Source organism: Chelonia mydas, chromosome 13 (genome assembly GCF_015237465.2).
Source record: "Chelonia mydas isolate rCheMyd1 chromosome 13, rCheMyd1.pri.v2, whole genome shotgun sequence".
NCBI classification, from domain to species: domain Eukaryota; kingdom Metazoa; phylum Chordata; order Testudines; family Cheloniidae; genus Chelonia; species Chelonia mydas.
Window position 1 is genome coordinate 19,239,321 of NC_051253.2, and position 71,636 is coordinate 19,310,956.

Below are 71,636 nucleotides of genomic sequence, written 5' to 3' on the forward strand. Positions count from 1 at the left end.
TAATCAGAGTCCAAATAGTTGCACCTACAGAAGGCCCTTAGATGTCTAGCCAGCCATTTACCTGAGCACTGACTCTGGCTGCATGCACAGTTACAATAATTGCATATGAAAGGCATGTTCCCAATTCTGGAAATTTGAGCCATCAATTCTGTAAATAAAATAAGTGTAACCCACATTTGTGAGCTCTTTGGGGCAAGGACTGTCATTTTGTTCTGTGCTGGTACAACACCCTAGCACAATGGGATCCTGGTCCGTGACTAGGACCCCCTAGGTATTACCGCAATACAAATAAATCAAAATAATTAATTAATAGTTAATCGGAACATACAGAAACATGAGAACATTTGAAGAGTCCTTGCTTCTTTGTTCCATACAGGGCTGTAGGTAGGAAAGCACCTGCTGGACGTTTTACAGACAGCATTTATTTCTGAATCAGTTTATCCAATATCTATCAAATATAAAGTGATCCAAATGTTAGTATCAATTGCAAAAACATTCCTGATGAGATGTGGACTTTGGAGTTGCATGTGGACTCCTGTGTTGGTAGCACTGGTAGCAGAGACTGTTTCTGCTCTGTTCCAATGAAACAATGCATGCCCAGTGTAGTATGTTTCAGTGGGAGCCCTGACATGAGTGTAAACGGGTTCTGATTTAACACACACAATCCCCTTCTTTTGTAAAATCAGACCTGATTCTGATTCTGCTCCCCTGCGTTCCCCACCTAACACCGAGGGTGTAATGAAATTCAGTCCACTTGCTTGAGTAATGATGCTGTTTCCATGAGCCCATGTGATGCTTGGATAGTGCAGCTGCTGCTGCTCTCTCCTTCCCCCGTTCTTCCAATCTCAGGCTGTCATGGCGACTCCCAACAATGCTACTCCCACCAACTGCAGCTGGTGGCCCATTTCAGCTCTTGAGAACGATGCAGGGAAATCTGCGGAGGTTGAGGACAGCCAGGACCCAACAGACCCCGCTCTCAGATCCAAGGATAGGCTGGTTTTGTATCACTGGACCCAGTCTTTCAGCTCACAAAAGGTAAATGCTGTGCTGGATTCCCAGGGAAGAATCACCTCCAAAATCCAGGGCATATCCCTGCCTTGGGAGAACGGCTTGGATGGGTGCTTTGTAGGATGAGTAGATTGGCTATTCCTCAGAGGTGAATAGGGTGCAGCTGGCAACCAAAATATTTAAATAGCAGTATGTTTTGTGCCTGTATTTCTGCATTTTTGACAGAATCTGTCTGGGGTGGCGGTGGGGGGGTTTCTTTGTAATTCTGCCTTTGCTTTGGAGTCAGATTTTGTGCTGGGAGATGTTTCTGATTTATGATTCTGCTCCATCTAACACCTGCATCTTACCTGACAGGGAAAAGTGTAGACAAAGACAATTGCATTGAAATACTGGCTAGCTAGGACTGTCCTGGTGTTGGGGGAGGGGACAGTAGTCATACGTACAATGGTCACCATTAGTTCCTATACATCCTGGCTCAGCACTGTGCCAAACAATGTATTTGCTCCTGATGCTGCAGCAATGCTATTGAAATCCTGTTCCCTCAACTCTCTGAGTCAGTTCAGAGCTGCCATGCATGGATTTTGGTAACAAATAACAATCAGTCATATCCTCCAGTCAATAGTAAATGTTCTTTTCTGCAGCTCAGGATAGCAGCCAGTGTTCAACAAACCTGACCTTATTTTCATAGTCACCAACAGCCCCAGTTGTTCTCCTTACATTCATTAAATATGTGAGCTGAATTATTCATAGTGGAGAAGGTGAACATAAAGTTTTCAAGCTGCAAGGGCTCTGGGTTTCCATGAGAGCAGAATGTTCTCCCTTCACCCCAAGCACATTCCAGGAGGCTGTGGGGGTGGGGGGAGGCAGGGGGAGGACAGGCTTCTGTGTGCACAGAGAAATCCTAGGGCACACAGTGCAGCCGGATGTCTACAAATGTTGAGTCCTTTCTTCGCACTCTTCTAACTAAGGTGCTTATTCTGCATTAGCAGAGCTGAGTCTTTAGGGTAAACAATCTGACTCCCATCTTTCCTTCCTTCCCTGCATTGCAATGTCCCTTTTGAGAGGTTGCTATTTGCATCCTTATCTATTGCTTTTCTCATTTGTCTCCCAGCACTGGGAGGGAAACAGTTAACCAGCCACTCACACAGGATTTTCTACAACCAATCCAGGCCTAGCCCTACCTCTGCCAGAACCACTCCATGAACACTATAGGGCACATTTAAAGTCACAGTGCACAATTTCATATTATTTATTGAAGTCCCAATTTGATTTTTTTAAAGTCACTGGCAAAGAAATAACACCTTGAAACATGTTCACTGTAACTAGGGATTAACTAGCAAGACAACCTGTACATGTAAGTGTAATGGACACAGCCTGCTGGAGAAAGCAGATCTATGCCAGGTATTGAAATATCCTTCAAAGCCTCTTTCTGATAGGAAATATCCCTTATGTTAGAAGTGTTGTTAAAAGTCCTCTAGGAGTAAAGCTGTTTCCAAGCCCCTGTCTCACTGACTAATTGCACAGATCCATCATCTTGCTGCCAAAGTTGTTGAATATTGACTAATTGGATGGGATTCCAGGGACAAACCCTAAGACGTGGGGATCATCTGCTGAACCCCTGATTTGGCCCTCACTGCTGCGAAATAGGCTTTTAATTTGAAAAGGTTTCTTCTTTCAATCAAGGTGTCTGGCACAATAAAAGCTTCACATTTCTGGGCAGATGCCTGATGACAGAAGTACCTTGAAGTGCTACGCACAGCCAGGCCACCTGATCTAGCCACCCTGCAAAGAAATACCTGGGGTTCCTTGTTCTAGGTTTGGGCCCAGCCTCCCCATTCAGCACCATGGCCAGAGCATAAGATGGTCTCCTACAGCCTGCCAGAAACAAGCTGGGTGAGACGGGGAGGGAAGCAGGGTTACCTGCACAAGCCAAAGAACCAGATTCATTCCTGTATAACCCAGCTGGGTTAGTTACCCTAGGTATAAATTTGGCCCCGTGTTTCTAAACCAGGCCTTGGACCTTCTTCCATTAATTGATGGTCCCCCTCAGACCTCGGGGGTGAGTTTGTGGCCTACTGATGTCAATGGCAAAGCTCCCCTGGACTTCAGTGGAGCCAGGATTTCACCCTAGGTCTCTGGGATTCAGATGTATTGTCAGTGTCTCTCATACAGCTGTGCACATCTGGAACCCAGACCAGTGATTTTTTTGTAAAGAAATAGTCTAGCTAAGCAAGGTCACTGGATCTGGTGGCAGAATCCCTTGCAGTCTATTACCAGAGGTTTCTCAGAGGCTGACATGGAGATTCAGGGGATTGCTTTGATTAGTGAGCACTTCACAGCTTGGTTATCGGTTCGAATGCAGCCCAGGTCAGTTGTGACCCAAAGTAATTACCTTCCGGCAGCTCTTTGGTGTCTCTTGTATGAAATGAGTTGGTGGGTCTTAGTCCAGTTCCTAGCAGATCAGCTTTCTATGTGATAAAAATTGCCATAGCAATTGGTCTGAACACCCTCCGTCTTGGCAGCCTCAAATGAGAGTTCAAGAAGTGAATACGCCTGATAGAATGAATCCTTCTCTTAGCCTAGATGCAGTTCCTGACCTGTAGTCAGGGTGGAACTACACTGATGGAGGGTGCTGTGTGTGGGAAGGCTTCCCCGCTACTGTGCTTGCTGTACATGTTCTGTGACTAGAGGAGATCCATCTCCAGGGCTGTCGAGCTTGCTGCTTCCGTCAGAACCAAAATGCACCAAAGGTTATTTTGTAGAGAGAGGCTTGTCCCGGCATGCCAGTGCTTATTATCATCAGAATCCTCTTCTACTCCATGCTCTGAAATGGAGTCTGAGCTCAAGGTGGCTCTCTATTAGCTTGAGTGGAAGCCTCTTCCACATCCAGGGAGGAAGCATGGTCTAGTGGTTAAAGGACAACTCCGGGAGGAGAACCCTTAGAGTCCATTTGTGGTTTTGGCATTTATTCACTGTGTGACCTTGGGCAAGTCACTTCCCCATTCCATGCCTCAATTCCCCACCTGCAAAACGAGGATAATCGCACCCACCGACCTACCTCACAGTGGGGCTGTGAGATTTCATTCCTTAATGTTTAGAAGATGCTGTGAGAGGTTGGGATGGGAGGTGCTACAGAAACACAAAGCACCTGATGACTATTGTCAGGCAACGTGGGTAGCAAATTGCTGTGCCAGGGATGCAGTGGGCACAACTGACACCGTACCATGCTGTACCTGCTGGACACGTGTGGTGACCCCTGCTGCAAGCTCTGCTTCTCGTGTCAGTTCTAGAACAGGCCACTGGCTCCTTAATGGCTCACTGATTAGAAAAGGGGAATGGGGCAATTGTCCTCAGTGGCAGGATCAGTTATCCCAGCACTGTCCCTTCTGGGATTTAATTCCCTTTCAGCAACACAGGGGCAGAAAGAGAGGAGTCTGAAAACAAGGGGCACAGGCTTTTACTTGCTTTATGTTAAAAGGAAAAAATAAATTGTCAAGCCTATAAATAATGAATTGCTAGTTCTGCAAACTCTTTGTTTGGAGGCTCTAATAAAAAAATGCTTATTTTTTTAAGTTTTATTTTTAGCAAATTCTAGTTGTAAGAAAACAATTGCTTGTTTGTTTTTAATTCAGAAGTTGTGTGTTAGGCACCTGTTAGGTGTCACACCAGTGTTTTTGTTTTTAGTCGTGTGCCCTACTTAAGTGATAGTGGTGAACATTTTCAAAACCTATATGTCTAAAATTAGACTCCTAAGTTCACATTCTGGATTCTAAATTAAGAGGCCTAATTTTTAGAGGTGCTGAGCACCCACAACTCTTCTAGAAGTCAATGGGATTTGTGACTGTTCAGCACCTTTGAAAATCAGAACCTTAAATATGGGCTTGGTGGCCTAATATTGAACATGTGGGTTTGAAAATGTTGGCCAATGCATTTTATACACTTTATACTTTGCACTTCTCTAACGTTTTCCATGTGAGGATCTGGAAGCACTTGGTAAGTGTTACTAATTCTATCTCAAATCCTCCTGCCCCTGTGTGGTTGCTACCATTGTTCCAATTTTACAGACGGGGAAATTGAGGCACGGAGGTTTAGTTATTTACCCAAGTTCACATGGAAAGTCTGTCTCAGAGTCAGGGACAGAACTCACAACTCCCAGTCCCATGTCACAGCACACCTGTCACTCCTGGAGTTATTTTTATTTAGAACAAGTAGAAAACAAACATCCTGGTATTAATACCATCCATCAGGACAATTTGTTGAGTGTCTGGAAAAATATAACTGGTTCATGTTCCATGTGCCTAGGAAGATCTGACAAATAACAACAAAAATCAAAGCTCGGTGCAATTTTGTACGTGAGGGTGCAAATGAAACAGGACTGGGTGCCTCTAAAAGAGCTGGATGGGCAGTGTGATGGGCCACGCTTTTGTGGTTGGTACTCCAGGCTCCCTGACTGTTCCCTACCCTAAGGATGAGGCCCTCACTGCCTGCCTCCCATTCAGCTGTGCACAGTTCAACCTGCCTGATGCGTGTGCTGCTCACTGCATTGGGAGTCAATTTTGTAGCAGCCCAACCCCTCTGGCAGGTTAGAGCGCACACAGCTGAATGGGAGGCAAGGGGTATTATTGGTACTGCCAAGGGCCTAGACTGGAAAATTGGCACAGCTGCCCAAAGAAGCTGGGACACTCACTGATCTAAACCCCTGACCTCCCTGACTCAGAAGAAGAAGCCAAGCCTGGTGCCCAAAAGCCATGTAAAGGGTGGGATACAGCTATAAAGGAGGCATATACAGAACAGCTCAGGACAGGGAGTGCAAAGGTGCTTTAAGCCACCTATGTGTCTCCATAGTCCTCCTGGGTCAGGTGTGTTCTGGGATGGACCCTTTGGCTGATCCCTGTACCACTTGCCAATGGCCTCATGGGGGTGATGTAGCATTTGGGGGGTCACTCACACACAGGTGGCATTGGCTGTTTCCCTTTTTCCAGGCCACACCTCGTCCATTGGCAGAAAGGCAGCATTTGGCATAGGAGCTATTAAGCCAGCTCAGAGGTGTCAGAGGATGACTCTAAACTGCACTGATCCTCCTAAGGCTTTGTATTCATGCAGAAGGACTCCATAGTTAGGGCACTGGCTTAGGACTCAGAAGAGCTGGGTTCTGTTCCCTGGTCTGCTGGGCTTCTTTCTGCCTCAGTTTCCACATCTGTAAAATGGGGATAATGATTCTGCCTTTCCTTTCTAAGGTGACTTGAGATCTCTGGCTGAAAAGTGCTGTGTAAGACCTAGCTGATATTATTTTTTATGATGCTGGGTTTAGAGCTGCTCAGCCCATGAAACTGGGAACTGGGGTCATACAGCAAGAATTTGGGAGCCTCCCTAAATGAGATCCAGTGTGTGGCCAATAGCTCTGTATGTGCACCAGCTGGGCAGATGGAAGCAATATGATGCCTACCATCATCCTAAAACAGCCGTTTGAACTGTACTAGGTATGGCAGTTTTTTCTCTCTGGCAGCTTTAGGAAGATTTCTAGAGGTGACTATCTGTAGATACACATAAGGAGCAGCGAAAGATAGAGAAGCCAGACAAAGTGCCTGAGTCGTGCTCCCCACGAGTGAAACTGCTGAGTAGTGAAACTGTGGGTGGTGTAGAAATGCACAGTATGTCTTCCTGTCTCAGCAGATCCCCGTGTTGGAAGGGAGTGGGGACTAGATTGGCAGATCAAAACATCACTCTCACAATGCGGCTGATAATCGGGTGATAAAACCATAAATCCAATCACACAGAAGCTTAAGGGCTTTATAAGCATTCACTGGCCTTTACCAGCTGATAGTAATAAGTCAGGGGACAGCCTGAGCTAAAGCACAGAGATCTGATTAGTCCAAACCTTTTGGTCCAAGAAGGAGTGCAAGCAGTGCATGGCTGTACCTTCAGCAGGATGCTTTGCTTTAACACACACGGTATCTGCCATCCTCACAGAGAAGCACACAGAAATGTGCACACTCACAGAGACAAGCCCTGTTACACGGATACACACACAAGCACACTAATTGCCACACTCACAAACACCCACAAATGCACAGCATTTTGATTAAAAAACTAGAATATAAAATTAACATGGCACACAATAAATGGATTAAAAACTGGCTAACTGATAGGTCTCAAAATATAATTGTAAACAGGGAATTGTAATGAAGCAGGTGTGTTTCCAGTGAGGTTCCACAGGGGTCGGGTTTTGGCCCTACTCTATTTAACATTTTTATCAATGACCTGGAAGAAAACGTAAAATCATCGGAACTCAGTACTCTTGGCTCCCAGTTCCCTGCTCTAACCATGCAGCAGGAGCATTCAAGAAGCCAGACCCTTCTATAATATCAAATGTCTCCAGCAACAAGGGCCAGGAAAAAGGAAAGAGAGAAGCTACAGGCAACGAGGGACCTTTATGTACAGCATCTTCATCCAAAGTATATCACCCCAAATCTTTCACAGGGATAAACAACAGGAGCCAGGGAGCGAACAGAGGCAAAGGAGGAAAGAGATGCAAGGTGGAGGGATGGATGGAGACTGTCTCACAGAGCAGGAGCTGTGGGGTATAAGGCTGTCTGACCGCATGGAGGGACGGAGAGAAAAGCTAGTGCTAGGAAAACAAAGGGAAAGGGGAGGGGATTGCAATACGTGGCAGGATTCTCCCTGTTGGACATTTGCATTCTCCTCTCACCATGACACTCCCCTCTGCTTTTGGAACCAGAAATGTTCCCAAGGGAGCACTGACTGGCCGGAGCGAGGAAAACAGCGAGCTTTCCCCTGCTATGGCAACGATACTCCATGTATAAGTGCCGTCAGCCACTTCGGCATGTAAGGGAGGGGCCCAATAATCACCTGATGCTGTCCTGTCCTAGATTTGCAACGTGTGTATCATGGCTTGTCATTGTGTCTCAAGGATATCGCATTCGGAGGTGCCATTGTGATGAAACATAATGGCACAAGAGGAGGACAGCATGCTGAGATTATGCCTGTCTCTGATCAGCCCGTGACACCACCTGCCATCACTAACTTGTTAAATTTTCAAACGAGCACCTTCACACTTTCTCCCAAGCTGCCTCTCATGCCTGGGAGAAGCTCCCCATAAACATCCACAAACCCAACTTATTATCCACCTTCAAAACCCTCCTTACAGCTCTCCTTCACTGCCAGGCCTACAAAACACTTAACTGCTGGTGTGCAGAGACCACTGCCTATCATGCTGGTCAATATGGTCTCATTGTTTCCTTGTATTCCCCTATTGATCTGTATTCATCTGTTGTCTGGTCTTATATTTAGGTTGTAAGCTCTCTGGGGAAGGGGCTGTCTGTTCTGTGTTGTGCAGCACCTAGGACAACATGATGGCTGGTCCTAGAAATTATAATATAAATAAGAAGTTTCTGTGATTCTCTGAGACTGGGTAACAAAATATCACCTCTGCCTTCTACCTCCTTCTTGGCTTCTGGGAGAGATGCCAGAGACTCTGGTATGTTGGGGTCAGGGCTCCTCCTGATGTCCTACTCCATAGTACGTGTCAGGTGGCATGAGGAATAATCCTAGGATGGGCACTCTACTGAATGCCCACTGGGAAGAGGAGCTCCAATCAGCCCTGTGCAGCATTGGGCCCCAAGGAGCCACAAGTGGCTGAGCATCGCTGTCCTGTGAACTTTGTGGGTATGGGAGACCATAATCAGAGCCTGGTGGGCAGCAATCAGACTTCTCTGCCCTGCTTCCTGCTGTAGGTCCGCCTGGTCATAGCAGAGAAGGGGCTGCCGTGCGAGGAGCGGGATGTCAGCATGCCCCTGACTGAGCACAAAGAGCCCTGGTTCATGCGTCTCAACCTCGGGGAGGAGGTGCCCGTGATTATCCATGGAGACAACATCATCAGTGACTACAACCAGATCATCGACTACATGGAGAAGAACTTCACAGGAGGTAAGGAAGGGTGGGTCAAAATTCATCATCAAAATGGGGGTTTGGTGGAAAATTGGGTTTCAGCTCAAGGAAGCTGTTGGTGAAAAGTATCTGCTCTTCAAGGAAAATTTCAGCTTTTCTTTGACAACGAAACATTCCAAAACCAAAACATTTTCAGCCAAAACTGAAAACTTTCAGCTGAAAACCAAACATTTCAATTTGGAAATGTCACCACAGTGCCTCATGGGAGTTGTAGTTCATGCCCTTCGTGTCCCCATTCTCCTTTATGAGTCAGGCTCCCCAGCAGGACTACTGTTTTTGTCTTTGGTTTGAGTTCTGGGCTATGTTCCCGGCCACTTCACCAATCCCCAGCTGTGACAACTCTATTCTTTCTATGCATCATCATTATGAGAGTTCATGTGCAGAGATGGGGTGAAACTGGAACCACTTATTCAACTCTCCACCTCTACAACCTTTATGAGTTTGGATAAAATGAGGCCTAGCTCTGAACCAGCCAGGGCCAGTGAGATTTGGCAAAATCAGTGCCAGTTGTGGTTTTTGCTCAACCTCTGCTTAGACCTAATAGTTCTGCAGGGTTTTGCCCCCTAGCAGGATGTCACATTGTCTGACGTGAAGCTTTCATAGCCTGCCAAAAGCAGCTTGCTCTGGCATCCTGGCCAGTAGCACCGGGCTCTGACATTCCTCTCCCTTGACTGTGCCCAGAAAGGGTTTTGCTTGTGCTTTTTGTGCACTGGGGCTGAGCTGGTGAGTGACTGCAGTCGGAGGGCAGGTTGGTATATTGCCAGTTGGGAGGAAATGAAAGGGGATGGCAGCCGTTAAGGAGGGCTGGAGGGGAGATGTTTACATTTGGTGTTACGTGAATGTAGTGCTAATGAGCGGCACAGAATTGCCATCCCTGAGGAGTGAATCCCATTATTTATCCAGAGCAAATGCAGCCTGGTTAGTGGCAGGGCGAGCTCCCCCACACTGCTCTGCCCTGGTGCTTCACCCTACAGGTGCACAGAAAGAGGGCCCGGGTCTCTAGGCTGAGGCAATGACTCACCAGTGCTTTCCTGAATTCCCTTCATTTGTCAGAGCAGAGCTGGCCAGTTCAGGGCTGTCAGACTGGGATGAGCAAGCCAGGAGACTTCAAAGGCTTAGGAGGGAGGTTTTAACTCGGTCATCACGACGCTCATCACAAAGCCTGTCACCTTAGGAATGGAGAGACTTTAAAAACCATCTTAAAATAGATTCCGAACACAAGGGAGCCTTGGCAGATCAGCGGTTGCCCTCCTCTCCTCGACTCCAGCACTCCCTTCTCACACGGCTCAGAGAAGGCATTCAGTGAAAGCAGGAAGGTTCCCCACCCAATTTGAGGCTTTTTTTAGGTTTAGTTGAACTGGCTGGTCTCTGCTGAATGCCCAAAGTTTCAACAAATGCATCTTAAACAAAGCAAAGGACCATTTGTCACCAACCCTCCCAGCTTCCCAGAGGTTGCTGCTTATGGACCAGGCCAGGACCCAGATTTTGTTCAGTCTGAAAGTCTCTTCTCAGACACTTGGCTCAGCGGGCCATATTCTGCTTTATTAATGCAACCCCACTAATTTCTAATCCCCAGTGAGCTCCCCCTTACAGATGTGACTTTACATTGTCTCCGTTAAGGTTGCACACATCTAAATGAGGGCAGAAGATGCACATGTGGTAGCATCCTGTCACCAGCAGAAGGCATTGACCTAGCCAGTGACATGGAACAGCTCCTAGAGTGAAAGATAATTACAGATCTGCCATGGTGCTGGGGCAGGGGATGGGAAGGGGAAAAAAGTGCTCTGACCCTGGTTAGCAGTTCTATTAGCCATATTAACAAGCTCTGGAATCATGTCCAGCCCATTCTGGCTTTGCCTGCAATGCCAGTCTTTAGAGGCTGATGCTGGCGAGACAAATCACTCACCCCATAAAAATGTTTCAATCCTGGAAGTGCTCTTTATACTAAGGATAGATATCTGCAAGGCTTCATTTTGTCGCAGGCTTGAAGCAGAGCCTAGCTCTGTTAGTTACCAGCAATACCCTGTGGAGTCACATATAACAGGGCATCAGCAGCAATCGGCCCAATATGTGGCTTTTGTTCAGTAACCAACAGGGAGAACCGGTGCCATTCCGGTGAGCTAATGCCTCCGACACCAGCTGAAGGGAGTGGGTCTACAGCCGGAGCTGTTGCGTTTCAGTGTGGTTACTGAATAGCCTTGCTTGAAGGGCTGGCTATTCTGAATGCGCCGGGTTCCAACCCGGGAAACCTCGGCATGAACCGGTACGATGCTGGCTGGGAGCCAGCGGAAGGCACATGCGCGCTGGGGATTCTGTAGTAGTGTTATTTAATTCCACTGGTGGTTGGTCTCAAATGAAAAGTCCCATTTGTGGCTGGGATCTTGGCTCTTGTACTTGGTTCAGGGGCAGCATGAAGGTGAACGGCAAACTAGCAGCCCCGTGAAGGACTTTGGCTCAACCACATCATGTTTAGAAGCTGTGAAAATCTCTCAGTCTGAAAAATTCAGTGGGAAAGGGTTTAATTTGATAGAATCCCCAAAACTAACAATGGAGACGCCTCACTTGGTCCCATCCAGTTCATCCAGGCCAGGAATGTTCCCGATAGTGCATTTACTAGTACTTTATAGACTCTAGATTTATATTATCCTAGGGAATAGCCCGCTCACTTATCTCTCGGGACAAGCCCTTCCCATTGCTGCGGACAGCACTTACTTACCCACCTCAGAGGGAGGTGATGAGGTTTAATTAGGGTTTAAACAGGGCTTGAAGATGCAGAGCACTACATACCAGCTACCAGGGATTATTTCCCTCCCAAGTCTGATCTGCTTTTCAGTGTGAGGATGTACCACGGCTGTAACTATAACCCAAATCTTGGGGCTCATGCTCAAACACCCATAGAAGTCAGTGAGAGTTTGCCAGAGTACAGGCTGAGTAAAACTGGAATGAGGACCTCCTGGTTTGACTCTGTGCTTGGTGCAAGGAAATGGAAGTCCTGGGACCAGTGGAAGATTTCAACCAATCACAGCTGAGAAGAAATCAGATGTTCTCCAGGAACTGTTTAAATCCTCAGTGATTTTTTGGGGCCACATTTTCACTGGGTTTCCAGGAAGCGCCTGCAAAATCCCCTGGCATGTACAAAACCCTGTACTGGTGGTACAAAGCCATTCAGATGCCATAACCAGCTTTCGGCGAGAAAAGGCAGGCACAATCCCAGACCTTTATTTAGCTATTGAAGATCCCTGAAGCAGGACTATTAAGGTTTGCAACACAAAAACCAGCACTGTCGATTTGCATGTCTAAATGAAGCATTACTCTGTTTGTATTGGCAGCTGCTATGTGGCCTGTACCTGAACTGACTGGCAAACTGTACATCTGCAGTGAAAACACAGATCAGGTCTGATTCTGCAGCATGCCAGTGAGTAAGTCCTACTGACTTCAGAGGAGGCTGCACGCCATTGGAAGGGCTGTCAGCTCAGGTCCTTAATTAAGACGCAATGCGAGCCAATGTCTACAAAATGTCTCCCTAGAACTTTAATTTCTTTATCCCAGATCAAGAGCCAGGCCCCTTGAAACTCAGGAAGAGAACACTGCACTGCAGGGAGCAGACAGGCAGTATGGCTAACTGAGCCCCCGTGGTAAATTTATTTCACTGGCCATTAAAAGCGATCTATAAAATCCATAAAAATGGCCCAGAAAAATAATGTTTCCCTCATTCCAGTGTCATCCCCTCTGTATTTTCAGCAGTGAGTCTAATAAAAAGAATGCTACCAACTGGCCCCTATAGCTCATACTACCAGTGTGAAGCGAACCAGGCAAAATAAGCCTAGAAACAGCAAAGCCATAAAACATTGAAAGTTACAGAAGCTGAATGATTCAAAACAGACTGAGAAACTACATGTCCCGACTAGAGAAGAGAGGTGATCTTGTGGGTAATGCATTGAATTGGGCCTCAACAGAGCTGGACTCAATTCCTTGCACCCCCACAGTCCTTCTGTGGGACCTCGGACCAGTCACTTAGGCTTAGATTTTCAAAGACGTCCAAGGGAATTAGGTACCCAACCCCCACTGATTCAAGAGGTGCCTAACTCCACTAAGCTCTTTTTGGAAATCCCAGCCTTAATCGCTCTGTGTCTCAATTCAGGAATATTTCCTACCTCGTAGGGATGCGAAGATGAACGTTCACAGTTGTGAGGTGCTCTGGTGCTGTACTCAAACAGAAAGAAGCTTTCAGACATCATGAGCCTCCTTTCTTAGAAACCCCGCAGCCAAGGGCTGTTGCCAAAGATGTATGTGCCACAGTGTGCCTAATTTGTGTGCATAATTACTGAGACTGCTTGAAGATGATCAGAAGGGTCCGTTTGCATGTGATTTGCATGTGAACTCACAGTAATTACATGGATATATTAGACTTGCCATTGTAAACAACCCTGGTGGGCTGTGGCTTTGAAAATCAGGCCACTAACTCACACTTTTTGGCAAGAAGAGAAAGAACTGAATGTTGTTAGCCAGGAAGAGAAAGCTCGCACACAAATGTGATTGTGTCAGTGAGTGTGGGCTGATGACGCGCTGCATAACGCAGCCAGGGTTGACCTTACGGTAGTTAATATTAGAGCAGAACTATGAAGATGTAAAGTGCCATATAAGTACTAAGTATTGCTGTTATTATTGAGTGTTATGATTGTGGGTGCTTGGCAGTGCCCCAGTTGGCATCCAGGAATTAGCATACAGCTAAAGCAGACGCGGTAGATCTGGTTTATAGAGAGTTGCTGTGGCTGTGCACTGATTGGCCAAGAGACTGCACTTGGAATAAAGAGTATCATAAAATAGTTCTGTTGCCCTAGAACTCCATACACAGGGCATTTAGAAAATGTCATCAATCCCGGATACAGAGGATTGGTGCCAGTTTGCTTTCCTGGGAACGGAACTCAGCACCTGATGTTTAGAGATGCAGAGAATTTGCAACCACCACTAAATTCAATAGGAGCTGCAGATACTCACTGACTGTGAGACCCAGGTCCTGAACATTTACGCTCAATGGGTGCGGGGGGAGGGCATACTGTACATGATCAACCTAATCAACCAGTGCACAGGAGGGACCTGTCCAACCAAACCAGGAAGGCTTAGCTCCAGGGTTAACTTCACTTGAGCCCCCAACATTCTAGGAAGGTGTTTCAATTAATGGTTTGATTCCATCTCTAATCAGAATTAGCACAAGCTAAACACAAACAGGTGTCGCAAAACAGGAAGTAATGAGCCACCCTAAATCAATCTCTGATCATCCCAGTGGCCTGGGGATAGTCAAGTCACATGGGAACAAGTTGACGTATGGTAGTTGTAACCAATGCCAACTTTTTGTTCCACGTTTCAGAAAATGTTACCCAGCTGATCCCCGATGCCGGGAGCATTCTTCATACGAGAGTGGTGCAGTACAGAGAGCTCCTGGACTCACTGCCCATGGACGCCTACACTCACGGCTGCATCCTCCATCCCGAGCTCACCACTGACTCCATGATTCCAAAGTACGCTACAGCTGAAATCCGCAGTAAGTTGCCTCCTTAGCAGGGCTGCCTACCGCTAGTGAACAGTGAGATGGTGGGGGATGTTTATTTCTTTCTATCTTGGCCCTATGCAAACTCCACACCGACAGGTGCTGTTGACACACCTTTCAAAACACAAGGGCATAGGAGATGCAGCGTAAGCAGCATCACTTCTTTCCCCTGTGCTACTGCACATCATTTGGGCATGTGACTACATTTCACCTTCTGTGACTTTAGCCCTCCGTCGGGGCCTGCTCAAACAGATGGGCTCAGCAGGGTGCCCAGGAGACAGAGCAGAACTCTTCCGTGAAGAACAGGAGACAGTCCAGTGGCTTTCTGACCCAATACGCTGGCTTCTCTGGAAGCAAACGTCAGGTGTCACTCAGACTCCTGTATGCTCTTTACTTCAGTTGCCTTCTCCGGGAGCTTCACTCCAGATGTTTATTCTCTCTGGTTCAAAGCCATTCTGCACGAGTTCCCCATTTACTCCAAGTCACTCACCTTTTACACCGTGCCCCTCCCCAGGGTGGAAAATAGACCTGAAACAATGGAAATCCTGCCACTTTGAAAATCTCAGTCTCCTTTTCTCATTGCGGATCAACCCTTAACCATTCCCCAGAGCTTACAGCTACAGCTGGTAGAAACATTTTGGACAGAAAGTTTTTCCATTGGAAAATGCCATTTAGTTGAACCTGCTATTTTCCGGGGGGGATCATGTCAAAATTTTGTTTCGATAATGTTGGAACATTCCATTCTGGCATTTTTTAAATGGAACGTTGTGATTTTTCATTTCACAAAATGGAAATTCTGGTTCCCGCACAACTCTACTCACAGTCAACTGCTGAGTGGCAAGGAGCATCCCTGAGTCCCTGTGAGACAGGGAGGTAGAGCCTCCAGACATAGTATCATCCTTGCTTCCTTCTGGGTCCCCTTCTCTAGGACAATAATCTTCCTGCAGGGTGTTGCCCAGGGCACTGCTCACAGGATCCCAGATGGGGCTTATCATCCTCTCCAAGACGATTGTCTCTTTCCTGTTGAATATTTGTACCCTGTGACCAGAGAGGCAGATGGGGATTGTGAACCTGCTACAATAGGAGCTGCAGGACTGCTCTCATGACCAGGCACTGAGCATGCAATGGGGTGCAATGTCAGCATCAAGAAGAGCTGCTGTCAAAGCCTTGTCATCATAATAGATACAGACATAAAAACCCAGAGGGCCAGCTCCAGCCCTGGCACAAGCAGGTGCCAGTCCGTTGGGCTTCAGTGGAGTTGCATTATTTTAAGTCAGGACTGAACCTGACCCAGAGTGGCTAACATCCGGGCACTACGTTCTGCCAGTTAGTCATGACTAAGATGCTCAGCCAGTGAGTAGCCTCTTTATGGCTTTCTATGGCATTGTAATTCACTTGAGAGAATTATGGCTTGGTGGTTCTGATTCCTAACAACTAAGGTAGCAGACGGTCTGGAAAGGAGACAGAGAAATCGACTGCAGCCTTTGGGGCAGAGGGTAGGAGTCCATCTAGTCGTGGTTCAGAAGGATCAGCCTCCATGCAACCAGGACCAATATTATCGCTCTCAGTTACTGGGCCCTTTGCAGATGTTTTATTCATACATGCAGGTGGAGGACATGCTGCACCCTTCATTATTTTATAAAGCATATTGCCTTTGGATGCATTAGCTGTTATTGCTGAGGGGGCGCTGGTAGGAGAGATTGTTGTCCTGCACATTACAGCTCAGAGACTGCGTCAAACAGGGCACGTGCTGCATACGCTTAGGGCCCAGGTTTACGTGATTGCCGAGCGCATTCCATTCTAACATGTGCTGTCGGTTCAGGAGGACTGAGAAAGCCCTCTGAACCACTGACACCCCAGTGGGGCTGTGCATTTTGGCGAGTACAGACTTTGGAGTCCTGGCCACAAAGGGGTTATCTACCCCCTTCACACCATGGAGGGGGATCCACACCAGTACTAAACAAGCCAGCATGGGTGCAGGGCTGTGCGTGGAAGAGGCCTGTGTGGATCCAGTGGCCTGCAAGGCCCAGGTAGGTGGAGTAGCAGCCATGGGTATGTGAGTGAGGTGGTGGAGGATATATTAGCCCTGTGGCCTGCCTGTGGGTTGGGGGATGGACTCTACCCCCAAAGACTGCCAAGTGCCTCCCCTGAAACCCAAGTACTTTTGTTTTGAGCAGGAGGAGGAATATCACAATGGACCACATCAAGTGTCCAAATCACAGCCTCTCTTTCCTCCCTCTCCTTGTCTCTCTTTTTCTCCATCTCTTTCATGCATGCTTTCTCCTTGCTGCTCTGCTCTTTTTCATGTGTGCTCTCTCCTGCTCTCTTTCTTCCTCACCTTCCCCACACCTCCAGTGGGTTATTTCATTATTATTTTCAATAATTTAAAGGTCATACAGGGGAGATTGCACAGGGATTCAATTACAGACACTGGATGAAGTGACGTAAGACTGTGTACTTGACCTTCAAGCATTCATGAAACATTGACAATACTTAATATAACTCAGCTGCAAGGACTACTCTTAAAGCACTGTTCTCCTCCGGAAAGTGACATTGTCAAAATGACACTGGAGGGCCCCACCGTTATTGCCTCTCAAGGACTCTGGATCAGAATGGCTCATGGATCACAGTTTACAAGTACAAAGATTTTTTACCTTTGACAAGCCCATCCTAGGACCTGGAATTCAAGCTCGGCTCATGCATCACAGACAATCAAACTTCTACTGTTGATAAGGTCCTTCTCTGCCAGATTTTCTTCAGGGTCTTTTGCTGTTTCATTTTCTCTTTCCCCATTTTACTTATCCTCTCCCTATGTACCTCAGGCTAAGCACCACCTCCCTTTCTATCTCATTCCCTTCTCAAGTCTTCCTATTGGTCAGTGCATATGGTGGGCTCTTTCTTGACTTCAGTAGGTTTCTTATGTCGAGATGGTTGCACTCCATCACATGTATGGGTGTCTATGTGCACACGTACACTATTGCTTTCTAATGGGTGGAAGCAGATCTGCTCATGTGGATAGTAGTCCCTTCTACTGGTGAAGTTAGTGCCACTATTTCAATTTACTGAGTACCACCTAGAGGTTTTGGAGCACAGTGATGATTATCAGTATCTATTTATATTGCGGTAGCCCCTAGGAGCTAGGCACTGGACAAACACAGACTACAAAGACGGTCCTTGCTCCAAAGAGCGTACCGATTAAGCAAGCATAAGAGTGTGGGTTCTTTTCCCTATGCTGCATGTCTATGAAGACTTGATGACAACGCGGTTGTGAAGTAAAAGGCTTCAAGCTGTATGCCTAAAAGAAGTTCTCTAGGGTCAGAATTATGCCAGTCCATTGGATCAGTGGAACCAAGAAGCCAGGGTGCATTTTGGACTGGAGCTGCTGGGCAGCCACCTTGTCAGAGGATCTAGTGCCAGTGGGTGAGAAATGCAGAACAGAGAGAAAGGGACGTAGGATGAAAGAACATACCATTAAAGCCATTTATTATTTACTGTTGTAATTCTGAACTCCTCAGCTCCTGGGACAGCACATTCATTAGAGGGAGAAAGTGCCCTGGCAGGACTGACTGAGTACTCCTTGCTTGGGAGGTAAACGTTGGGATGCTTTCTTGGGGTGACCAGAACTCCAGCTGACCTTGTTACCCCTTTGCCTTAGCAAAAGAGAGATTTGTGGGTGTCACCCCAGGTTGCTAGCCAGCCAACCAAGTTCCCTAGGACTCTGCCAGCCCTCTTTGCCTGGCAGGTAACGCTTGATACACCCTAGTCCCCAACCCCCCCGCCTTCCCCCCAGAAGTGCATTCCTCTGCAGTGTCCAGCCCCTGCCACTGGACACTCCCAGAGATTACCAAGTCTGCTGTCTCCAAGACAGTATACACACCAGCCTGTTGGCTCGGCAGAAGTTTCGCACTTTACGTAACCACACTGCACTGGGATGAACTTATAGTAAAATGAATAACAGGTTTATTAATAGTGAACAGAGATCTAAGTGATAATGGGCAAGGATAATAGGAACAAACTGGTTACAAATAAAACAAAAGTATAATGAGCTTTTGAGTGACTAAATTTGGCAGGCTACAAACCTTGTCTTAAGGCAGTTTTCTCACCTACCACTACTTCTTAGCATCACCAACCCACATGGTGGGGAATCCAGAGTTCATGGATGCAAAGAGCACTGACCTCTTTGTTCCCTCAGTGGTGGATTACCAAAATTTCTTTTTGCTTCTCCTTATATTCCCGCCAAGTTTATTGTCTGTGTCACCACTGTCATGATGAACCCCTGGCATTCAGACTCCAGCATCTTCCCATGCTGAGTTCACATCCTCATGTTAATTTGTTCCTCCTGTTTACCTCTGATGCAAATGAACTGCCTGTTGTCTCTGGCATCACCCTGCTAAATTTACATTAGAGACAGGTAGATAACTATCAAGAAAAGGAGGACTTGTGGCACCTTAGAGACTAACCAGTTTATTTGAGCATGAGCTTTCGTGAGCTACAGCTCACTTCATCGGATGCATAGCATATCGTGGAAACTGCAGAAGACATTATATACACACAGAGACCATGAAACAAAACTTCCTCCCACCTCACTCCCCCGCTGGCAACAGCTTATCTAAAGTGATCCTCAAGTAGAGCCATTTCCAGCACAGATCCAGGTTTTCTCACCCTTCCCCCCCCCCCCCCCCCACACACACACATACAAACTCACTCTCCTGCTGGCAACAGCCCATCCCCCTTTTTTTGAAACCCCTCTTTATAATGCGCATGATAATCAAGGTGGGTCACCTCCAGCACTAATCCAGGTTTTCTCACCCCCCCACCACACACCCCCTTTTCCAAAAACCACACACACAAACTCATTCTCCTGCTGGCAACAGCTCATCTTACAATGTGCACAGCAATAATCCAAGTTTAACCAGAACGTCTTGGGGTGGGGTTTGCAGGAAAAAAACAAAGGGAGACAGGCTACCTTGCATAATGACTTAGCCACTCCCAGTCTCTATTCAAGCCCAAATTAATAGTATCCAATTTGCAAATGAATTCCAATTCAGCAGTTTCTCGCTGGAGTCTGGATTTGAAGTTTTTTTGCTTTAAGATAGCGACCCTCATGTCTGTGATTGCGTGACCAGAGAGATTGAAGTGTTCCCCGACTGGTTTATGAATGTTATAATTCTTGACATCTGATTTGTGTCCATTTATTCTTTTACGTAGAGACTGTCCAGTTTGACCAATGTACATGGCAGAGGGGCATTGCTGGCACATGATGGCATATATCACATTGGTGGATGTGCAGGTGAACGAGCCTCTGATAGTGTGGCTGATGTTGTTAGGCCCTGTGATGGTGTCCCCTGAATAGATATGTGGGCACAGTTGGCAACGGGCTTTGTTGCAAGGATAGGTTCCTGGGCTAGTGGTTCTGTTGTGTGGTATGTGGTTGTTGGTGAGTATTCGCTTCAGGTTGGGGGGCTGTCTGTAGGCAAGGACTGGCCTTTCTCCCAAGATTTGTGAGAGTGTTGGGTCATCCTTCAGGATAGGTTGTAGATCCTTAATAATGCGTTGGAGGGGTTTTAGTTGGGGGCTGAAGGTGACGGCTAGTGGCGTTCTGTTATTTTCTTTGTTAGGCCTGTCCTGTAGTAGGTGACTTCTGGGAACTCTTCTGGCTCTATCAATCTGTTTCTTCACTTCCGCAGGTGGGTATTGTAGTTGTAAGAATGCTTGATAGAGATCTTGTAGGTGTTTGTCTCTGTCTGAGGGATTGGAGCAAATGCGGTTGTATCGCAGAGCTTGGCTGTAGACGATGGATCGTGTGGTGTGGTCAGGGTGAAAGCTGGAGGCATGTAGGTAGGAATAGCGGTCAGTAGGTTTCCGGTATAGGGTGGTGTTGATGTGACCATCGTTTATTAGCACTGTAGTGTCCAGGAAGTGGATCTCTTGTGTGGACTGGACCAGGCTGAGGTTGATGGTGGGATGGAAATTGTTGAAATCATGGTGGAATTCCTCAAGGGCTTCTTTTCCATGGGTCCAGATGATGAAGATGTCATCAATATAGCGCAAGTAAAGTAGGGGCGTTAGGGGACGAGAGCTGAGGAAGCGTTGTTCTAAATCAGCCATAAAAATGTTGGCATACTGTGGGGCCATGCGGGTACCCATAGCAGTGCCGCTGATCTGAAGGTATACATTGTCCCCAAATGTAAAATAGTTATGGGTAAGGACAAAGTCACAAAGTTCAGCCACCAGGTTAGCCGTGACATTATCGGGGATAGTGTTCTTGATGGCTTGTAGTCCATCTTTGTGTGGAATGTTGGTGTAGAGGGCTTCTACATCCATAGTGGCCAGGATGGTGTTATCAGGAAGATCACCAATGGACTGTAGTTTCCTCAGGAAGTCAGTGGTGTCTCGAAGGTAGCTGGGAGTGCTGGTAGCGTAGGGCCTGAGGAGTGAGTCTACATAGCCGGACAATCCTGCTGTCAGGGTGCCAATGCCTGAGATGATGGGGCGCCCAGGATTTCCAGGTTTATGGATCTTGGGTAGTAGATAGAATATCCCAGGTCGGGGTTCCAGGGGTGTGTCTGTGCGGATTTGATCTTGTGCTTTTTCAGGAAGTTTCTTGAGCAAATGCTGTAGATGCTTTTGGTAACTCTCAGTGGGATCAGAGGGTAATGGCTTGTAGAAAGTGGTGTTGGAGAGCTGCCGAGCAGCCTCTTGTTCATATTCCGACCTATTCATGATGACAACAGCACCTCCTTTGTCAGCCTTTTTGATTATGATGTCAGAGTTGTTTCTGAGGCTGTGGATGGCATTGTGTTCTGACAGCTGAGGTTATGGGGCAAGTGATGCTGCTTTTCCACAATTTCAGCCCGTGCACGTCGGCGGAAGCACTCTATGTAGAAGTCCAGTCTGCTGTTTCGACCTTCAGGAGGAGTCCACCTAGAATCCTTCTTTTTGTAATGTTGGTAGGCAGGCCTCTGTGGATCATTATGTTGCTCATGCTCAAATAAACTGGTTAGTCTCTAAGGTGCCACAAGTACTCCTTTTCTTTTTACGAATACAGACTAACACGGCTGTTACTCTGAAACCTGTAGATAACTATCCTGCCTCTTGTCTGGAAGAAAACCTGTTTCTCCCTTTCTCTGGTCACAGACTTTAAAGCATAATATCGGTAGTTCCTCATACAGTGTTAATACGTACACTTCAAAGTGATATTAATGACTAGTATGTCACTGACTTTCATTTGATATCTCACACAACATTCTTTGTGATAAATATCATGACAGCAATGTGTTAGGTGTAGTGAGTTTGTCAGGCTTGATAGGAGTTGCTGTTACATAACAGTGGCATTGAAGGGCTCGTAGGGGAACAGATATACAGAATTTCAAAGGTAGAGTTTGTAATTAATAAACCATTTGCTCAGCTCTTATAAAGGTCCCAGCAATGTCTATTTTGTATGCACAAGGCAAATGAGAGTTAAAAGAACACAACACAAACTGCTGATCTGATGGGGATAAAGCTGCAGGCACCAAGGTATGCAACAGCAAGTGTTCAGGAAAGCTTTAAAACGTACATATGCTGGCAGCTCTAATAGGAATCCAGAAGAGGAAATGAAGAGCTGAAAATCATTTGAACCCCACTGGGGTTGGGATGAACCTGCTGGGGGATGACATGGCATTTAGCTTTTATTATTATAGTGGGACTGTGCCACCACTATTGTTAAGGTTGAGAACAGGTTACTGTTTACCAGCTGGTAAGTGCTTGAAATATGCTGCAAGTATGTTTCAGCAAGGGCTGCCCTTGGGCTGCAGGTAAGAGGCATGACTTGGTGAATGTGGCATTTTCTGCAGTGTGTTGTGTCCCACAGAATTGCATTCTCTCATTCTCTCATCCAGCTGCCCTGCACTGTGTTAGGGACAGTGTATTGCCTGGTGCAAGGACTGCTTGCAGCAGGGTGCTCTGTGATATTAGGAGAGGTGCATCTGAATCCAGAGAGATCACAGACTCCTTAATTCTGGGCTGAGGTGGTTGTTCTAGAGGAGCAAAATGGTCTATTCTTGCCATGGGGATTTGTACCAGTGTAAGAACATAAGAACGGCCATACTGGGCAGACCAATAGAATCCTGTCTTCAGACAGTGGCCAGTGCCAGATGCTTCAGAGAGAATGAACATAAAAGGGCAATTATCAAGAGATCTATCCCTTGTCATCCAGTCTCAGCTTCTGGCAGTTGGAAGTGTCGGGACACCTAGAGCATGAGGTTGCATCCCTGACCATGTTGGCTTATACCCATTGTTGGACCTATCCTCCATGAATTCCTCTAGTTCTTTTTTGAACCAAGTTATACTTTTGGCTTTCACAACATCCCTGGCAACAAGTTCTACAGGTTGATTGTGCATTGTGGGAAGAAATACTTCCTTTTGTTTGTTTTAAACCTGCTGCCTATTGATTTCATTGGGTGATCCTAGTTCTTTTGTTGCGTGAAGGGGTAAATAACACTTCTTTGTTCTTTTTCTCCACACCATTCATGATTTTATAGACCTCTATCATATTTCCCCTTAGTTGTCTCTTTTCTAAAATGAACAGTCCCAGTGTTCTTGATCTCCTTGTATGGAAGCTGCTCCGTACCCCTTGTCATTTTTGTTGCCCTTCTCTGCACCTTTTACAATTCTAGTAGATCTTCTTGGAGATATGGTGACCAGACCTGATGCACTATTCAATGTCTGAGAGTTCCATGGATTTACATAGTGGCATTATGATATTTTCAGTTGTCTTATCTATCCCTTTCCTAATGGTTCCTAACAGTCTGTTCGCTTTTTTGATTGCCGCTGCACTTTGAGTAGATGTTTTCAGAGAACTATCCACAATGACTCCAATATCTCTTTCTGGAGCTAATTTAGATCCCATCATTTTGTATGTATATTTAAGATAATTTTTTCCATTTCATCTGCCATTCTGTTGCCCCGTCACCCAGTTTAGTGAGATCCTTTTGTAACTCTTTGCAGTCAGCTTTGGACTTGACTATCTTGAGTAATTTTTATCATCTGCACATTTTGCCACCTCACTGTTCACCCTCTTTTCCAGATCATTTATGAATATGTTGAACAGCACTGGTCCCTGTACAGATTCTTGGGGGACCCTGTTATTTACTTCTCTCAGTTGTGAAAACTAACCATTTATTCCTACGCTTTGCTTCCTGTCTTTTAACCAGTTACTGACCATGAGAGGACCTTCCCTCTTATCCCATGACTGATTAATTTTCTTAAGAGCGTTGTGAGGAACCTTTTCAAAAGCTTTTTGAAAGTCCAATACACTGAATCGACTGGATCACCCTTGTCCAAATGCTTGTTGACACCCTCAAAGAATTCTAACAGATTGGTGTGGCATGGTTTCCCTTTACAAAAGCAGTGTTGACTCTTCCCAACCTTTCATGTTTATCTATGTGTCTGATAATTTTGTTCTTTACTATAGTTTCAACCAATCTGCCTGGTACTGAAATTAAGCTTATCAGCCTGTAATTGCCAGGATCACCTCTGGAGCCTTTTAAAAAATTGATATTACATTACCTACTCTCCAGTCATCTGGTACAGAGGCCGATTTAAGCGATAGGTTACATACCAGTTAGTAGTTCTGTAATTTATTATTTGAGTCCCTTCTGAACTCTTGGGTGAATAACAGCTGGTCCTAGAGATGTATTATTGTTTAACTTATCAATATGTTCCAAAATGTCCTCTACTGACATCTCCATCTAGGACATTTCCTCAGATTTGTCACCAAAAAAGAATGGCTCGGGTGTGGGGATCTCCCCCACATTCTCTCAGTGAAGCCTGAGGCAAGGAATTCATTTAGCTTTTCCACACTGTCCTTGTCTTCCTAGAGTGCTCCTTTAGCACCTCGATTGTCCAGTGGTCGCACTGACTGTTTGGCATCTTTCCTGCTTTTGGCGTACTCACAAAAATATTTGCTGTTAGTTTTTGTGTCTTTAGTTAGTTGCTCTTTAGATTCTTCTGATAGCAAACATAACCATATGGGCAGGGATAAGTGTAGGTGATGTCCTAGAGAGAATCCTTAGGACAAGCGACAAACGGTAGAAACATCTGGCATCTCTGGGATGGTTTGTGCAGAGCAGGTGAAGTGGTTTGGTCTAGGCCAGGTAGAGACAGTTGGTGATCACTAAGCCCACCTTAAATGTGACTTTTGCCTTAGCACGGACATGGACTGACCGTTTTTGTCTCGTGCTCCATGTCGTTCCCACAGTGCTCCATATCATCCAGAAGGATAGTGAGCTATGATGTCTGCCAGGGGCGCTTTATGGCATCCCTTATAGAGGGCAGAGTTAAGATTCTGGGGCCGGGACTGGCATGCACCTTAACTCTGCATTTCCTGGTTTTCAGAGGTTTAAGTCTGAGTGCACTCAACTTTCATGCACTCACGAAACCCTGACGGTCAACCTGGACTCTCGTTAAAGAAGTTTTGGGTGATGAATGAAGAACTCTCTTTCTCTGAGTTGTTTATGATCCACAGTAGGATGCATGTGTAAATCACAGAGTAAAAGAACGGAACTGAGCCAGGTATAGGGGAAATGTGGGGCAGACTCCATCGCTATCTTCCGCAATCCCCAAGGCAACAGAGTTAGAGAGAAGGAGGATGGGGGGCTTTACTGATCATCTCAATCCTGACCCACAGCATGCACTGCTATTCTGGGTCCTAGGCTCCGCAGACACAGCTCTGCCCATGCCCCAAGGCTGCCTGCAACTCACTCTGTATTCCACTGCTGGGTTCTTCTTGCACAGAAACTACTGACTCTACCAAATGGCATAACTATTCTTTAAAATCAGTCCCGTGACCTGGATAAACAGCCAGGTCCAACTTTCACTTGCAGCAGAGTGAGGGGGGTGGATAAGGAAATATCTGTATCGTACTCGCAACCCTCTCCCCAACCCCAGGCCGCTATGCCAGGTACACCTCGCCCCTCTCAAGGAGATGAGCAGTGGGCTGGCTGTGATACTGTGCAGACATTAATCACTCTGGCTGTGCTGGGGAATGAAGGGAAAGCCAGAGGCTGATTTATAATCTAGCTCTGCATCTTGCTGAGCCACTGATGTTGTCATAATTACCAGTGATCATTTAAGGGAGGCACAGGAAAGCGAGGGGGAAGAGAGTCATTACTGGGCTATCTTATCCATTGAAGGGTCTGCAGAGGTGTCTGTTTCTAATCTAGTAACCTGTTCACCGCTTCATCTGCTACCAAAAGCAAAGTGTCCTGGATAGGTGATTCTCAGAGGAAGGGTGAATGTGCACTGCATACCTTGCTGTACATCTATCTATACTTAAGGTGTTGTTATTATAGGCCAAGTCCTGCATTCCTGCCACATCCCCAAATCCCAGTAACTTCACTGGGAGTTTGGGATCCCAAAGAAATGCAGGGTCAGGCTTAGGCCATAGAAGTGCCCAGGGAGGCTATTCGTACTCCTTGTTGCTGGGGTAGTATGTATCTTCCTGGTATAATGGCGCTAGCCATGCCTCTTGCTCACAGTGGAAAGTGTTCTCATCTCTAGCTTAAATCAGGCTGTTGCTTATTAATGATCAGTTATTATTATTAATAAACCAGATTCAGATCCCAGTTACACTTTTGTAAAATCTGGAGTAACTGCATTGAAACCACCAGTGGGACTGAGAACAGAATTTTGCTCGACATGGCCCAGATTGAGAAAAGCACCAGTTTCAATGGGATTTAAGCATATGCTGACGTGCTTTCTGGTACTGTAAGTTCTTGCATATTCAAGTAGCACTTTTTACACAAATGAACTGCACCTCAAGGTGATTTATAGATGAACGGCCTTGTTTTCAAACTCTTCTCTGGATGATGCTCACAAATCCCTATCAGTTACACTCTCCAAGGATAAGCCCGCCAGAGCTGAACAAAATGGCTCAGTAAATATTTGCTGTGAAAGTTAATGGGTCAGATCCTTAGTTGGTGTACACTGATTTCAAGAGAACCTCACCAATTTACCTGGGGATCTACCTTCATGTTTTTACCAGGATTTGCACAATCACAAGGTCCATGGGCAGCTGCAGTTTTTGGCTGCAAGTAGATCTGGATTCTGCCCACCACCCAGGGGTAAAATTTTGACTCATCCTCAGCTGGACATGTACCATTTTCACAGAAGAATGGCTTCAAAAGGAAGTCACCAAGGCTTACACCAAGGCTGAATGAGGCCACTATCCGGACAGGTGTGCAGCAGAAACCACTTTTCCTGGCGTAATGAATGGGGGGAGAATGACAGTTTCGTAGCCAAGAGGCTCTTTTCACACAGTGCCAGGTCGGCATCACCACTGCTGAAACTAGCCTTCCATCTGCAGTGCGAGAGGATGCAACAGCTCCCCAAACTGTCCTTCTGTCTCTCCCCAGGACACTTAGCTAATGCCAGCACGGAGCTGATGAAGCTGGACTACGAAGGGGAGCCCCAGCTGACCGAGCCATACCTTTCCAAACAGAAGAAACTCATGGTAAGACGTCTACAGCAACATCTGGGACTTTATTTCTAGGAGGGAGAGGGAGGATGGACCCCAAAGAACAGCCAAGGGCACCCATTGCTGGGGCCCTGATACTACTGAGAGCCCGGGGAAGCATTTGGGTCCATTCTAAAGTGCTGAATATTTCCTCCCAAGTCACCCTCATGCTGTGTCTGTACCACTTGGGGACCAGACTCCCAAGTGAGCTGAAACCACTAGTAGAGCCTTTCTTCCCCCCCACCCCTCTCAGGGGCTGGACTCCCTATGGGGCATCCTGAATTTTACTGCAGCTGGGATGCCAGCTGGGGCTTGTGTGGTCTCCAGGAAGCAGCTCTGTTATGTGAGCCCAAAGGATGCCTCTCTCTGGCTGATCCAGTCGGATCTGTGCCGAGCTGCTCTTACCGGGGAGTTGCTTCCACTGGCCAAAGTGGCAAGAGCTCAGCTGTGCTCATCTCACCTGGGAGTCCTCCACCCCTTGCTGAGGCGTGAGCAGCTGTGCTGGTCTCGGCTGGAAGCCACCTTGGGCTAGGAGTTGGTTTCTCTTAGCCAAAGCTAGTAGGAACTGTGCTGAGCTGGGCTAAAATGGAAGTCGCCTCCCCATGGTTGAGTAGGTCTCAGCAGGGAGTCACTTTTACATAGATGAATCTCCTCTCCAGAGTCTGGTGAACTCCTCCTGCAGCTGTTGAATAAGTAGAATGACGAAGGGGTTTAGAAGGTGCTGTGTACGTTCTGCATCGCACCCAGTCTAATGCCAAGAGCACCTGTGCAAGGAACGTATGGTCTTAGGGCCACCCATTCAGGGTAAACCTTTGGCTTTTATTTAGGCCAAGATCCTGGAACATGACAATGTGAGCTATTTGAAGAAAATCCTTGGCGAGCTGGGAATGGTACTAGACCAGATTGAGGCCGAGCTGGAGAAGAGGAAACTCGAGTATCAAGGTAGGCAGCTTTGTGAGGTGTTTTGTAAGGCACTGCTGATGCACTGGCCCAGTACAGAGCAGTAGCTTTGCAGCACCATGACAGTCACACCCTCTCATCCCGTGGTTATTGTGAGGCATTTCCTTCTCTTTACCACAGTCACCCTTACCCCTGGGGTGACATTGTTTTGATGCCTTGGGAGGAACCACTTGGGAAGTAACGCCTGTGTGGTGCAGCACACAAGGGGTTACGGGTTCCCTGCTGATCTCAGATGCTTGGTTACATGGTTCCACACATCCCTCTCTCCCTGTTTTCACTCCCCTCTGCTGGCTGCATGATGACACCTCATAATGAGCCACCCAAGAAACCAGATGAAAGTTCAGAGGCAGAGGAGTAATTGCACTCAACTGCTATGGTGAAATGTCAGTAGTGTGAGTTGTTATTCGCCATTCAGATCGACTGCTCCACCCGCCTCCCGTCGAACATGCCTACTCGGGAAGCCAGGCTGTGGTGAGAGCTGCTTTGACACTACACAGTGACCCCGGAAAACGTCAGAGCTGGGGTGGGGCAGAGGAACTTCCTCTGCTCCCGTTGTGGCCAAGTCCATTGCAAAGTAACAATAGTTTGTGTGTGAAGCCCAAGCAAGCTTGTGAGGAACTACAATCAGTAATGCAACTTCAGGGAGGCCAGGAGTATAACTGAAAACCTGGAACGGTCCCACTTCTCGTGCAGTAGGAGGGGAGCAAGGAATTCTGCTCAGATGCATTGAGTAGGGTTTGGAAATACACAGCTGCGTTAGAAAGAGCTAAATAAACCAGTGCTCATGCGTTACACAGCAGGGCACTCTGTAGAGAGAGATTGAGCAGCCTTCGCTGCTCAGGCAGTGGGGTGGATTAAAGACTGGCCTTTTCTGCATAAACATGACTTTTCTAATAAGTGGCCTTGTCAGTGCATTTTAGCACTGGCCTGTGCAGGCTTTGATTTATGGCTTTGTAAATCATCGGCGTTTGTTTAATTTGAGAAGCTTCTATTCACTCCCAGTGACTCATTTGTGAAATTCCTTGGGAATGGGGGAGTCATACAAAAGGTCCAAAGTGATAGCATATTATAAGATAGTCAGGGCAAGTCAACACTACAAAATTAAGTCGACCTAAGTTACATCGACATACAGCGACCGCAGTAATTGAATCTCTTTTGCATGTCCACACTGCACTCCTTGTGTCAGCGGTGCATGTCCTCATTGGGCGCGCTTGCGTCGATTTGTCAGTGTGGGGCATTGTGGGACAGCTTCTGAAAGGCAGCAACAGTCGAGGTAAGCAGCGCAGTGTCTACACTGACACTCCATCAACCTAACTACATCGATCTAAGCGCTACACCTCTTGCGGAGGTGGAGTTATTACGTCAGCGTAGTGGGCAAGTTACACTGATGGGAGCTACATTTTAGTGTGCATGCTTACAGATCTAGGTCGACTTAAGCTGCCTTACATCGACCTAACTCTGTAGTGTGAACGAGGCCTCAGTGATTACGGATGCAAACTGCAAAAAAAATGTAGAAAAATATTCCCACTAACTGTGGTTTGTAACCTATCACTTAAATCAGCCTCTGTACCAATGAGTGGAGGGTAGCTAATGTAATGCCAATTTTTAAAAAAGGCTCCAGAGGCTATCCTCACAGTTACAGGCCTATAAACCTAACTTCAGTACTGGACAAAATGGTTGAACTATAGAACAAAATGATCAGACATAGATAAACATGGTATGTCAGGGAAGAGTCAACACAGCCTGTGTAAAGGGAAATCATGCTTCACCAATCTATTAGAATTCTTTGAGGGGGTCAACAAGCCTGTGGAAAAGGGTGATCCAATGGATATAATGTGCTTGGACGTTCAGAAAGCCTTTGACAAGATCCCTCACCAAAGGCTCTGGAGCAAACTAAGCAGTCATGGGATAAGAGGGAAGGTTCTTTCATGTATCAATAACTGGCTAAAAGGAAACAAAAGGCAGGAATAAAAGGTCAGTTTTCACATTGGAGAGAGGTAAATAGTGGGGTCCTCCAGTGATCTATACTGGGACCAGTTTTGTTCAACATATTCCTAAATGATCTGGAAAAGAGGGTGAACAGTGAGGTGGCAAAATTTGCAGACGATACAAATTACTCAAGATAGTCAAGTCCAAAGCTGACTACAAAGAGTTACAAAAGGAGCTCACTAAACAGGGTGACTGGGCAGCAGAATGGCAGATGAAATACAGATACTGGGTTAGATGGACCATTGGTTGACCCAGTGTGGCCGTTCTTCTGTTCTTAATGCATTTGCAATTGTACACCTAATATGCATGCAAAGTTTTTGTAAATGCACATTTATAACCTGGATTTTTGGGTGCACAATTGACCATTTATAAATCTCACTAATTATTTACATATACATATGGACAACTTTTGCATGCAATCAAGGAAATTGATTGTGTAAATTAGGCCTGCAGTTGCTCACCGGTATTTCTGATCATCTATCACTGAACGTTTCGGGCCAGGGAAAACAGATTGATGGGGTGACATTTCCATTAAGAATAACCCTAAATCTTTGTTCTTCTCTAGCGCTTTCCATTTAAAGATCCTAAAGTGCTTCACAAATACCAATTGACTAAGGCTCATACCATCCCTTCCCCTGTCAGGTGGATCAGTATCCTTTTAAACAGGGACCCATGGAGAAATTAAGTGACTTTCCCAGAGTCATACAGCAAGTCAGTGTCAGAGCTGGGGCTAGAACTCAGGCCTCGTGATTGCACATCCCATGCTCTGACCATTAGAAAGTACACATCACAATTCATATACATCACTGGTCACACTGCAATTCCTGTGCTTTCCTTCTCTTCCATTTTGTCATTCCTCTCCCCTTGTGTTCTATTATCGACACCAGTCTCCGGTGTCTGGGCTTCCAGAGGAGGCTGTGCTGATGCCTGTCATCAAGCATCAGCCTTCCTGAAAAGCAGGGTTATTCCCAAGGACATGACTGGTTCAGCTGTCCCTCAGTAAATGCTTTGTAATGCGCACACAGGCCACAGCAGGAACCACCAGCATCTGCCCAGCCCCAGAGACTTTGGGAATGGGGGTGTTATGGTCCCACAGCTGTGCTGAAACCGACAGGAGTGCGAATGGAAAACCCAGAGTGTGTTTGTGCTGCTCATGGAGGGCAGGTATTTTATGGGTACTACATAAAATGCCTGCAGAAGCCTGAAAGATTCAATTAACTCCCAATTACAGAGAGTGAAAGCCTGATGAAAAGAAAGCTATCAATTACCAGACAAGAGCAAAGCAGCCCAACAGGGCTTCCGCCCCCCCACCGGCAGGAAGCCTGGCATGTGAGCAGAGAAAGATTCTATCTGGAACTGAGCTGCTGTACAACAGACAGGGAAACGGCTTGCCAGGAATATGGGAAGCCCCTGGGGATTGCTGCTCTGAACAGAGTCATCCCAAAGGCCAATGCTGCCAATGAAAGGAACAGATCCTCACTGATACTTAATAAAGGATTCATAGGAATTGCCCTTCTCTTAATAACCTTTAATCTTTTGTTTCCTTGTCCTGCCCCCTTCATTCTGTTAGCCACCCTCTTTCATTGTCAGGAGTACAACGGAGGCTATAAGCTCTTTGGGGCAGGGACTGTCACTTCTGTGAAGCACCCAGCACGCTCTCAGGCACTATGCAATGAAAGTGGTTCTAAGCTGTGTGACAAGCAGGACTGAGGGGGCTTGAAAATCGTGGGTGGCAGGTTTGGAACAGATCTTGGAACTGGTTCGTCAAGCAACGATTCCTGCAGCCATTTCACTCTCCAGGGCAAGATAACTGGTCCTGAGTGTGATGGGAGTTGTGTCATTCCCAGTCAAAAGCAACATGGGGACTTAATAGCTATCAAGTTCAGTCCCAGCAAACCCCACAGGTGCGGGGATTATGGAAAGCCATGTAGTCACTGGAGTGAGTCTGTGCCTACACCTGCTAATCATGGCAGATAATACTCTCATTAACAGATACACTCACGCTTAGTACTAATTATGGTGCCCTCTGATGGGAGATTTCTGGGGCATGAAGCCAAGAGCCACCGCTAAGGTTTCTCAAAGGCACTTTTTTTCCTTCCCACTTAGACAGGGCTGGTCCCTATCTCCCGCTTCATAGCAGGGGGTGCCCAAACTTTATCCAATTGGTGCCAACTATTTGAAAACTGCCCGCAAGCTGCACTGCAGCAGCCCTCATCTTCAGTCCAGCGCTCCAGCCACTGAGGCTACAGGGCCTGAAGCGCAGTGCTCCAGCTACCCGGCTGCTTGGAGCCAGAGGGGGCTTCACGGGCTGGGACCTGCCACCCTTTGGCCTGCCTCTCTAACAGAGAGCAGGGATGCATTGTAGAACAAACTGGGCGATGTGTGACTCACATGCTGGGCTGCGGCCACCCTGCTTTGTACTAGAGACGGATCCCCTTTGTGAAAAACCTCAATCTGACCTTCCGCGCTACCTAGGGGTGTTCAGGTTTGGCCCATTATAGACATGGGCCTGAGTCCTGGGGTGAGATTGTCTCCCCCGTGGTGGCCTACCAGTGCTGTAAAACCCCTTCTGCCAGTAGGCACCGGTGCTGTCACCTGCTGTGTGTGTCTGGCAGTATTAGGACAGCTGCCAAGCCAATAAAAACCAGGCCTTGCCATTAACATTAGCTCCATTGCTGCAGCCTCTCAAAGCAGGCAGGCACCCCTTGTTTGCAGCTCCCCGCCTGGGCAGTGCCAAAAATTGTCTGTTTCTGCTCCACTTGCCTAATAACGAGCTTTCCAGAACAGGGACCGTGTCTTCCCTACTCTCTGTAAAGTGCATGGACATTTGCAAGGCTAGAGATTGGGTTAATAATGCAATAACTAACAGCAATAATAAACGACAAGTAAGGTTTGATTCAGTGCATGCATGTTTTTACACTACAGCAGAGGGGGCAGCATCTTCATCCCCAGATAGGGGAGCATACGCCAGCGGAGGGGGACTTTCCCTTTCGTGGTTGGAACAAGGGGACAGGCTCAGGAAGGGTAAAGAGGGCAGAGATCAGGTTTCCTCAGAAGGGAAATGCTAGGCTTCCCTTTGGTCCACAGGAGTTCTCTCTCTGTCGTTAGTTCCACAGCTCTAATTTATTCGGAGGGTGGAATTGGGCTGAGAGCTGCCTCCATTTAAATGTTTACCACAGAATCAGGACAGTGCAGGAATAATTCAGGACACAGTCCTTGCTTGGAGTGCTGGCAGGGCAGGGAAGAACAAGCTGGGGGGGAGGAGGGGTTCATGCCAAAGTAGGTTGGTTTTCTGACAAACAGAACTGTTTGTTAATGAGCAGATTGGACCTCACCCCATGCCACTGCCCTACATGAACCCAGAGCTCTAGGAATCCACCACTATCCCCCTGCAGGCCCCCAAACGTGGCCTGTTCGGGGTTGGGTCTGCTCTTCTACTTAGCCCTTTCCCTTTCTCCTCTAGCTATTGTCAACCCTCTGGTATCTCCTCAGATTAGTGAGGTGTCCTTCAGAGAAGGACATGTAGGGTTTGTGGTATTTCAGAGATGACTGAGGCAGGTTTTAGGATAACTTACTTATTTACCTAACAACAACAAATAGCTTGCAAGTCAACACAGCACAGATGCTGCTGTAATCTAGCCTGGCTTTATTCTCTTGTCTCCCTCTTCCTAAAAAAATCATCCCTGCGTCTGTGGGAGAGTCCGTAGGAAGTGTGGTCTAGCATCATATCCTGCAGGGTGTGTGACAACTTTTAACCTCATACTAAAGCCTAACCTTTTATAGCAGAGGGTAGCTCCCCACATTACAGGCTAGGCTCACTGGTCTGTCATTGCAGATCTGTTCATGAGCACTCGCACCCTGCAAATCCTGGTTTGTTATTGTAGGGCTGCTCTGAAGTGCTCTGCTACACACACTAGTGTATTATTGTAGAGAGGCTCCCTAGCTCTGTACTGCACCCAATGGTTTATTATTGGAAAGTTACTCATGTCCCAGCACTTGGAAGCACTAGAGATTTTGCCTGTTTATTGATTTTAGAAAAATGTATGAAGGGCATTTAACTTCCAAACATTTTCTCCCATGGGTCAAACAATAAAGCTTCCTACAGCTACAGAACATAGCAAGGGATTCAGGGGGGTCTAAAATCCTAAAGGGAGAGACAGAAACCCCGCCTAGCCAGCCTGCCACCTCCTTTTCCCTTCTCTCAGCTCTAATCCTTGCTCCGCTGTGAGTTTATGTAACCCCACTCTTAAGGGAATCAGCTGCTGTCACTAACAAGGCTCACCTGCTATTCTGCTGCTGCCCTGCCGGTTAGCATGGTACAGGGATAGAAGGATGTTTGGGGAAGTGTTTTAACCCCCTCCTGGCCCGTGCCGATGCAGGAGTCCCTCCACCCCATCACAGACTCTCTTTGAGACCACTTCTCCTGTGACATTATGGCTTAGGGTACCCTGTGACTGGGAGCCTTTAACCCTGTGGTATCTGTTCTCATAGCCCATGTCAGCATTAAATATTGCCTCCCCCTGCAATCTGATTCCCATCACAGAAGTGCAGATAATTCTGGTGTCTTGGAATAGAGTTTCCGCCAGAGGTCATGAGGGTGCTTGTTAGTGGCAGCAGGAAGAGCTGGAGGCGCGGGACCAGCAGCTATGCCGAGTCCCACACTCTGTAGGAAATTTATTGGATTCCCAAGTATTTCTAGCGTCCCTAATATAGAAAATGGGGAACAGTACTGGCCGAGACACTGGGGCCTCCTTCATTTCTGAAACACTGCACTATGTTCAACCAGCAGCCAAGGACAAAGGTAACTGCTCTCCCTGAGTGCATAGGACAGCTGTTCATTTGGCGCTGGGACACTTACTAGGTCCCACTGAAGCCAAAGGGTGTTTTGACGTCAACCTCACTGGAAGCAGGATAAGGAACCACCATCTATAATGAGCCCACAGAGGAGGTTCACAACTAGTTCTAAATTCAGCAAGTTCTCACAGCCCAGCTTTTTAAAACTCCCCAGGGCCCAATTCAACTCCCTAGGAACTCATTGCAGAAGACCAGCTCCTTCATGAGCTCGAACTCTGCAGCGGTACTTAGAGCCTAATCCAAAGCCTGCTGGAGTCAGTGGAAAGACTCCCCATTGCTTTCAATGGGCTTTGGACCAGGCCCCAATTTTCCAAACAGCAGCTTGTTCTCATCTTGTCTGTTTTTGTGGCTTAATTCTCCAGGGCAGAAGTGCGAACTCTGGCTCTGCGGATGCATTTTTACCTTGGCCGACATCCTCCTGGGAGCCACCCTGCACCGCCTCAAGTTTCTAGGACTGTCTAAAAAATACTGGGAAGATGGCAGCAGACCTAACCTACGGTCCTTCTTTGACAGGGTACAAAACCGCTTTGCCTTCAGGAAAGTTTTGGGAGACATACACACCACCCTTCTCTCGGCCGTGGTACCCAATGCCTTCCGGCTTGTCAAACGGAAACCCCCCTCCTTCTTTGGAGCCTCCTTCCTTATGGGATCTTTGGGGGGAATGGGATATTTTGCTTATTGGTATTTAAAGAAAAAATACATCTAATGCTGGCTGTTTGGTGTTTAGTTTGGTGTCTCTGTGCTGTGTGAAATCACGATGAATCTTCAAAGTAACTGTAATGAAATTTAAAACAAGGTATGAATAATTATATTGTTGATGTAACATTCCCTAGTCTAGAAGTAGAAACTTGTACTGCAAGGAAATAAGACACAAAAATAAGTCAACTTATAAATGGCTTTTTTTAGGTTTAAGTATTAAACAGTAGCAACCGGTGAGTGTCATACTCGGGCACTTACTGGGCTTACACACCTGCCATGGAGTGAAACTGCCCCCGGAGCAGGCAAATTCCGGTGGAAGAGAGATGGCAACCCTGGAAAGTTTTCAAAACACCAGGTTACGCTATGGGATTTGGATACTCTGTGCTGTACCTTTATGTTTTCAAAATGTACATTGGCTGCATCACACATTTCACAAGTGCAAGTAGAGGGGATGTTCTTCTAGAAACGGTTACACTCTTCTGATCTGGGGTCTTTCCTGGAAGCAGAGAGGACACAGCCAGTTGGGAGGTACAGTAGCCAGTCAAGATCAAGGTGGAGTTGAATGATTTAATTATTCATTTTCTTAATTATTTCCATTAAATCAAATATTTTTAATGAGCTGCTCTTAGAATGTATCCACCTGCTTTCTTTTTTTTTTTAATGTTTAACATGTGTCTGTTACTAAGAGCCACATTTATTTCTCAGTGATATCATTTTGACTTCCAGGCTGAATTCTGTCAGAAACAGATTTTTTTTAGCCTCGCAGCTCTTTGCCTTGATTTTCCTTTCCTGGATTTGCAAAGCACCTTTCACCGACGGAGTTCTCGGGACTCTGAAAAATGCAAGCGTTCTCAGAACTTTTCTGCACTTGCCTGAAGATGCTTTTGTTTTCTCTTTTGTTGGGGGCTCTTCTCAGTAATTTTCTCCCTGTGTATTATCTTAGAGACACTTTGCACAGAATCACGTTTATCACTTTCTTGTGCCTTTTGCATGTTGGAAAGAATAATGGGTGTCACTGCTACTCATGCTTAGAAAACTACGAGATCCGGAATAAACCAGATGGGAGGCGTAACTGCTTTACATTTCTAAATGTGTTTAACATCAGTTGACTCTTATTTCAAAGGGGATCAGTATTTGGAGGGACTGTCAGGTGATTTGTGCTGTTTCCTTGCACAGTAAGGATTGAAATAAAGCCCAAGTGGTAGCAATATACCCTCCTTTTCAATCAAATCTTTCTAGCGAGATCTGAGCCTGTTAGAATTTCCTCTGCCTAGTTTTCAGAGCTCCAAGTGATCACTGGCAAATAGCACGGCATCTCTAGATTTGGTAGCTAACAATGAGCACTGCACAAGAGCTAGGAATCACATTGTGCCTCACCTCTGATACAAAGAGGCAAAAGTAGTTTCTCTATGCATTTATGAGACATAGGATTTCACAGCAACATCCATGGTCCCCCACCCTGCGAGTCATGAAATTATGGAAAAATTCACCAGAAATAACATGAGGGACCAATGTGTACATTTTTGGACAAATGTGCAGGCAAAAATGCACAAACTTACTCCATATTTTCATGATCATTTACACATACAGTAGAGCATGCAGTCACTCAGTTTGAGTGTGCGATCATTTGCACACAGATGAGGTACCCAATTCATGCACACATTTTTCTTAGGAGTTAGACCCATATTTTTCAAAATTTGGGTGTGTGCATGCACACATGCCTCCATTGGTACATGCAAAACCCTCAAACCAGTATTTGTATATGCAAACTGGGCAGTTGTACATAAGTGTCTATTTACCCATGACTAAATGGGTGCAATGTTACATGGGTAAACGTATTCCCACAAATATTGTTGGTGTATTTGTGGAAACTTGGTGGTAATTTGGTCCGAAGTATCCAAAATAGGAGACAAGGAATTTGGTACATTTTAAGGGGGGCGGGAGACTGAAGAGTCTCCCAATTTCCTCCCCTTGTTTAAAAGCTTGAAAGGAAAAGACTAATATAGAAACGTAGGGTTGCCACCCTAGAGCAGGCCAAGGGTCCCTATAAAGCAGTGGCTCTCAACCTTTCCAGACTACTGTACCCCTTTTAGGAGTCTGATTTGTCTCGCGTGACCCCAAGTTCCACCTCACTTAAAAACTTCTTGCTTACAAAATCAGACATAAAATACAAAAATGTCACAGCACACTGTTGCTGAAAAATTGCTGACTTTCTCATTTTTACCATATAATTATAAAATAAATCAACTGGAATACAAATATTGTACTTACATTTCAGTGTATAGAATATAGAGCAGTATAACAAAGTCATTTTCGGCATGAAATTTTAGTTTGTACTGCCTTCGCTAGTGCTTTTTATGTAGCCTATTGTAAAACTAGGCAAATATCTAGATGAGTTGATGTACCCTCTCGAAGGTGTCTATGTAACCCCAGGGGTATGTGAGAACCACTGATCTAGAGCAATGGTCTATATCAGATACCTAGGAGGCAGCTGCAAAGACACTTCCAGGTGATATCCTTGCCCCACTGAAGTCATTGTAGTTTTGCCATGGACTTCAATGGGGCCAGGATTTCACCCTCCGATGAACAATGAAATGCACAAGCCAGATGCAGAATGTAGCCATTGCTGTTGGTGGAGCCACAAGAGCAGAAGTCCCAGGAGTGATGGAAAGAACAAGACCCAACTGAATCTGCTTAGAGATGACAGTGAGCCCAGAGTTCCTAGGATTCTGGCTTGAGGTCTATGCAGAAGAAAGTCACTAGTGGGATGCTGGGAGGGCAGATAAGCAGGTGGCTGCTTTTTACCAACAGGAGAGTCAAATGACAGAGCAATTGAGAACTTTAAGTGACCGGGAAAACAGAATGTTCCTGTTGTTCTAGGACATGTTGTTTCAGTAAGAAAGTCCTATGGACACTGGACAGGAGACAAAGGAAAGGGCAGCCCAGTTCAGTTCAACAAATACGCGGAAGATGTGTGGTTGTATTGCTTAATGCACTGCTGGAGGCACCTAGGTACTATGGTGATGATCACAGTGAAAGAACCTATCTGGACTAGAATAGAAGCATACCCGACAGCGAGCACTAGCTGGTCATGCTTACCAGAGGAGTCCTTTTCAGAGATTTTGATGTAGATTAAATAAACAATTCAGAAAAGGTGGAAGAGGCAAACAACCCTGGCATGTTTCCAGTGTCAGTGAGTCTGGTTTCCCTGGTAATTCGCTCAGCAGTGAAATCAGCTGGAGACTCTGGCTAAAGTAAGCACTCCAGGGAAAGACCATGAGAGTACAAAACAGCAATCAGAAGGACTGTTGTGGAGGTTAGGTGGAGAGCAAAGGCACGGCTGAAATGAACCACTGGATGAGCATTACCATTCCGACCAACCTATATTAATGCACACATTTCATTACGGTGCAGTCCTGCTATAGTTAGAGGCAGTTATGATCAAATGTGATTCCAGATCCACGAGTTGGCCTTTATCTGCATGCCTCTTCTATGCATTCAGGTGACAAATGGTTCTCTCCCTATCACTGTAACCTTAACGTGGAACCAGGCAACAGCTGCAACAGAACCCTCCTAGACAAGGGTTTCCCCACCTGAGGTGCTCTCGCTAGGCAGAACTGGTGACCCACTGCAGACGTGGCACCCCAGCCCTTACAGTTAGATGGGGACTTCAGGCACAGCCCTGAACAAGGGGTGGGGCATAAGTTGCAACACCACATGAGTGCTGCTGGGCAACGTGCCTGAGACATCAAGTGAATTCCCACTCTGCTTCTGGGCGTAGTAACTGACAGCTGTCCTAGGCAGCAGTAGTTGCTACCCCCACCATGCTGGCTTAGCTACAGAGGCTGGTAAGCCGGGGATGGGGGTTCATGCCAAGGATCTACCCATTCCCTGCCCCTGCCCATTTACAGGCTCCTGGGAGGGAATAAGCAGACAAGTAGCCCCACTTACTCCTTTGAACTAAGGCCCCCATAAGTGTGTAAGGAGAATTCTTCTTCCCTTATATGGGGGCATAGGGCTAGATTGTGGCTCAGACTAAGTGTTTTAACTTTCATTTTAAAAGGGCCTCAACCTGGCTTTCGATTTTGCTCCTGCAGTCCCTCCCGCCCCGGATATATTTTCAGCATTTAAAAGTCTAACTACATGATTTGTGGATGCAATCAAGTTTTTAGACATCTAAGTGCCTTCAAAAAAAAAAATTTGCGCTTCAACACTGAACCTGCAATTATTTGGGGACAGAAAATCAGAGGCCACTTTCAAAACTTTTGGTCTTTTAGTATTGATCAGAGATCTATGTTTTCTGTGGCAACGAGTGAGCTGTGGATACATTGTGTCCTTTGGGTAATCAAGACTTTCACTTTCAGCTGGAGATTCCAGTCAATTTGATCTCTACTCCCAGCTACTGTTCCAGTTTAAATGGCTCCCACTGTTCAGATTTTTAAAAACACAACGGTTTTTAAATCTCTTTTTTTTCTGGGGGTTTTGTTTGAAAGCTTCAATAATGAAAAATGTAAGTACGTCATTTTATCTAGCAATTGATTTTGTCCTGTCACACCTTACTAGTCTCCTTCATTTTTCAAGGCAGAGCGGAAACTCCCCCATCAAAATGGCGCATTCAGGAATAAAACTGATCAGATGATCAGCGGAGCGAGAACACGATACAGAGCCTTCCCATTCTAGATTGCCAATAGGAGCCATGCCCAGGTTCGTAGCGTTCAAAGAACATTTGGTGACTGCTCGTGAAATTAGTGGCAGGATCATAGTCTGTTTCTGAACAGACAAGTGTCCATGTGACACAATTGTTGGCAGCCTGAACAGCTCGGGTACGGAGTGCAGGGCCATGGAGCTAGAATTATCCTCTCAGATTGCTCATCTAAGGTCAGGCTTGGTCAAGGCCCATAGATGGGGCAGGGTGGGGGAAGCTTGCAGGGACACTGCATGTGTTGTGCCTGTTTGAGACTAAATAGATACAGGACTTTGCATCCGGGACATCAATCAAAAGGAAAAAAAAAAACATAGCAAATGATAGTGTTTGTGAAACTACTTAACATTAGGCCATGTTTTAAACTTATGCTAAAAGAAACTCTACAGCATTGGTCAACACCATCAAGAGTTAAGTCAAACCACTCCAGGTTGCTCCAAAATCCTGTTTTAGGACACTACAATAATGCATCAAATTTATCAGATATTACTAAAGGCCTTTAGGTATTGATAAGTCACTGAATGAATAATCCAAGGATAAGGAAACTGCTCTGAATATCAGAAATTAAATATCGCAGTTTTGCATCTGCAGGTATTCATAGGATAGTAGAGAATAAAGTTCTGACCCAACATTGAAGTCAATGACAAAAGCTTTCTTTGACTCAGTGAGGCAGAATCAAGCCCCGTAGCCCCATTTCAGCAAACCAGTGCTTTTGTTATCCAACAAGGCACTTAATCACATCCTTAACTTCAAGCACATGGTTAACTCCCATTGACTTTAATGGGGTGTAAACACATGCATAAGCACTTGTGTGAACAGGGTTAGACCTCAGCATGTGCTTAAGGGTTTAGCTGAATTGGGGCCTAAATGACCAAGAACTAGGGAAACCAGACCAATCCATTTCCAGTACTGAATAAAACTAAGGCCAGGTTTTTAGCTGGTTGAGGCCAAAAATGATGGATCTTTTGTTCAGTCTGAAATAAATGCATTACAGCCATGAGTGCATTTCACATCCTTTGTTCTTACTTTGGTTTCCTAGCATGTCCAGGTGACTTTACTTTTTGCTAGTATATTGTCCTTATCGTACAGAGACATTTACAAGAGTTTCCCATCCTTCACTATGAAGAATTACACATTATGAACGTGCTATTACCAGCAGGAGAGTGAGTTTGTGTGTGTGGTTTTTGGAGGGGGGGGGGGTGAGAAAACCTGGATTTGTGCTGGAAATGGCCCACCTTGATTATCATACACATTGTAAAGAGAGTGGTCACTTTGGATGGGCTATTACCAGCAGGAGAGTGGGTTTGTGGGGCGGGGGGGGGGGGGGGGGTGGGTGAGAAAACCTGGATTTGTGCTGGAAATGGCCCAACTTGATTATCATACACATTGTAAGGAGAGGTTTCAGAGTAACAGCCGTGTTAGTCTGTATTCGCAAAAAGAAAAGGAGTACTTATGGCACCTTAGAGACTAACCAATTTATTTGAGCATGAGCCATCCGATGAAGTGAGCTGTAGCTCACGAAAGCTCATGCTCAAATAAATTGGTTAGTCTCTAAGGTGCCACAAGTACTCCTTTTCTTTTTATTGTAAGGAGAGTGATCACTTTAGATAAGCTATTACCAGCAGGAGAGTGGGGTGGGAGGAGGTATTGTTTCATGGTCTCTGTGTATATAATGTCTTCTGCAGTTTCCACAGTATGCATCCGATGAAGTGAGCTGTAGCTCACGAAAGCTGATGCTCAAATAAATTGGTTAGTCTCTAAGGTGCCACAAGTCCTCCTTTTCTTTTTGCGAATACAGTCTAACACGGCTGCTACTCTGAAACCTGACATTATGAACACAGTCTGTTGGTTTTTTAAAATGACTTGTATATTGGAAATATTATAATCTTGTTTTAAGAAAATAAAATAGATGGGTAATTGGTTCATCACAGATTTATTTTTGTAGATTTCTTTACCACTTATTGCACTTAGCAAGAATATCAGGGAACTCAATCTGTAGCAACCAGGGAAAGTGGAAGTGAATGGAAGCCAGAGCCTGGACCTTGTCTGTACACTGAGGTTTAGCATTGTAGGTACATACAGCTTTGGCTGTAGCTCTCAAACACTCTAAAACGGATTGCTTTGCCTTCCATTTCACCTTAACACTGACCAATTCTTGTTTCCTAGACAGCAGCTTCAATATAAACAATAAACTAAACTACTTGTCGGTTCATGTTTTGGCTGAGAATGAAATGCTCCTGCATTTGTCAGAATAGCAGACTCACGGTTTAGTGTATGCGGAGTGGAACTGGGTTCTGGCCCTGGGAGACCTTTGGCAAATCATTTTACTCCTTCATGCCTCAGTTTACCCATCTGTAGCTTGGGGAGAAGAACCCTCAGCTACCTCACAGGACTATAGGGACTGTCCAAATAATGTAATTTATTGGGTGGGAAGTGCCACATAGTTTCAAGAAAAACTTGTTCCTTTAGCCCCATGCCGCACCAAGGGCCAAATCCTCCCTTGAGGTAACCACTGAAATCAATTAGAGGAACATCGGGGATACAGTTGGCTCAAAGATTCAGTTCTGTCTTGATAACCCAGGGCCATACACTGGTGTGATCAGCCAACTTGGATAAAGTCATGTGAATAAGGAAAGATGAGTGTAGCTTGATGAATGAAGAGTTAAATCACTTTCAGGATTTCAACGCTAGAGAAAAGCGCTAGGTTTACAGGTGAGACTAAGAAAGCTGCCTGCGAATGAGAGATGGGATCACCCTGAGCGCTCTCCAGAGACCCATCATGCTTCTCAGGACATAAGATCAAAGCTCAACAGTATTATTTACCCAGGCCCAAGCGACATATATAATGGGAAGTGAGTAAAGACATACTAAAGCTATTTCACATGCAGATACAGCCCATGGACTGTAGCAGCAGCTATAGCCTTGCGTGATCCCTTACATGGGGCTTTTGCCAGTGGGTCCATGGACAGTAGTTTGTAGATGCACCAGCTACATGTCCACTCTTCCCCTGGCCTGCTCACACGCTCCAGTTCCTTGGCATGATTCTGCACCCCTTCTTATCTGCCAGGGGCAGGTATACTTGGTCCTGCCTCCCCACAAGGGACTGGCCTAAATGATCCTTTGTGGGCCCTTTCAGCCCTACATTTCTATGATTCCATGCCAGAATCAAAAAAGCCTGATGCCCAAAATATATTTCGTTTAAAAGGTGGGCCTGTCGTGAGCTGCTAGTGCCACTTGGCATCACAGACACTAGAGAGAAAAGTCCCTTCACTGCCCAGCCATCTAATCTATATCCTGCTGCCCCGGTCCTTTAACTAGCGCAGGATTATTCCCTGCGGTTTATTCTCCAGTCCTTTACACACCATAGGGGACAGTCAGCTGTGGTCTTTATCATGAACCTCTTCTTCTGTCCTGCTTTTTATTAAAGATGTTCCTAAGAGTTGTAGGAGATCGTACTGGGACCCATGTCAGGATCTACACAGAGCTTCACAGCACTGTGTCTCTCCTACGACAGGGGATTTCAAACACTGCTTTGAGAAACCAGGGAGCAGAGACTAGCTCACTCCAGAAACAGGTAACATTTTTGAAAGTGTCATCCCAATTCCATGTGTATAAGTCCCCACCTCTAGGAAAATACATCCCCTAGCCTGTACCACTGGTAGAGTGAAAACACTTGGACTCAAATAAGAGGTCTCTATTTTGGAGGCGATCCGGTGTCTGCAGAGTTGTTTTCTGGTAGCTACCACTTTGCCAATTCTTTCCCTTTCCTCACTGGATAGTAGAAAGAGTCACCAAGACAATAACAGGCAGATTTTTACCTGAGTGACAATAGTTATATTTAAACAAATGATCTCAAAGGCATTCTATTGTTCTCAGCAGCTCACCATTAGTGGATTTATCCTCACAATACGCCTGCGTTGCGGGGAAATACTGTCATCCCCAGTTTGATGGGTGACAAACATGAAGCGTGATATTCTGGCTCTAGTGAACGAAGCCAATGGGAATTTTGCCATTGCTTGCAACAGGGCCAGAGCTTCACCCTAACTGACTTGCCTAAAATCAGTTGGGAAATCTGTGACAGAGCCAGGAACTGAAGCCAGATCTGCCGAGGCTCAGGCCAGGGCCTTAAATCTAAGGCCAGCCTTGTCATCTGTTGCAATAAAAGGAAACTGTCACACGTAACTTGTGCTAATATTTCACATGCTTTGAATCGGTTTACAATAACCAGATTTTTGCAATATGTCAAGCTACTAACCTTTACAAAAGTACCAGCAGGGAGGAACCTTGCCCCTAAAACACTTCCGCCCCTCCCCCCTTTATACCATTGGAACTACCTATAATCTTAAAAAATGAGATCAATTTGATTCGATAAAAAATAGCATTCCACACTGCTCCACAAACCAAACCAGAAAGAACAGGCTCTGACCACAGGCTGCTGGGAGCCTGGAATGCAGGAGACTTTGAAGAGCCACTGTCCATAAATACAAACTAAACTAAACTACCAACAAATGTGAAACATGAACAAACAGGTGCTTGTTTCTGTGATCTATAAGTAGAGACCATCCCAAAATGTGGAGGCTGCACTGTGAGTATCACTCCAAAGTAACAGTGCATAAGACTATTGCAGGTGAAACAGACCACAAATTTGGGGTCAGAGCATGGGGCCCAAGGGGAAATGAGCTTATTTGAAAACAAGGCAGGAGCTTATTTGAAAACAAAAAGACAGCAAGTTTCATGGATTCAGTCTCACCTCTTTCTAAGATGAATCTGGTGCAGAGCTCAGCCGCGCCCCACACCAGGAAGACAAGTTTCAAAGCACTGTCCTTTCTATAGTCCCATGGTTTCCCTCTTTAATGATGTAGCTAACCCCACGTTCTAAGACATGGTCTGCTGAGCCCATCACAGGCACCCTCACATCACCTGCAATTCTCGTAAATGTATCCTCTCTCGAAAGACGGGAATACTTCAGGGGAAGGCTGTACAGACATGTAACAGCATGAGGTTCAGGTAGGTTTGACTTCAACATGACAAACATTATGGAATAGGGATTAAATCTATAGCTGGTGTAAACAGTCATCGCTCCATTGAATTCCACAGAACTATGACACTTTACCCCAGCTAAGAATCTGCCCTCTGATCTCTAAAATTCATTACATTGTAGGACATGGTTTGAAACACGCCCCCTACACATGCAGAGATGCACCTAGATTGGACATCTAAATAGAGGGTCTTAGAAATAGGGTAGATCAATTAGATTGTTATTCATATTTACCTTCTCTTGTTTAACAGTTCAAGGCTCTTTCCAGACATCAGAGAGGTATACAGTACAAGTGGGGTCTCACCTCATATTATGGCTCAATATCCATAGGGTTGCAGTGACCCTTAAACATTACATGTTTTTCTGTACATTTTTTATCCTGGATATTCAATCCTCCGTTCCCCAACTTTTATCCCATTGTATCCTTGTTGTGCATTCAGTTTTAGCTCCAAAACATCCTTCCTGGGTCTAAGCAGCAACTAAATTTCCTGCTGAGCGTGTCACCAATGCCCCTCTTTATGCCAGTTACTGCAGCGTACAATGCCCATTCTCCAAGACAACCACAGCGTCAGCCTCATCTAGTCCACCAAGAGACACTAGGTTTACCAATGAGTACAGGGATCAGCCTAACAGAACACACAGCTGTGCAGGGGTGCTGGAACAATTTGTATAGCATGGGTGCTGAGAGCCACTGAACCAAACTGTAAACCCTGTATATTATGGAAACCACTTTAAGCTAGGGGTGCGGTAGCACCCCCAGCACCTGTAGTTCCAGGACCTGTGCAGCTGTGTGACCACGATAGGGGCCATCTCCAAGTGACATTCACCCTTTCTGCCAGGAACCCAGTGCATTTGTGGTACAGCTCTGCACAGTGCAGAACAGACCCATGGAATATCAGTACATTTCCATCACATGCTAGCCCTGGGGTATTTTAGTCCAACTTTACAATTGCTACCCCAGCTGTTCATAAGGAGGACTGTCATCATAGTTCAGAGCTGCAGAGGCTTTTCACAAATGCTAACAAACTTCCACCTGATAGGCTGACGAAATGCTTTAAGAATATGAACAGAAAAAACAACCACCCTTTTTTAATAAATGGAGCTCTAAGAGGTCAGGAGAAGCTATAAAAAGAGGAAGAGGCGTGTGAGTGAACAGAGACTGACTAGGTAACTGATGGCAAAGAACTGAAAAAAAGATGACCTCAGACAAGGTACGGGAACACCATCACCTGCTGCTGCACAGTCAGAAGCCACATATTTCACTGAAAACGCTCACACCCAACTGGTTTTTAACAGGAATGGCCTCAGTTTTTCAGAAAAGTTGGATGCACCCAGTTTGCCCATAAAAATGCACCCGGGGTCATAATCTGGCATCACCATGAATTGTAATGCAGACGAATTACACCCGAGGTATGATTCTGTTATCACAGCCTCACTCCAGAAATAGAGGTGGACTCAAAACGTTCGGCAGTTTGAGAGGGGAGGTGTCCTAACTGCACTACTCTTACACAGACATCACTAAAAGGTTTTACGGTTGTGGTATCAATAAATGGTCAAATCAAAAGTAGGGTGTAAACCCTAGCGTGCGAGGCCAGAGAGCAAAGTTTAATTTACGGGCAGAAATGGGACTTAGGGGAAAAAAGAGAAAGCATCGAAACCCAGGCAGTTTCAGTTTTGTTTAAAACCTGACCTTTCGCCCTATTCTTATGAAAGACCTAAACTCTCCTCTGCCCCATGCTGTGATTCTGTTCCTACCCGTTAGGATATAAACAGATAAAACATGTTATAGGAAATGGTAATATGAAGTTAAATTAATCCCAAATCTTTTTAAAACTTCCTACTTTGCTATTCCTCTTGTCCCTCCGTTCCTTAACAGGCCCTTGGCTAGGTGAAAGCTCTGAGATCTGGAATGCCAAAAAATCCGAAGTTATTTCTTTTAATGGCGTCATTATATAGAACCCCGAAAAATAAGCCACAACCTTAAATATACAGAGCGAGGAATAAGCAAAAAGCTATTTTTAAAAATGTATTTTGTTTACTTTATTTGTGTATTGTAGCGGGATGATGATGAAAAAAAAATCCCTAAATAATTTCAAAGACACCGGGGACACAATACTGAACGTAGGCAAGAGACTTTAATTCAGGAAGTCAAACAAGGCTGTTATGAGTTATAATTTCATGATTACAATTGCTTCATATCACCATCCACTGCAAGATTTGAATACTGTCCTCTCAAATACTTTTTCCAGGTTTTAGTTTTTAAAACTCATGCAAATTCCAGATGTATTTCCAGCAAGTTCAAAGAAAAGATCTGTCCACTTGGCAACAATCCACACCAAATCCAGCTGTTTAGAGTGGAGTTTTCTTCTCTGCTGCAAATTTACCCTTGATGTGGAGGGACTGGATTTTCATTCCAGTGGTAAATATAAACTGCCCGCCCCCCCCAAATAAAGAGAAAAAAATACACATGGAGAGAAGATTTCCTGCCGTTGAATTCCTCAGACAGCTATTAGATTAACATTGAAAACGAAAAGGACGAGATCATCTGCCTGTGGTAGGATCAAAAGGCACAAAAGTTCCAATGTCTGAACGCAGCAAGCAAACTCTCCGAGTCAATGGTAAACGTGTGGCCTCTGTACTGAGGCTGGACACCTACCCCCGAGATTTTCAAACACATTAGGAACGAAATCCAGGCCACACAGTGGGAGTTTTGCCATTGACTTCAATGGGGCAAAGTTTTCACTCTAGGAGCACAAAGCGCAGGTGTATTACTAAGATAGTTTGCTCAGATGGGTATTTATGTGTAGACAATTACACAATCAGTCTGCACAGTGGACACACGTTAGAACACCTGTTTTGCTCATACACTTTCGTGCCTCATATTTTCGAAAATTTGGGCCCTACCGAAGTGTCCAAATACCATAGGAATTCTCAATGACAAACTTAAAAGTCTCATCCTGCAATACTTACTCACCAGAGTAGTCTTTACTCATGCAAGTAGTCCCATTAACTACATGGGCACAAGTAGCAGCAGCAGGCCCTTAATTTATCTTTAGAGGCTCCAGAAATTGAACCTCAACCACACAACCCCTTGTAAGTCCTCTAGGTGAATTTGATCAGTTACATTTGTCTAACATACTAGCATTGAGGTTACAGTAAAGTTTCAAGCATTTTCATATCCTATGCTATTAATTTTAATAATCATAATAAACAGTTACTATGACACACTGGTTAGGTGAATGGAAGTATTTGTAAACAGATTGCACAAAAACAGTGTTTTCCAGAGGCGAAGCTAATTTTAACTTAAGCTTTAAAAGCCTGTCAGTTTAACTGCATAGTTTTTAATAATACTGGGGTTCTACTCAGGCCTTATCTACATGGGAACGTGGCACCGGCATAATTTAAACAGATACAGTAAAACTGATATAACCAGTGTGTGGCCTCTCATGTCAATATAAAGGAGTATAAATATCAGTTCAGGAAAGAGTGGGATCTTGGGGTGTCTGCGCCCAGGAGTCTGGGCTTTTAGCAGTTTTGTTTAAATCTACTGGGAACAGGTTTAAGCTAAACCAAATAGTTAAACTAATGTGAAACCCTATCAGTCTAAATGCTGATTTAAATTAAACTGATGCAACTTTCTCATGTAGACAAGGTGTCCAGTAAAGCAGCTGAAAGGTGGTTCGACATAATGGATCTGACTACAATTCGAACTGGAGCTGTAATTTCCAGCTTGAAGAGATTATCTCAGATTGCCGTGTAGCCGTGGCAGCATGTTGAGCGAGCCACCTGAGTATGTTCTTAGAGAGGCTTGGACAGCATTGTACTCAGGGTGGCTGCCACCTCCTGCCACCATGCCTACACTTTTTAGTGTGATAACTTGAACAGAGCTAGTGCAGGTATGTCTCCTTGAGCTGAACATTATACCTCTGGCTCAAAGCGTAGACATACCCAAAGAACAACCCAAAACACAAAGCTGTATTTTTCACCTACTCACAGGAATCTCATGAGACAGCCTGATCCTGAGATCTGCTTTGTGCCTTCTGGGAGCTCCCGAGGACCCTCAACCATCACTTGATTCAATGGGAACAGAGGGAAGTCAGCATTTCAAAGGATCAGGCCCCAAATGAGAAATTAACCTGTTTGTATTTGCAGGACGGTCTCCCTCTCTGGCTAGGAAAGAAGTGTTAAGGTGGCAACATGAGCATATTAAGATCAGGGTATGGAACCCCTTGTCCTAAAGGCAGCAAAACACAACTCAAAATCAAGTGATGTAGAAAATTAGGTCCATCACTGTGCTACTAGAACTAGTTAAGTTTAGAAGACATACAGATGAGCTACCAAAAGCTTTTGATAGCCTGCTCGACTCACTAGTACTGTTGTGAAACTGATTTTGGTTTGTCTACTCATGACATGAATAAGGCTTTTGTAAAACAGATAAAATTTTTAAACTAAAAATTATGCTAAATGTCCATCTCACATGAAGGACAGAACATAGACATCCCAATTTGTACATCATAATAGGGTTTTACTGGCTACCACTTTTTGCCACAACTTAGTATGCAGTTAAAATAGCTTATTGATGCCAACAAAAAGATAAGAATAAGTATTTCTTTAAGCATATTGCTATAGTACCCTTGGCAGAAACGCTATATTACGTACAACCCCTAACAAAGAGAATGATTCAAGATATAATGGGTCCAGCCAGTGCACTTGTTACATGAGGCCAGAAATCCGCTGGGCGTCCGTCTGAAAGGAACACATCAAACAGAGCTTTTTTATTGCAAATACAAAATTTGCAACTTATAACATCTGAAAAAAAAATCTTTTAAATCATTAACATTTTTGTACAAGCCAATTAACAGAGAACTGGGAGGAGTCATCTTATTATTACATTTTAACAAAACATACCATCTTGCTATTTTTACAATTAGTGTTAAGAATAAAGGAGCAAATTGAATTTTTTATCATCATCTGAAGCAATAAAACTTATTTTTTAGGAATTTCATTTTCAAAGATTGAGAGGAGGAGTCAATTTAAAGCTGTGACCTAACATTAGGCTCTGGGTCGCAAAAAGCCTCTCTTCTTGCTGCTGAATATACAGATGGCCAATTAAAATTTATGGGAAGTGAAAGTATTTAACAGTCTGAGAATGTGAGGTGCTCCGGTTTCACAACCCAGCTACATTCTGCTTTAATAAGTGCATTTTGATTGCCAATTAAAAGTCTGCTGCAATAGTTAGCACCATTACACTGCCCCAGGCACATTTGTAAAGATCACAACTAGAGTATTCAAAAAGTCAGAAATTAAAACCGAGCACAAGGTTTGGACCATGTGAAATATTTTATCTTAAAAAAAGATGATGGGGGTGGGAAAGAGAATGATGAATTTCAGATCAGTGAAAGGTGTTGGGTTGACAGCCCTAAAGACTGAAGATCTCTGCCAATCCTGGATCCTCTGTTTATTGACAGAACAGGTAGAGAGAGCATAGGTAGTAGCAGTGCAGGCTTTCTTTACATCACCTTGCCAATGGGCCTCAAGCTTGCCCCAGCAGGACCCCCAGAAAGGGAGAAGAGAATTCAGTCTCCAGGCTGGATCCAACCCTTGGCCTCTTTGCTCAGATTTCAGTTAGGTAGCCAATTACACCCAATCATGGTAGGCAGTTCTGTGATATCAACATTTGCTCACCAGGAACTGGACCATAGCCACAAGCCAGGCATCAGGCTGTAAAGACTATTGGCCTTTCTTCCCATCCCCTTAAATATGCTCTTTTCAAAAAAAAAAAAAAAAAAAAAAAGGAGCATTGGACAAACTAATATTCCTGTATTTAAAACAAAATCTGAATTACAGAAATTTTTATCTGCTACAATTAGGCTTCTTTGAACTCAAGCTAGCGTTTTGGGGAGGAAGTCCAGGAGAAAAGGATTTCAAGTACCAGAACCTGTATGTTCCATACCAGGCTGACAGACCCACTAGGGTGCCGAACAATTTTTGGGAGAAGTCATGGAAATATACAGCAGTGCAAAAAAACATCCAGACCCAGATCAGGGTCAGAAAGCTCAAGGCAACGAACAGGGCATTGACCACTACATGTAATCTTGGGCTCCGGTCAGTGTTCAGGACGTGCAGCACAGCCATCTCCTCCACAATCATCAGGGCACAGTATGTTAGGAGGAAGGAGTGCCCTGAGATGTCGAAGCCATTCCAGAAGCCACCACCCTGGCGGCATTGCCACTTGCTGGGGTGCTCCTGGAACAGCACATCAAGTGCTGGCGATTTGTAGCAGTTGCCAGTGAAATCCTCTATGCGCAAGAAGAGACTAGTGCAGACGTACCAGACCACGGTGCCCACCAGCAAGGTGCCGAGACGCCGCAGCACCCCCAGGACATTTCGGCTGAGATAGTAGTTGGTGATGGCAATGAAGGGTAGCAGCAGCCAGAACGTCCAGGCCCAGGCCAGTTTGACAAAATAGCTGCCAGGGAGAAGCCAAAGGAAACGTATAAATATATTAACCTTCGAGACAACAAGGAAGGGGTAGGAATTAGGGGTATACATGGAAGAGGTTTCTAAATTACATCACTCACAACTGTTTACCTTGGTTATTTACACAGCACCCAACACCACAGCATCTAATCTAGAAACCTGGAGAACAAGGGTTCTTAAGCTTTCAAGTGACCGCCAAATAGATTGTCTTGTGGACACATCCCTCCCTCTTCACGAGTGTCTGGAGTATCTGGGCTCTCCTGCCCTCCAATCCACAATGGATTTACATCCCCATAGCAACTACAATTGGTAACATGAAAAAGTAATATCAACATCATGGGAATGGGGGTGGGAGGGGGTGGGGAGATGTTGCACACTTTGCCCCTGCTGTAGGCTCTGCTCATTTGCATACACCAGAGGCTCTTTGCATCCCTCCATTCTCCCCTACAAGTTCCCTCTCAACTCCAGGGACTCTCTGCAACCTCCCATGTTCATGTTGGGGCTTCTCTGTGCCTCCCGCTCCTCACTTCCCCCCTGGGTTTGTGTGATTCCCCATTCCTCCCAAACCGAGAGCTCTGTTTACTCCCCCTTCCCCTCATCCCAGGGGCTGCCCACTATCATTATTTTACTTCTTTCTGTCTGGAGAAAAATCATTCAGGGTGTCAACACATTATATGAACAGAGATGAGACAGGAGTATTGTTATGCTGGAAGGTATTAATTGTTGCCATCAACCAGTTCTTTGATCTACTGACAATTGCAGAGGTACTTGAAAATACGGCAGGGTCTTCAAGTGTCCTCCAATTTTCCAACATTCAAAAGTTATTGCATTATACCAGGGGTCTCAAACACGCAGCTTGTGGGCCGCATGTTATTTTCTGCGGCCCACCAGCTCCCCATGGATCCCCCCCCAACGTTCACCTAGAGCGGCTCCAGCCCGGTGCGCACCGGGGGCAGGGCAGGCTCCCTCCCTGCCTGCCTGCCCTGCCCCAGCACCGCTCCGGGAAGTGGCCAGGACCTGGCGGGTGCAAAGGGCAAAGTGTGTGTTGCCCTGACCGCTCCTCTAGGTACCTCCCCCGAAGCTCCCATTGGCCACCGTTTCCAGTTCCCGACCAATGGGAACTTCGAGGGAGGTACCTGAAGGCGCGGCCAGGGCAACACACAGACCCCTGTGCCCCTCCCCCAGGTCCCGGTCGCCTCCCGGAGCGGCGCGGGGGCAGGGCAGGCAGGCAGCCTGTCCTGCCCCCAGTGTGCGCCGGGCCGGACCCGCCCCCCGAACCCCTCCTGCAGCCGAACCCCCTGCCCTAAGCCCCGTACCGCACCCCACACCCCTCCTGCACCCCAACCCCCTGCCCTGAGTCCCCTGCACCCCCGAGGGCACGGAGGAGGCAGAGTTGGGGTGGGGGTTTCGGGGAAGGGGTGGGAAGAGGCGGGGCAGGGGTGGGGCCTCATGAAAGGGGTGGAGTGGGGGCAGGGCCGGGACAGCGGGTCGGGGGGTGGTCAGTGGTGCGGCCTGTGGTGCGGCCCTCAGGCCAATGTATTAGTCCTCATGTGGCCCTCATGGTCATTTGAGTTTGAGACCCCTGCATTATACAGTATAACCAGATATATGCCATCAAACTGAGCATAAGACCTTACAAGCTTGGCCAAATATTTAATGTGTTTTAGGAGCTAGAAGAAAGAAAGAGTCAGCACCATCTGATCTAATCGCTCTTAGATCCTGTCCCCAAGTCTCCCTGCCAATTTCTGGGACTTTACAACTACATTTTTCAATTTAAAAAAATAGGCCTCCCTGTTTCTGAGTGGAAGATCCAAACAGACAAAACTGATTTACTACACAGAGGAAAGACTAACAGAGCAACAAAATGACTGCACACAAAAGGCTGCCAGATGCACAATGTAAAACTACTGTCTCTCTCATCTCTGTCTTCCGCAGGAACCTCAGGGATCACAGGAACACGAGCCGGGACAGCACAGGCAGGCTGGTGCAGGACTGTCAGGTTCACAGGCCCCTTGAATGCTGCTGCTCGCAGACGGAAGGTGCTAGCCGGCCACCTGCACTGGGCTCCCCTGCCCCTCCGTGTCCTACAAGCAACCAGGCCCAGCCGCAGGAGCGTGGCACGGGTGTCCTGACTCTCTAGGCTCCTTCCGCAGCGCTGCATGGAGGGAGGCACGTACGCACTGCTGGGGCGCCAGCTGGTGCTGGATCACAACGGTGCCGGCAGCTGGGGCCCCTTGGATCAGGGCTCACACAGCCACAGCCCCCCGCCCCCAGCCATACACCACCCAGCAGGGTCACTCACACCCCCGGCACGGTCCTCCTCGACCACCCTCCCCCTCCCCCGCCGGCTCAGGCCCCGCCCCCGCCCCGCGGCCCCGCCCCTCACATGTTGAGCAGGTTGCGCTTGCTGCTCAGGTAGGAGTCGGGCAGCGGCGCCAGCGCCTTCAGGAGGGAGCCGCCCAGCATGAGGCCCAGCAGGCCCCAGGGCAGCCACAGCCGCATCGAGCTCCGCACCAGGACGGTGCGCAGCGGCCGGGCGCAGCGATCCAGCGGCTCCATCCCGGGCGCGGTCAAGCCCAAAGTCACTCCCGCCGGACGAGACGATCACGCTGCCCCGGCGGCGCCTGCCCGCCGGCCGGCCGCCCTACTACGTCACCGCACGTGCGTGCGTGCGTCACGACGCACCGCTCCCACGGGAGTCCAAGGGCACCGGCGCCCTCTAGCGGCCGCCGAGGGCCAGGCCGCGCTGGCCCGGGGGAAGCGCCGGTCGCCGCGGACTGCTTGTTCGGGGGCTTGTTTTTGAAAGGCGGGGTCGCGTTTGTACCTCGTGAGACTGGGCAACTTTGCCAGGCGGGTCTGCTCAGGACCCGCGCGCGCGCCCCCTGCAGGGCCGGAGTGGGGCGGGCCGCGCCGGGGCGAGTCTCTGGGGTTGCCCCCGCCCGCCGGACCGGCTCCCATCGGTAGGCCTCAGGGCGAACAGGCCGGGCTCTGGCGGGCGGCTGGCTGCGGCTCCCGGCCCGGCGGGCGGGGCCGCGCGTCCGTCCGTCAGGCCCAGGGAGGCGCCGTTATCTTCGTCGCAGGGCAGACTGGGCTGCCGGAGGCGGCTGCTAGAGCCAAGCGGTGGCTGGGCCTCACCCGGCCCGGCCCCCCTGCGGCTCCAGCCCGGGCACCGCCACCCGCCAGGGGAGCCCAGCCCAGCCCCCGGGCGCCTTCCCGAGGCTGCCCGGCAGCGCCCTCCGCCGGTGGGGGCGAGCAAGTCCCTGCAAGGCCTGGGGGCAAAGGCTCTGGGCAGCCCCGCAGGCAGAGCGGAGCGGTAGCACCTGCCTCGGGAACGGGGCTGTTCAAAGCCAGCGTGAGCCCTGCTCCCCCTTCGCTAGCACCGGCCCTGGCTCCTTTGCTGATATAATTCAGTAAACTCGGAGTTTTTTTCACAGCTTTCCACTAAGTGGCACCACATGCCTGAGGAAAGGAAGGAACCGGGCTACTCCTGCCAGCCATGGGATAGCACCAGATCCTGGGGGTTGGGGGGTGTTTGCATCAGTTTACCTGTTTCATTTCTGCTTATCCCTCTGAAATGCTCCATGTGGCCTCAAGTGACTAGACCCCTCGGCCCACATCCCCAAAGAGATTTAGACACCACTGCCCTGCTCCGATCTGGTGCCATCTAACTCCCCAGGCCAGGGCCTAAACTCACTTGCCACCTATTTTTGCTCTAAAAGTTCTTAACCCACCTAAATTTCTGCCTTTTGTTATTCCCACTGCTGCCTTACTCCAGATACTGTAGTCTCTCTGCTCTCCCACCTCCCAGGTGGGTTGCCTAACCACCATGCTGTGGAGTCATTCTCACTGGCCCCAAAAACAGCCTCAATAGGGGAGATTCAGGGACACCCCTCAGAACCTCCCATAGCCCAGTGGGTAGGGCACTCTCAGGAGAGGTGGGAGTCTGTTCAAATCCTTTTTACCCCATCAGGCTGAGTGGGGAATTGAGTCTGGGTCTCCAGCATCCCAGGTGAGTGTGCTAACCTCTGGGCTAAAAGTTACAGGGGTAGTAGTACCACATCACCACCTTCTCTTCTAGCCATTTTGTTTCAAATTAGGCAGGTGCCTAACTCAGTCCCAAGAACCATCTTAAGCGCCTAAGGTGCCTTACTCCAGGAAGGTGGTCCTGGCTATAGATCACAAACAAAAGGGTACCTGCCTTCAGCCTGTACGTAGGTGCCTACCTCTGCGAGAGGGGTGGGGCTTAGGATACACCCTCGGGTTGGCATCTCCTACTGGCTAACTTAGGCAACTCTCCATCTAGCATGCAGGCTTTTGTGGATCCCATTTTTAGGTGCCTCTCTCTCCTCCTGCATTGCATATGGAGCTTAGGACACCATTGTGCTAGGTGCTGTACAAACAGAGCAAAAAGACAGACTGTAAGATCTTTGGGACAGGGACTAAGTACATGCTTATGAATCTCAAGTTCTCGGGAGGGTATTTTTGGCTGAGAAGTACTTGATAGGTCCCTTTCAGGGTCCATCAATGCTACTCTTTTTTGGGACACACAAAGAACTGTAGAGCAACAAGGCACCATGTTCCCCCATGCTAGTGGCTAAATAGTTTTTTGTTTTTTAATTCTGCCAGACACCAGTGGCTCCTGGCACTGGAGACCAGGTTTGGGTAATGAAGCTGGGTCTGTCACAGTGGTTTGGGGAGTATGGCTTGCTACAAGGTAACCGCACAGAAAGCCTCTTCTCTCTTCCTTTGTCCAAGTAATTTATAACTCTTAGCTACAGACCCATATAGAGGTTTGTCCTACTGCTGAGAACTGTATGGCAGAACCTCATTTGGTAAACACATCAGCTGCTACAGCTGAGTAAATCTCTGGACACCCCCCCCCCCAAATTTAAGGAATTGCTCTGCCAAGTACAATCATATTATGTGGCTGTCAGAGGCCCCACTCTGAGGAGAGCGTTTCCAGTGTCAGACGAGAACCATTTGTCAACGGGTTGAACAATTCCTCTGTCTCCTTGGAAACCGCCTTAGATACGCAAAAGGTTAATTGGAAAAAGAAAAAACAGCCCACCCAACCCAAACATCTATGTGTTTGTCTCTGTCTGCCTTTCCATCCAATATTAAAATGATTGATTGTTTTACACTGGGGAACAAACAGCTTTTGTGTGAGCTGACCAGATGTAGGGGAGTTCAGGACTGACTCTTACTGAAACAATTAGGGAGAGTCCACAGTCTGAGAATCAGAGAATTCAGGTACCCTGTAGGAATTTGTATCATATTATTGATTGTCCTGTGTTGATCAGGAGGCCCACACCAACCCTGTTAAAGCGGATGAAGGACTCCTATGGAGACAGTTGTAAGCTGCCACGGAAACGTCTCACCTGCTATATTAAGACTGGTAAATAGGATATGGTAGAAATGGCTGCAATAGCTACTCCCGCAATAGAAAAAGATACACTTCAGCTGGTGAAGGGTATGGTCGCAAACTGGAGATTTACAAAGAAAGAATAAAAAGCTAATTATATCTTGATGGACTATATAATGACGGGCGGGGGGGACATGATAAGAATCCACAGATATCTGAAAAGTATGTGCAAACTGCAAAGCTGTAGAAGAACTGTAGAAAGTAGCAAAAGAGGCAGCTGGTCTGATTGATTGAGTAGGCCTTTTTTCATTTCTAATTTATCTGATTTAATGAAGGCCCAGAGATGAATCCGGCTGGGTCCAACTGAGGAAATACAAATCATTCCCAGATCTTTCATCATCATCCAAATGAATATGAACTTTTCTTGATATTCCTACACTGGAAAAAGTGACAAATAATAATATGCATCACTGTCCAGATGTTTGGAAAAATCCTCCATTGTGTATACAAATGCCAAGAAATGGAGCAGAATGGTATTGCACACCTGGAAATTGCAGCTTTGAATCCAGCCTCATTTAGAAAAATGAATTGCTCCATAGATTGTTACTGTCTCACTAGTTAGCAGACCTATGTGAGGCTTTAATAATGAACCAGAAACTGGGCACAAAATTCACCTGCTCTGGGGTTTTATTACAGACCCAAAGCTTACCCGACTTTTACTAAGCTTCATGAATCTTTCAGTGTACCTGGGTCAAGTTTCAAGCAAGAACATGTGAATCATGTTTTGAATAAACTCCAGGAACTTTTGTGGTTTTGAATGGAAACCAGATAAAACTTGATGGTTTTGACTGAGGTTTGAGGTTTTGGGTTCAAATTCAGAACTCAGAGGGAAGGGTGGTGAACTTAACATAGGCCAGAAACTTTACAAAGTTTTTATAGCCCCCCGTCATCATGCTTTTCACCTCCAGACCACTTCCCTGAGTCTGGGTGTGGTGTTGCAGGGCTTTTTTCAGCCTGGTGCCCTCCTGTAGTCATTCTGGTGTCACAACATCTATCTTGGTGTCACAACATCTGTCTTTATACGTAGCCTAGCCCTCCAGCCAGGTCACTGCCCAATCTGTTCCTCTTCCAGGTTAACAGAAAAGTCCCAGATAGGAAACCCCAAAGTCTAAGGGCTTCTGAGCTCAGTCCTCAACCTGCATCTGGGGCCCACAATACTTGACCTCTTCTCTTTCTGATGCCCTTATCATTCCCCAGACCAAGAGGGAAGGGAACCCAGGCCCCCCCCTCTACTTTGGGTTCCAGCCCCAGGACCTTGTTTAGGTAGCCAAGGACTGTTCCTTCAATCCCTCTGCCATTTTTCCTGGGCTGCTCCTATCTTTTACTTATCTTGTCAACATCTTTCCCCACATCTCCGGATTCTAATATCCCTACTTGGGATCTGTGGTTCCTCACCACTATCTCTACAGCTTTACCCCCTCAAGGTTACTTCCAGCAGCTGGGAGATGACAAGTAACTCCTAGCTCTTTAGCTTAGATGAGCCAATCCTACCCTCACCTGAGTAGAAGGTCCCTGTCCACCCTCTGTCTGGAGCTAGGGTTCTCTCCCAGGCCTCTTTGCCTTAGGTTAATCACTCCTACCCTCCCTTAAGCAGGGATTACCTCCCCAGCCCTTTTCCTGGAGCTGTGATTGTGACTTAAATTCCCAGTTTCCTTTAGCTGAACATCCTTACCAATTAGCCTTCCTCTCTGGAGCGTTCTGCAGGGTAGACTTCTGTCAGGGTCTGCCTGCTCTGAAGGCGGAGGCAGCCTTTATGCTGCTCCCAAGGTCCCAACTCCTTCCCAGTTGTTTGGGTGAGAGGGGTGCAGGGTCCAGATTCTTTCCTCAAGTACCATTAATTCCATGGAGCCTTAGGTCTTTATATATATATGTCTGTTGGACCCTCTGAAGCCTTAAAGGGCCATGCCGGGGGGTAGGGTGGGCTAACAACTCTGTGCTACCATCCTCAATAGCAGACTACCTTGGCACACTCCACACAAACAGAAACTGCTGTATCACACAGCTCTGTCACTGAGCCCCTGAGATATATTAAGATAGCAGAATATAGTAGGTGGTAGTGTGACAAATACGTTTCCTTTGGCTTGATCTAGATAGGAACTTCTTGAGAATCTCAGAGGCCAGATCTACCAGGCCTGCAGTGATGGACACGTCTGGCTGAGTCTGACCACAGAGCTGAGCTCTTTTCTCAACAGCAGAGCCAAAGAGGCAGTCCCAGAACACCCCATTTGCTAGCCTTTTCAAGGTCTCTTCATTTTTTATGTGGTGATATAGAAGTGAATTGGCAATTAATTCTAGTGAAATGCCATGTTTCCTAGGGCTAGGAAAGGCTGTCCAGCTGCACTCTGTAGACAGAAGGAGCCTGAATACTAGACCTGTGTGGCGTTTGAAAAGGCAAAGTCTTTAATAAAAATAAACATTTTGTCCTAAGATCCTTATGTAGGTCTACGTCCATTGTAATCTCCAAAGTTTGAGATTTCCTTGTCTTGTTCACCTCTTCATGTAGTACTCTGCACTTGGGAATATCAGGAGCTGCTAGCAGGATCTAAGACCTGTCCACACATCTTCTGATAGTCATAGTATCTCTGGTCAGCCTTGGGTTAGTAGTTCATGTCCTGGGCAGATGGCATGTATAATGCTGTTTGTTCAGAGTTTTTGTTTGGTTTCAGAGGGGATCACACACTGGGACACTCCATTGAAATACAGTGGGCTCCTTGATGTACATCAAATAATAAAGTGCATTGTACATCAATAACTCTTGTCTACCTCAGCTTCATAATCTAACCTGTTAAACTGACAAAGATGACTCTTTCACTTCTCTAACCAGTCAGAGAGGTCCCATTAGAATGTAAAATAGATTACTAGTCACCTCGAAAACAAAAACCAAGAGTGAGACTAAGAGATATATTATGCAACCATTAGCATGAATTCAATGGAATTCCACCAGTAATGAATTTGGCCCCCTGTGATTTTATCCTATTTATGAGCGATTTAATTTGTCAAACAGCTGTTGTGGAAGTAATTTCAAATCAATTTTTTTTAAATTAAAAAGCAGCGTGGCGCAGAGATACTGCTATGGAACAAACATCTTGGTTTTCAAACAAATGTCCTTAGTAATAAAAACAAGGGGGGGAGGGGACGACACCCAGTATGAGACAGAAGGAGAAAGGGTTTCTCATCAAGGCATTTTTCAAAGTCATCACCAGCAGATCTGTGACATTGTGCAGTCTGAAAGAAGAGACGGATACATTGGAGTTCGCTTACATTGCAGAGACATTCTTCATTTGGTACTGAGAATTTCAGCTAAGAAGGCAATCCAGGATAATGGCATTTGACAATTAATTATCTGTTGTTTCTGGAAATACTTCCATGACCTTGTCTAGCGTTACTAGCCACAGCATCATATCCCTGGATTAAAAAAAGACAGCTGCACTCACGCAAATGATTGAGGATAATAGGAGCTGGGAATGGGTTTCACAGAGTTAAGTATTGTCTGCTTAAACCCCTTATGCTAGGGCACAGCTGTCTTTGAAACTTTTCCTTCTTTGCTTCCCAGATTTGTAGTGCTGTCTTCAGATTGTTTTTCAAAGAGGTGCACTGTAAGCTGAAGTTCACTGGTGGCTTGATTGGTTGCTAATGGAACATATTGTGGCATCTGAATAGACTTTCATAAGGTTGGCACTAGTTTTAGATGAGTGGAGCTGATGTCACGGGCTCGAGATCTCTTATCTTCACTCCAAATTGAAACACGAGAATTATCTCTGAGGTCATGAGTTCTAGAATGTTCAGTGAGAAAAATCTGATGGTTTCCAGGGATGCAGATTTGGAGCAATTCCCCCTCCTTATTTAGAGTCCTTTTGTAGATGGGGTATTCCACGTCTGACCTGTGTCTGCTGCCAGGGGCCACCAGCTCATGCCAATACTCGTTTAGAAGAACCAATCACTGTTCCTTTATAGGGACTCAGAGAGGAGGTTTCAGTTTAGCTAAACATGGAGAAATCTGATTTTGCATCTGAGAAGGCCACGTCGTTTCCTCTATGGGGATTGCCTATAGAAGATTTGTAAGGGAACAGTTCCCCCACAGCTGGTGGAACTGTGACAGACAAAATCCATATTTATGTGAATTGATTTTGGGGGGAAAGCAGATATAGCCTACGGCTCTTCCTTCTTTTGTATATTTTAACATGCATCCTCCTTGTGTTTGCAGAGGGGAGCCAGATTTTGCACTGTACTGCAGTGCCATTGATTTCAAGGGTATAAATCTGTAAAGAATTTGGCCCATGGACTGTAAAATAAAAACCTGGGAAGCATCTTGACTCTGTGGAAAATAAAATGCATTGTATTGTAATGAGGAAAGTTAATGTGTCAAAGAATGTGCTTGTTACACTGTATTTGGCCTGTTAACCGCTTTGGGACTCTATTGGATTCTCAGTAAGCGTCAGTATCTCTGCTGCTGCTCCTATATGCGCATACGGTGCAGGTATACTCTAAGTCGGGGGTGGGCAAACTTTTTGGCTCGAGGGCCACATAGGAGTTGCGAAACGGTATGGAGGGTCGGGTAGGGAACCGCAAACAGCCTGGCCCCTGCCCCCTATCCGCCCCCTCCCACTTGCCGCCCCCTGATTGCCCCCGTCAGAACCCCTGACCCCTCCAACCCCCCCTGCTCCTTGTCCCCTGATCACCTCCTCCCAGGACCAACTGCCCCAACGGGACCTCAACCCCTGTCCAACTCCCCCTGCTCCCTGTCCCCTGACTACTCCACCCCCTATCCACACCCCTGCCCCCTGACAGGCCCCCTGAGACCCCAACCCATCCAACCCCCCCCACCCACTCCTTGTCCCCTGACCACCCTCTCCCAGGACCCCCATCCCTAACTGCCCCCCCAGGACCCCACCCCCATCCAACCGCCCCTGTCCCCTGACTGCCCCCGGGACCTCCTGCCCTTTATCTACCCCCCTCCCCCTTACCATGCCACTCAGAGCGGCAGGACAGGCTTATTGGAAAGTCTGGGAGGTGGGCGGGCGCAAGCCACAGTGACCTGGTGGTGGTGTGAATGTGGGGAAGGGGGACAGCAGGGGCGGGGCCAGGGGCTAGCCTCCCAGACCAGGAGCTCAGGGGCCGGGCAGGACAGTCCCGCAGGCCAGATGTGGCCCGCAGGCCATAGTTTGCCCACCTCTGCTCTAAGTGGTCATGGTTATGCAGAAAGTTTCTCACTGCTTCTTTACCTTCTGTGCTTCTCTAGCATTTGCTTCTTTGAACTAGAAGTCAGAAAAACATATGAAGTCAGGATTGGCAATCTGGTTCAGATAAAATAGGATCCCCATCATACAAGCCTTCATCTATTATTAGAACCAGTGTTGGTTCTAGTTTGATTTGAGTTTGGGGGAAAGGTACAGGCGGATTCTTATTGTTTCCAAGCACAGTCTATCCATAGTTTTTACACCATGTACAAAGGCTTGGAAGGACTAGATTTTTAATCACTAAAGGTTGGTAAATGTCAGTTTCACCATACATACAGAAGCCGATGAAAAAACATTTCCATCTGTAATAATCAAAATTTTCAAAGGCAAAGTAAGAAAACTGCTGCTTGAGAACTTTGATTTAGGGATATTTACTTTCTATATTTTGACATGTGATATTGACAACGTGGGTTTTAATGTTTACAGATCTTTAAATTTTTGAATCTCAACATCTACTGTCATTAAATAATTGTCTGATTCTCCCATAATTTCCTGCAATTGTGAAAATTTAATAGAAAATGCTTAAGACCCATAATTTTGCACAATTGAAAATTTACATGGATAAAAATTTAAAACAGCTTAAAAATAAATATCAATATTATTCATCAATTATTTTAAAAATAAGTTTTGCCAAGTCTACATATATCCTATCCTTGTTTAGACTTCTGTTCAAGTCACCTGTGAAGTGTTCTATTGTTTCTCTCCCCAGTTTGCAGATCTTTCCCAGAAGGACACCTGCAACCCAGATGGATCTGCTTATCACTCATTATCTGCCAGCTCCTTCCCCTGGGGAGGTTCTCCATGGCTGCTTCTCTTCAAACCCTCCCCCGCCCCCCCAGTGTTTTTAAAATGATAATCATTTGGACATCATGTGCTTTTAGTGGCTGAGCTGCTTGTACTGGGAATTCATTCTTGCAGGAGCTTGGCCAAGTCCTTCTTGCTCTTTGTTTTCCTTAGTTCACGCTGCTTACATCTCGGTGATTGATTCTGTTTGATTTTGATTGTTAAGTGTGCTGGGATGTTTGCATAAGAGGTGCTACATAAGCATAATTTGCACAGTATTTTCTTTGCTTAATGGGAGCTTATGCCTGAAGTTCTGGGGTACTGGACCTTCCCTGGGACACTGCCTTTGATTTCCAGTGCCTCAAGCAATGTAGCATGCCCCACTCACCATAAGCTTGGCAGAGTGTGTTTAGCTGGACAGTTGTGATCACTTTTGAGTCTCTCAGGGCTTTAAACTTCTGTCTGGGGAGGGATGTGACAATCTTTCCATGACACAGGACCAGGTGTTTTGCCTGTCCCTTGTTACAACAGATGCTTTTAGATCCTGATTTGCCTCTGTACCATGCGGACCTATGGATCTCACTTCTGTGAGTGTATGGTACATTATGTACAGCAGAAATACTGAATCAAGTAACTGAGGTGACAGAAAATGCTATTTCACAACCAGAGTGGCTGTTCAAACAAGTGGTAGGCTTTCTCCACTCCATAAACCAAGAATTTTGGAACCAAGTGTGGAAACTTACCCCAGATAATTTGTACAAACTGAACTATCTCTGTTCTCAGCATCAAACCCTCTGCAGCTCATACATTTCCCTGGCAGACTGTTCAAAGGAATAAAAAGGATACGATTCTGGCTAAAGGGAATTTTCAGCAAATTTGGTGGTTATATCCAAATATCAAAATAATGTGGGATATGGGGCAGCTACAGATTCAAAGAGTAATAAAGAGACCAGTTCATTTTTCAGTGGCAACAAAACAACAAATGAATACCGAAGGCTACAAAACATTTAGACTTCTTGTTCTGTAAAGCCAGACTTCAGCAGTGTAGCCCAATGGCAGATTTTAATTTTAAAAGGAGCATGGTATTGCGGTTAGGTCACGGGACTGGGATTCAGAGGATCTGGGTTCAATTTGAGGCTCTGCTGCAGAGTTCCATTGTGACCTTGGGAAGCGTCACAGATCGGGTCGGTCTCCCCCTGCCCTCCAGTCACTCACTGGACTGCCGTGAGGAGGTCCAGACAGTGAATCTCCCAAGTGCTGCAAGCTTCCCTGAGTCTCAGCAGGCTGTAGCACTGCTGCTTTCCTTGGCCTCTCCTGAACATTTCTTGGGCACCAACTCGATCTGTCACCCCTTCAGAGAGATGGACCCCTGCAGCCCACCTGCCCTTAGACACCCAGGACCAGCACATACCCCTTTGCTTAGAACACACCCTCCTCCAGAACTCCAGCTGAAAGTGTGAATCTTGTGCTCTACCTCTTCAAGGATCACAAGATAAGGTATAACACATAAAAGGTGCACACACTTTGCACGGGAGCCTACAGCACTATTGCTCTTTACTTAATTGCCTGAGACATACAGATTGTGTAGAAAAACATCAAACCTCCTCAGAGTAATACCCCTCACTCTAGCTCCCCCTTCTCCGTGGGAGACCATCTGAATTCAGGTAGCCAGAGTTTCCCCTGCCTCATCAGGCTCCTGCAGCAGCTTCCTTCATTGTGAGCAGGTGAAAATGGCCAAAGACACTGAATGGATCAGCTCCTGCCCTCTTATAAACTTCCTGCCCCTGTCAGATGACTCCCAGGTCAGCCTCTTCAGGTAATCTTAGACCCTTAGCAGGCAAACTCTCCCTTGATAAAACAGTTCTCCTGGGTGGGAGCTGACCTATTGGTTTTTAGAACAATTCCATTTCCGTGAGAACCATTAAATCAATGGCCCTCTATTGTCAGTCCTTTACCACCAGCCTTTGGAATTGCAGTCCGACATAGAGGTAACAGGAGAACAAAGAAGGTAAAGAACCCCCCCATCCACAATGGAGTCCTTAGTCTGATAAAGATACAGAGAGTTCATACTCTCACACAGAATTCATAAATTGTCCAGACAGACAGATTCCCCCAATGGTCACAGCAAGTCACTTAATCTCTCGGTTACCTCAATAGCCTATCTGTAAAATGGGGATAGCAAGACTTCTCTATCTCACTGCAGTCTTTCAAGAGTAAAGTCATTATTGTTCATGAGGTGCTCAGATAGAATGGTGATACAGTCCAGAAAAGCCTAAACATAAAAGTATTTATCCCAAATACAAAGCTGTGAGCAAGTCTCATTATAGAGCAAATTATCTCTAAAAAATATGACTGCGCCTTATTTTTAAATAAAATAGGCATGCAACTTAATATAAAAATGGACATCTAATTTGCATGCATAGTGTGGGGGAAAATATTGCTGACCTGACTGCGGCATTCTGATCATTCGGCGGCAAGATCTATGCACTTCATGAACATAGGCAAGAGCGGTAATGCAAGAGGCCTACAGGCCTGCATCCTGTAAGATTTAGCTTAAGCTAAGCATTTGCTTATGCTGGGCCATGGCATTTGACCCAGATAACGGACTAGGCCAACCTCTAGCTAGAAAAGAGCTAAAGAGGCAAAAGTCCCTAGCTGTCCATTATATGCAACTCCCCCCCCACCTCCACCCCTGCAAAAGTCCCTAAACAAAAACGCTGTCACAAGCAAACCGCAGATCTTGATAATAACAAAATGTGTCAGCACAGTACTAGTTATGAAACAGTTTTGTTTTATCTCCTTATAAGGCTTTACTAACAATGCTTGATAAAAATGTGAGATAAAATAAGGAAATGTATCATTTGGCTTGAATTTGTAACCTATATAAGACTGGTATTATAGGGGCAGGTCAGAGGGAGACCAGGGTGGCACCTGCGTATGACCATCTCTGTCTCCCTCTCCCTGCATGCTTGTATTCAATAAAAGACCTCAGACTGTTTGAACCAAACAGATGGTGTGACTCGTTTTCCACAACAATAGTCATTATTGTTGCCAGCTCTGAATTCAGGTCGCGGCAGGTAAATGAAGGAAAAGCTTATTTTGAAATACCTTATTGGATCACATGCTTTTCTATAAATTTACCTCTGGGCAGGAATTTCATTACTGATTAGGGATAATAAATAATGCAAAAATAATGTGAACTCTGCTGTTCTCTTAAGGGGCAAGAGTTTATAGGTACAGCAATAATAACCCACCATCAGCAATAAGAACAGAACATGAGTCCTGATATGGGGCATTTCAGCCACATGCAGATTGCTCCAGCTCCATGAAAGCTGGTTTACCAAAATATAGACTAAACTACAGGGATTTATTTAGTTTCACACAATTACCTCAGAGTCTCCCTCATATAACGAATGTTTTCCAGCTGCCTACTGAGTCTCCCTCCTCCTCCTTGCAAGGTGGGTCAATGTCTGTTCCCTCTGCTGTCAATAGCTGTCAGGAAATATTTTACCAACAATTCTCAGGGGAACAGGAGCTTGCTGTCCGAGTACAGCCCTGGGGGAGCTTGCATGAGCCAAGACCTAACAAAGCTCAGAGGAGCTGAAACCAAGCTCAGGACACAGAGTGGTGAGCTCCTGAGAGCAGATTCATTACATTATGGGACTATATTGTGATGGTGCAGTATCCAAAATAAATCAAGGATTCTGGGGTGTGAGCATAGGCTTTTTGGCTAGACTTGGGACGCAGGATTCTGGGGTTCTGTTCCCAGCTCTGGAAAGGTTTGTGGGCTAGTGGTTAGAGTAGGGATCTGAGCGTTCTGTTACTTATATTTTTCCCTGATACTTCTCTAGCAACTTTCCTTTTGCACAGTCCTAAAGCACTTTACGTATGTTATAACAGCAGTATTTATCTCCATCGCCAATATGTAGCCACCTTGGGCACAGAACTCAGCAGTTATCCTGTCTGAAGAACGCTGCACTACTGGGCTTTAGGAGAAGAACTGAATGCTTTTTCTGGATCTAAACTAATGGGGAAATTTTGATAGGCAGAACTTTGGGGGCTTGAGTTGGAATGTGGCTCAGATGCCAGGGAAAACAGTGACAGTTTGAAACCTTTCCCCAGACTCTGCTCTGGGATACACTTCACTTTATCTGGTCTTGGTTCTTTTTATTCCCTGCCCCTATCTTCTTCAGAAATAAATGGGCAGTATTTAGTTGGATTTTTAGCACTTTAGGTGACACTCAGCTGCCACCCTATCCCCCATACCTGGCACCTCCACTCCAGCTAATCCTTGTATTTTGGCATCGAACATTTTCCCGTTTCATTCACTGTTTAGCGAAAAAGATAGCAGCTACCAGTCAGAATGAGCAGTGCTGGGTCTGCTGCTAAAATTGAAATTCATGGCTTCCAGGAGCTCCTGGTGCCAGTGCCAAGAGTGGCTGCATTTGGGTCAGGAGCAATGCCCAAACTCCAGTTGAGGAATCTCAGAGCTGTACCGGCTAGAAGCGAGTAACAAAATCATGACTGTTCAACTGAAAGAGGAGATAAATGATAAAGGTACATAGAATAGTTAATAGTGCACAGAAGGTTGTTGGGACACTGCTATTTACCCTCTCATAATACCACAAACACAGGGACGCTGAGTGAAGTTGAAAGGTAACGCATTTCAAACAGATAAAAAGAAATATTTTCACACTGCACAGCGTGAACCTGCAGAAATCACTGCTACACAATATAATGAAAGCCAAGAATTTAGCAATATTTTTTTTTTTTAAGAAAAAGGACTAGACATAGATAATGAGAACATTCATAATTACGCTAGATATGATACAAAACATAAGGGACCAAACCCCTCATTATTTCAGGTAAAAGACAACTACTAACGTTAGGACTAAGTGTCCCCTATGAGCTAGTTATTCCAAAAGTATTTATTAAGGAGTTTCATGCAACTTCTTTTGAAGCATCAGGTGCTGCCCACTGTCAGAGACGAGAGACTGGACTAGACAGACCACTGGCCTGATATGGTTTGGCAATTCCCATGCACCACACTGACAAAATGGAGTAGACTTTGGCTACTTTTCAGGTTTGCTCTAGGCAAGGCCTCCCGTTCTGCAAGGAATACGGAGCCCCAGAATATGATGGTCCCTCTTGCTACACACAAGGTTAGGACTGAGATATGGAACCTTTCACCATTCAGTTAGCAATTTAAATCAAATCCAGACTACGCTGTGATTAGGTGATTGTTCAATGGCCTATGTGAAATAAGTAGTTGGGCCTCAGCCAAGATTCCTAGTGGACAGATGGACGTGGACCTGTATGCATAATATCTCTAGGATATGGCCTTTCTTATTCATCCACACAGCTAAACCTCTTCTCTAAGCTCTCCTCATCTCAGATACTGCAACAGTCTTCTCTCTGGCCTTGACAAAAGCAATCTTGTCTTGCTCACACCCATTCAGAATGCTGCTGTAAAGAGTTTTCCTAGTCACCACTCTTTGCATCCCTCCACTGGCTTCCCCTTGTCTAGCGCATCAAACATAAGCAGATTTTATTCACTTTCAAGGCCCTTCACAGTCAATCCCCACCCTATCCTTTCTCATTAGCTTGCTTGCTTCTGATCAGCCCATGATCCCAGCCTTCACTGCCCACTTATTAATGTTTCAAACAAGCACCTTTGTGTTTTCTCCCATGTTGCCCCACCTGCCTGGGGAGTGCTTCCCATAAACATCCATAAAGCTCCTCATTGTCCACCTTCAAATCCCTCCTCAAAACTCTCCTTTACATAAGGCCTACAAAAAACTTGATAACAGCTAGACAGCGGGTGTGCTGAGGTGTGCCTATCATGCTGGCCCGTATTGTCTTATTCTTCATTTGTACTACCTCATCTGTCTTATTAGTTTATAAATCGCTTGGAGCAAGGGCCTGTCCTTTGGTCTGTGTTTGTACAGCACCTAGCACGGTGAGACCAAGGTCCACGACTAGGACTCCCAGGTGCTGTGGTAACACAAATAATAAAACCACCAAATTATAAGTGTCTCCTCTGATGGCAGTCTCAGCCTGAATGGACATGGAGAGTCTCTGCCCGGATGAATCCAATTGGCAATATGGGGAGGGGCATAGGGAAAGCTCACATTGCTATGGCCTGGACTGTACCTGTTTTGAGAATAAACAGATTTCTAGGGCTGGAAACTTTCACCAGCATTTAGCTCAGTAAAAAATATGAAGCCAAATCCTAGTGCTGGGATTAATCAGAGCATTAACCAGCTTCACTAAGAGAAACAGGATTCTTTTCAGTTGTATTTGTCTGTACAATTTAAAAAAAAATAAATCTATTTTATATGAATACACCACAGATGTGTGACTTGACCTAATCTCTGTTGACACAATTCAGATGTTAGGAAAAATACATGAGATGTATGTTCTGCTGAAAAAGGTCTTTCTTCAGTATGTTCCTTTAATGTAGGCCCCAAACAATTGGCAGGGCATTTCTAACTCCAGTGTGGGGAGATCAGCAGGACCCTGCGAAGGATAATGCAGGATTCCAGCACAACTGCTGATGCTTAGATGAGGAGAGTTGGTGGCTCTGTTCCCACCTTTGCAGAGTGGCATTTTTGTATGCCTGTGAGAGCTTGCTCCACCAGGGATCACACAGGTGCTGGGCCTTTGAACTCCACTTCAAAGCTGGGGGCTAGAGCGAAGTTTTTCTAAACTCAAAAGAACATGTAAATATTTGCAGGCACCGATGAACCCTCCTCGTCATTTCAATGATCAACTGTATAAGATGGCTGGACAGAGAGTTCAGCAGGCTTTGAAGTGTATCCTGCTAGTTCACTGAACCCCTCCAAGAGCTGCAGAGATGGGTGCACACAAAATGCAATGACAGAGAGATTTGTACCTGAACTGGAATTTTCCCCTCCTATATTCTCCATATAAACTCACGAGGACAAATCAACTTTTTGCTCAGCTTGATGCCTCGAACAGTAAGAAACGCCTTTTTCTGGTCAGGAATACGTGGTGAAAGTAAAGGGCTGAATTCTGATGTCATTGCCACTAGTATAAATCCAGAGTCACTCCAGTGAATCAGCAGGGTTATTCCAGAGTCACACCACTTGCTGTATTCCTTGAGAACAGAATATGCCTTATAGCTGTGATTTTCAGACATGACTGATTATGGGTCTCCTGATCCTGGAGTTTTGGGGTGACCCATTATAAAGTCAGACCAATTGTTAAATCTAGATTCAGGTTTAGTTTCTATCCAGACCCACCCACCAAAGTTTAAAGGTCGTTGGACTGGAGAGTTGAGATTCAGGGGCCCATTCACGTCCCAGCCTTTATGCTGAGGCAGTCAGTCGAGGAGCTGATTAATGCCAGCTGTGTGCTGTTTTTTGCCATGTGGGCACTTGTTCACTAACAAGATGGACTTAGACCCACCAGCTAATTTCACCCATCATACCACCATCAGATGATCATGAACTTCATTTAACCTGGACTGGATTTGACCCAGTTTCCCAGGGGTGGAAGGTTTCCCCATTCCAATCTGCCTCCCCATCAGCTGGTGTCTTTAACATGAGGATGCTGAAGCTTTTAAAACTATATTAAATACGAAGTTTAGTGTTTATTGGACCTTTTGGTCTAAGGCTATGTCCACACTGGGAACATTTCACTGGTACCTCACCACCTTCTGCTTAAAGTGCAAAGTGCACTTCACCCTCCCTTCTCGAATATAAAAAGAACCACATTTACTTTTTTTTAAAAAAAACTTCAAAACCTAACAACCCCCGCTCATTGCGCATACAATTTCCCTCTGAGCAGAGGACAAGAAAAAGAATGACCCACGCATGACAGATGTTAGTCACATTTAGGGTGACCATGGCTCCCTTATTTTAAGGGACCATCCCTTGTTTCAGTGACCTGTCTCTTTTTTTAAGATATATTGAAATGTTTTACAATTGAGCATAGGTACCATTATAAACATCACATTGACGTTTATGATAGTTGCATTGTTTGCTTGAGGGCAAAAGAAATGCACACTTTAAAGAAAAATATGCTAAGGGCAATGGTGTTTCCCTAAAATGTCCCTTAAAATAAAGCATTGTCCCTTATTTCCACCCAAGGAAGGTTGCTTAGTGCGCTAGTGAAAGGTGCTCAGGTTCTACTGTAGCGTGAGGACATGAACACAAAGAGCCAAGCTTTAAGCAGCAGTTAAAGAATTCCCTAATCAGGAAGTTCCCCCGTTTATAAGTTCCCTGCTGCAACACATCCTGGTCATCTCTCGAGACAGTGGAGGACCTGGAACTCTATAACCACTCCACATCTCCCTTTCTTTATAACAATAGATTAAAACAAATTATAAAGCCATGTGTATATACACACACAACAGTGTGAAATAAACTTCAAATCCCTTAAAGCTATTTACACTACTATGTCCCTGTAACCAAGTTCACTCACCACT

General features: G+C 46.1%; 2 protein-coding genes across 4 annotated transcripts; one reads left to right on the top strand and one right to left on the bottom strand.

Annotated features, from left to right (window-relative positions):
* Window positions 1-775: 775 nt before the first annotated feature.
* GDAP1L1 (ganglioside induced differentiation associated protein 1 like 1) lies at window positions 776-38,807 on the top strand. The gene is made up of 6 exons (XM_007067284.4): window positions 776-1,035; window positions 8,763-8,955; window positions 14,345-14,518; window positions 26,920-27,017; window positions 27,848-27,962; window positions 35,186-38,807. Exons 1-6 carry the CDS (start codon window positions 856-858, stop codon window positions 35,527-35,529), a joined length of 1,104 nt encoding a protein of 367 aa, XP_007067346.1. The 5' UTR covers window positions 776-855; the 3' UTR covers window positions 35,530-38,807.
* Window positions 38,808-47,378: 8,571 nt separating this feature from the next.
* Window positions 47,379-54,856, bottom strand: FITM2 (fat storage inducing transmembrane protein 2). Of its 3 annotated transcripts, none has more exons than XR_006285419.1 (2): window positions 54,129-54,263; window positions 47,379-52,042 (listed from the first exon to the last, which is right to left on the bottom strand). XR_006285419.1 is itself a non-coding variant. In XM_043527039.1 (2 exons), the coding sequence occupies exons 1-2, from the start codon at window positions 54,698-54,700 to the stop codon at window positions 51,116-51,118; spliced, it is 750 nt and encodes a 249-aa protein (XP_043382974.1). In that variant the 5' UTR covers window positions 54,701-54,856; the 3' UTR covers window positions 47,379-51,115. The 3 variants fall into 3 exon arrangements, 2 of the variants coding, with proteins under 2 accessions (XP_043382974.1, XP_037771628.1); XM_043527039.1 differs by lacking the exon at window positions 54,129-54,263 and adding an exon at window positions 54,567-54,856 and having other exon boundaries at window positions 47,379-51,731; XM_037915700.2 differs by having other exon boundaries at window positions 47,379-51,731; window positions 54,129-54,507.
* Window positions 54,857-71,636: the final 16,780 nt, after the last annotated feature.

Coding starts and splice junctions, on each gene's coding strand:
- GDAP1L1 (XM_007067284.4), top strand. CDS start 856: ATGGCGACTCCCAACAATGCTACTCCCACCAACTGCAGCTGGTGGCCC. Junction 1,036..8,762: donor AGTCTTTCAGCTCACAAAAG/GTAAATGCTGTG, acceptor TTCCTGCTGTAG/GTCCGCCTGGTCATAGCAGA. Junction 27,963..35,185: donor GAGGAAACTCGAGTATCAAG/GTAGGCAGCTTT, acceptor TTAATTCTCCAG/GGCAGAAGTGCGAACTCTGG.
- FITM2 (XM_037915700.2), bottom strand. CDS start 54,301: ATGGAGCCGCTGGATCGCTGCGCCCGGCCGCTGCGCACCGTCCTGGTG. Junction 51,732..54,128: donor AAGCGCAACCTGCTCAACAT/GTGAGGGGCGGG, acceptor TCTCCCTGGCAG/CTATTTTGTCAAACTGGCCT.